Source organism: Acipenser ruthenus, chromosome 27 (genome assembly GCF_902713425.1).
Source record: "Acipenser ruthenus chromosome 27, fAciRut3.2 maternal haplotype, whole genome shotgun sequence".
In the NCBI taxonomy this organism is placed as follows: Eukaryota; Metazoa; Chordata; class Actinopteri; order Acipenseriformes; family Acipenseridae; genus Acipenser; species Acipenser ruthenus.
In genome coordinates, this window is record NC_081215.1 from 9,176,007 (window position 1) to 9,248,095 (window position 72,089).

Consider the following 72,089-nt stretch of genomic DNA (forward strand, 5'->3'; position numbering starts at 1 on the left):
TTTAAACTGCAACCATAGCAACACATTTAAATAACTGTAGCTAACTACATAATTCCCAAAATCTTATCATTGTGCATTTCCATTAGATATATAGGTCTCAAGTGTGCAGTTTTGAAAGAAACACACTACATAGCAATCATTTGATTTCTATTTAAAACAAACATCTGGTAGTACCCTTAATTCTTTGTTAGCTTGCCTTTACTTCCTTGGTCATTTTACCCTAGCAGTGTCTTCTGGGTCATGTTTCTGGCTGAAAGCATGTCAGTCAATAGGAGAAGCAGCTGATTGGTTATTGATAGGAAAGAAAGGGTGGGGACAGTTTCACCCTCCAGGTGAAATGACACTGGAAGTGCCAGATAGTGCATGGCTTGCAAACAAGATATTTCTTTAACCCAGATTTTTAACAATGAAACTATGTATTTGCTAAAACATGTGTTTCTTTCTTAGCTTCACATTGAGACCTATATAATGAATGGGTGTGCATGGCTACAAATGTATCATACACAAAACATGTTGGGTTTATAATAGCATTGATGAGCTTTGCAAGGGTCATGACCTGTGGAGTAGACTTCGACTCGGGACACCAAACCGTCTCCGCTGTCAGATATCTAGTAATGTGTAATTTATGGAGAGGGGAATTCATTATTGGTTGTCGTTGAAAGTAAAGTCTGAAACTAGTGGATGGATGAAAATGCGGGTGAGGTTTCAGTTCTCATAGATGCCTGCTCTCAGCTTAACCTATTAGAATAATTGTGCTTTTTGTAAGTAAAATAAACTAGATATGATTTAAAACCTGTGATTATGAAGGGAGTGTTCAGCTCCAGTTTCACCACTAGAGGCCACTGTTTCATAATACAGGACTGGTGGCAGCACAGTTGGAACCAGTATCTTCATGCAGCCAATCTTACTGTAACTAATGTGATGTGGGACCCTAGAGAGATGCTCCTGCAAGATGATAGGCTGTTAACACGTCTTCTGCCTCATAAATGTTTACTGCTCTAATGTTTCTGTTCCCATGCTTTTTCCATGGTTACACTGGGTGTTTACCACAGTTTAGCATGGTTCGCTTGCTTTTTAATATGCTTTACCACACTGAACTGTTTACCTATGCTTTACCATACTTTTACTATGCTTTATTATACATTGCTATGCTTTTACTATGGGAAACTTCTGTAAGGGGTTGTCCTGACAATTCCAGTAGACCCCACTGTCATAGATATAACATTGTGCATTCACCATAAAATGTGAATATCAAATACATTTTTTACTCTGCCATGAGAAAATGTCCTTTTGGTCAAAAACAGAACACAAGAGAATGTATTTCAGGTCTTGCATTTGAATAAGTGATTGTGGATCTCCCCACCTGCCAGATGACTCCCATATGAGACCTCCCCTTTTCTTAAAACCCATGGAAAATATTTCAGGAACTGAGTATTTATTCAGTGAGGTAAATGAGTGCTGGGAAGTGATTTGCCAATTTGCTGATGAGGAGAAAGACAGAAAAAAAATCAGGTGATAAAAACTGCACAGAAACTCCCTGAGAACTCATTCTTGAAAAGAGAATTCAGAGCAGACAGCCAGCCAGCAAGGAATGCACACCCTGTCTTCTGCTATTTACAAAACAAGGAGTGATTGCCAGTCCCATTCAAGTAGAGATTTAAAAGCAGCTCAGAGAAGTTTGCTAGCCCTTAATGGATTCAGCAGCCTCTTGATGTGTGTGTGAAACCTCTTAAGGATTATTCTTCACGGATCTGGCACTTTGTACTTATCGTGGGCTGATTTGGGTTTGTTTTCTCTCGTCCGTCTAGAAAAAACAGGGAGGCCAAAGGCTAAAAAACTTGTGCTGCTGCAGATGCTCTGGGCAATTCCTTCTCAGCCACGTGTGTGAGTGACAGAGAGGACTTTGAACAGCAAATCCCCCGATGCAGTCATCTTTGGGAAGGAGTGTTATGGATGTGACACATTGCGTCTGATCGCCTAACTGAAAGAGAGTATTTGGGGATTTTTACAAGACGTTAATGAAAGAAGGTGAATGACCCCCACTGAGTCCAAAGCGTGAAAAATCTCACTAATGGGTTTATTTGCTGTCAGATCAGTGCAGATCAGTTGCTGCCTGGGGCCATTTCACTTGGTATATTTCATAGTCGAGTAGGTTTGCACTCAAGATCTTTGGCACTTTGCTGGAAACTATTGACCTTTCATTGAGAAGCCCTTCCAGCAGCAGCAGCAGCAGCGCTACATGGACTGAGCATTTATACAAAGGCAAGGTGTCTGTTTAATCCTACGTTTGTACTTTTCTGTGTATTTGAAGTTGTGGCCATTTCAAGACTTGGAAAGATTTGTAAAGCTAGACTGGAGCACCTCTCTAAAGCATATTGAAGTGGTGATTTTCACAGGATTTCTACAGCATCACAGTTCAGGATGAGGTGCTGGGTGCTGGCTTTCCTGGCTACCACCCTATGGCTACAGCTTGCCCTATTTAGGGATGTGACTGCAAAGAAGGAAAGAAAAAGACAGAAAGAACCAAGCCAATATACTGAACCTTACAACGCTACACTTTCTAACAGCGAGGAGGTGAGTGGCAGTACCAAGGTATGTATAGGAACATTTCTTGTGATTTCTTATGCATGTTTTATGAAGCTGTCAGGCTCTTTAATATCAGTTCAGGGGGTCAACAATGACTTATATGGCTCTATCAGGACTTCACCAATAACCTGTCAGAATAAGCATTCAAACACACAATACAGCAAGTGTGTTTACTGTGGAGCTCAAATATAGTACTAGATATTGCATTGATTACAGTATACATTCTACAACGCTGTATAACATAATGTAAAACATAGACATACGCATTGTGGTGCTGATACGTCAGCATAGCAATACTATAGCAAGTCATTTACATGTAACCCTTCCAATCTTGTGCTTGATTTCCTGAGTGAAATGAGCAGGGTGGAAATCAGTTGTATGACTGTTCAATGTGAATGCGATTAACCGGAGTGTGATAAGAACAGGTGGTATTATCAGGAACTTGTCCCCATTGACTCCCAGGACAACGTGGTGATAATACGCCCAGGGTGCATTAACAGGAGTGGTGTTAAGCAGGTTTTACTGTACTTGTTTCTTTGCATTTTAGAAATGCAGATCAGTTGTAGGGCTAAACTGCTTGGCACCGAAAATATTGGAAAAGAAAGCAGGAGCCTGCTGCTTTCAAAGTACTGAAATATTGTGACAGAGCCAAGTATGGCTAAAGACACTGTTAATTAAGTTTTAGTAGCTGGTGCTGAATTTATAACAAGGCTAAGTTACCTTGGCAGGCGATCATGTGACTTGTTATCTTAAATTCAAGTCTCAAATGCAGCTACAGTATAATTAAGAGACAGACTCCTTGTGCTGTTTCCCTCTATGTCAACTACTACAGGCAGAGTAAGCACCCCATCAGCACAGCCCTTATACATTACCATGGTACTGAAACACCGTCTGCAATTGTCTTGAGTTTGTACTTCAATTGCCTCAATATTACTGTAATTGCAATGCCTTCACCCCTCATAGCTAAAACAGGTTTAATGTTTCATATGAATGTAAAGACTACCAGAAAGTGTACAGAAGTGCTCCAGAACCCCTGCTGTGTTTAAAGAAACACATTCATTCACCTTTGCTGTATCTCGGGTTATCCATATTGCAGCATTTGTTTTACACATATTCTTGAGAGTTTTGATAGTTTTTTGTTCACACATAGATAAGTTAATTAGGGAATTGGTTGTTTTCAACTGACTCGCGCTTCCTCCTGCAACAATACTGGTGCTCAGATTGAAATGACTGTTGAGAAATGTATTGCCATTGATTTAGGACCCATGAAGTGTGATTAAAAACTGTAAAAGAGTCGGCAATATGTTTAAAAGGACACCACTGTGATACGGACAGCACAGCCACAGCAAAGGCAATGTGATGCATTTCTTGTATACACTGCAGGGGGTTCTGTAACACATTCAAACAGATTTGATCAAAGAAAACTAGCCCAAAAGAAATCGAGTTCTTGTGCTACGGACACCCTGAAATGTATAGCCAAGTTATTTATCCCTGACTGCAATAGCTCACATGTTTACAATTATTCAGAGATGCATGTCCTGCTGCCTTAATAATTCTACTGGCACCACTGAAGGCTACATATTTAACATGGAACTGCTTCCATAAACAGAAGTATTTTCCAGTCATGTTTGATTTTACTTAGACTTCTTTCTTGAAATGAAGGCTTGAGGTTTTCTTTGGATCTGAAATCTGGTTTGCTGCTACTGGCGCTATTAGTGGAAGCAGTGAAATCTCTGACTCGCTTGACGTTTCAGTGGGGTTTTGTTTTGCAGTGTGAATTCTATAGATGGCAATGTCATGATGTCATGCAGTAAAAGTTTTTAAAGACCTGTGATTAGCAGCAGTTTCAGACTGTCACTCAGTAGTGTGAATAGTGGATCAGTCTATCCATCAGTCTGGACAATTCCATAGCAGTATACACTCAGGACTACCTATAACCACAAATGTAGGTCTTGTGCACGTTTGTCAGAGTATTAAAGCACATGTCTGAAGGGAAAGCGGGCTCCCTGCAGTGTCTCCTTGCACTTTCCTAGCTTTGCGCTGGTTAGCTGGGAATCACATTCAGGTTTACTGCACCTGAAGGCTGCTTGGGAAGCATTTAAATGCTAACAGAGGCTTTCAAATACAATTTCTTACCCCTTGTTAACATTGGCAGTATTATCACTCAACACCCTTTTCTTGTGTTGAAGATTTTGGTCATACTTTATTTTATAGAGCACTCATTGTTTATATTGTTTATTATCTGCACACCATACAGTAATGCATACTATTATGTGGAGAGCTGCTACTAAAAGTACACGGTGCTAACAAGTAATTCTAGTAAATCTTACCTAATATGCATAGTCTTCACTTCATAGGTCTCACGTTTCCTATATAAAAACCACACACATTACAGTATGATAAAGGTGAAATAGATGTTTTAATGGTAATTTATTTGGAGCTGTTGGAGAGGAATATATCGAACGCTCCTTGCAGATAGATCAATGCTACACTTTCGGTCTACTTTGTAAGGTCACAGGAAGGAACCGTGTTGACATTGAAAACTCGTAAGTCATAAGAAATGCAGTGATTGGTACTCAAATGAGAGTCATTGCTTCTAGCTTTGGGATTTTTAGTTGTTTTAAATACAATAAATGACAAAGATTTAGAACACAGTCCTGGAGGGCTATTCCACTCCAGGTTTAACAGGTAACATGAGATAATGAACTCCTTCAGGGTCTGGATGGAGGTTTACTTGGTTCAATTAAACCATTTAGACCAGGGTTGGAACAAAGACCAGGAGTGGATTTAGAATGTGTGGGATGTGTTCCTTCAGCAGGAAGGGCAGCACGGAAGAATGCAGCATCCTTTCCACAGTTTGCTATGAAAAGATCTACTAAAAATCAAATACACATTCCACATACATGTGCACAGTAATACATACACATGGATTAGACAAGATTGACTGGAATTCTTAACTCTGTGGAATCTAAAGCATTTACTTGAAACATACTGGAACTGATGGATTCCATTATGCCTCCCGTTATAAAAACGATCTCATTGTAATTTCCTTTTTTTACATTTCCTTACTATTTCATGGTGGTTGCTGTCATTCTGATCAGTTCTGGGTTCTCCTATATTGAGATATTATCAATGTTCTCTAAATCTACCCTTTGAGCTTGTGAAGAGACTCCTAAGTGCGGGAACTGCACAGCCTTCCTCATTTTACTCAAATCATGTGATCATGTAACCTTCCAACTCTCTGTGTACTGGCAGAGCTGAAGGGTTCTCTAGACTTTGCTAGACAAGCTCAAAGCCAAGTACAGGCAGATTTAGAGGAAAAGGATAACTCAATATTGAAGCTAAAGAGCCTAGATTCATTCAGAATGATTGCAGACACCTTTATATGTCTGAACATCAAATGAGCAGGCTTTGTAAGTAGAGTAGCGTGCCTGAAACTCTCAGTCTTCTACTATTTACAAAAGCAAAGATAAATGATCATTTCAGCCATTACACTTCATAGTTTATGGTTATAAAGTGTCAGTCACTATTGACCAGTGAAAGATTTACAAGGTATTGCAATCTAGACTAATTTCACACCTAGCTCCATGCGTAATGGCACAGGTTACCCCATTGGGGTCTACAGTATTGTCCTGTTCGGCTACAATGAAGCACCAGTGTCTTTACAGTCCTTTTACAGGCAAACTTGCATGCAGTCTTCCAGAAAGCTACAATGTAGTGCAATAACACTGTGCTTATCTGTATAATACACACACACTTTAAAGGAAGGTGATTGCTCAGATACGTCAGGATTAATATTACTATCATGGAGGCTGTGTGGTCCGGTGGTTAAAGAAAAGGGCTTGTAACCAGGCGGTCCCTGGTTCAAATCCCAGCTCCCTCGCTGACTCGCTGTGTGACCCTGAGCAAGTCACTTAACTTCTTTGTTCTCTGTCTTTCAGGTGAGACGTTGTTGTAAGTGACTCTGCAGCTGATGCATAGTTCACACACCCTAGTCTCTGTAAGTTGTCTTAGATAAAGGTGTCTGCTAAATAATAATATGGGATAGAAGTAGGTCATTTAAAGTCTAACAGAACCCCCTGCAGTATTCACCTTTGTTGTCCATTATGTAGCATTTTATTTCCAATAGATTTCATTTTTTATTCAAATATCATAGGTAGTAAATAAACTAGGGAATTACTTTTTCAACTCAAATAAGTTTGCGAAGACAAAGAGATTTCTTGTTCTAACCCTGGCAGTGTATCCAGTTCATGCTCCCTCCTGCAATAATGGTGGTGCTGTGTTTGGAATGAGTGGCATGTTGTTGGACCAGCATTGTTGCAGGAGGGAGCGTGATGGCAAATTAAATGTAATGTCAACAAATGTAAAGTGTTACAGCCGGTCACAAAATATGTACAAACAAAATGCTGAAACAAAATTCTCTCACCAAGAGAAAGACCTTGGCGTTGTAATAGACTAATCACTGTCAGGAACCACACAGTGCGGAGAAGCAATAAGAAAGGCAAACAAAGAGTACAAATCCAAGGAGGTTGTGATGAAGCTGCGACAGAGGGAAGGAGACACTTCTTCACATAGAGAGTGGTGAGAGGATGGAATGGGTCACCTAGGCATGCTGTGATGCTAAATCACTGGGATCCTTTAACACAAAGCTTTGAGATCAAGATGGCCCGACTGGCCACCTGCCATTCATAAATCTTATGTTCCTGTGCTCTCAAGTAATATAACTACACTGCATCAGGTTTGAGGTCACTGAAATACATTGGTTTGTGTTTTTCTATTTACTTAAGTGAATATTTTACAGGTGAATTGAGGACAGGTGGGTGGGTTGTGGAGTGTTCCTTAATCCACAATAGCCATTCTCAGTTCTCCAGTAGTACATGCATGTGTATTTACTAGAGTCAACAGCACAGCTCTACACAATCAATAGCTTTTAAGCGGACAGCCGATCAAGGGGTGAGAATTTCACCAGCTATGATCAAATAAACAATACGTGCACAACCGCATTGTAGAAACTTCACGACCCACTGATATAAGTACCCGTTGCTTATTGCATAATGTTGGCTAATGTCAAATAGGCACATTTCCAATGTATTTCTGTTCGGATTGATATCCTACAGTTCAGAGCAGATTTATGGAAAGCCTTTAAGCTAGCCTGAGTCGCATCATGTGCAAGTCATGTTATGATTTATTTGTCTCTTAGCCTGTTATGCACAATATGTAATAAGTGTTCATTTTCAACAATGCCCTGTTGGGAAAGGATCAGGAATTAGGAAAAGAGTCAGGCACTTAAAACAATGTGTTGTCTGCTGTAACATGATACCGTGTTCCCATTTTGTAAAGGTGTTTTACTTTGCATGCAATGTCCACTACTGTGCAGGAAACAAAGCTAGTACAGTAAAAGCTAATAAAGTGATTGTAGCTGACAACATATTTCCATAAATCTTACCCGTGTTGCACTTCCATTAGCTACATGGCTCTCAAATGTGCAGTTTTGAAAGAACATTTTCATTTTCAAACAGATATCTGTTACAACACTCAGTCTGTTACTGCATTGCCTCGTTGGCCATTTCACCCCAGCAGTGTCGTCTGGGTCAAAGCATGGTACTGACTGAAAGCATGTCAGTCAATATTATAAGGGGTATAGAAAAACTATTGTGATTCTATCACAGCATCACGCTTCATAGCAATTCTGAGGTACTGCCACAGCCACAATGTTGGAATGATATTGTGATTCTAAACAACTGAAGACACTTTTAATATCTGTTTGAAAATACATGTTTGCCATAACGGTGTAGCCAGTTCACGCTCCCGCCTGCAGCAATGCTGGTGCTGTGATTGAAATGAGTGCTGTATCGTGGGGACAGAAAACCAGCATTGTTGCAGGAGGAAGTGTGATCTGGATATTTCATATATGATCTGGACTTTTTTTTTTCTCCTTGAATGCTCCCGAGTAAATGCTGGTCTCAACTTTACAATGAGATACTTTTCTTTCCATGCTAACATGTACAAAAAACAAACACAAAAACCTGGTAATAATACTGCAGGAAACTGATTCAAAATAGATTTCCCCTCAGCCGTTTCAAAATGTTTTAGAACAGTAACATTTTACTGGGAGTTTTCACAAGAATCGTTTTCATCTTTGGAAAGAAACCCTGGCTAAATCTCTTCAGGATTAAGATCACTTGTCACGTGTCAACCAGCCAATCAAGATTGTCCTTTAAGGTGGGACTGCTTGGCTACAGAAGAAAGCTTCATGAAAAATGTGCCCAGGAGGTGGGAATGTTGCAGCGTGTGCTTGCAACACAGATGAATCTGTTCTGTAATGTAATACCTGCGGTAGGTAAAACTGAACTATACAAGCTTCACATTTTTGTGTTCTCTGGTAAATCCTTTAAGAAACGGCAACTGTTGATGCTGTTATTAAGCAACAATGAGTAAATCTTCCTGAAGTTTTTAGATTGCATTACAGGTATTTCTACATCTTGTGGCACCAAAATATATTCAGACAGTTTGTTTTTTATCTATACAGTAAAACCTTGCTATATATAGAGAGAAACCACCTCACAATTAAGCCACTTTTCTACAGTCTGAATTTGCTCCTGTTGACAATATAAGCCCTCCTCTATTCTGTATTAGGGCCACCATTTCCAGTCCCAAACGTATACTGTAAATATAACTCCTTTTTGCATTTGATTTAAATGATATATTAATATGTAACTATTATAAACTAAAACAGTAAATCAGAACAGTTTCAATAGAAGCTAGCATCTTAGTAAAATTCTTGGGCAAATGTTTTGACTGTATCTTCAGTGGTAAGGCCACCTTCCTTGTAAGGCCACATGGGGGTCCCTTCACTGGACTGAATAGAGAGATTTCACTGTAGCTTTTATAGTGTGTCGCGTAAAAGCCCTTTCAATTTGCTATTCTTTGAACCTTCCTGAGACTATGTGGTTGAACCCACCAAGAAAAACATGTTTTCAGTGAAGGTGTTTGCCGTGCTGGATATCGTCACGCTGAGTGCACTGTGACAAGCAATGATGTCCAGGGCCAAGGCCTGAATGCCATTAGAAAAAGGAACATTTTGACCTTAAAAAACAGTACCGTTGTTGTTTGTCACACTGGTAAGTTCATTATTGTAATAACCAATGATACTAGGAATTCATTTGATGCAGAATGATGGAGAAAAATGCAGATCGTTAGAGAATTTTTACATTGTGGGGGAAAAAACGGAAACAATACAATGATCTACATCAGTGAATTAGCTCTGCATTTACAGAAACATTCATGGGCAACTTTCCCTGGTGTATATCCATGACTACACACTACAGAACTGTCAGCAGCACAGATGATATCAAACTAGGGGGAGTAGTGGACTCAGGACACCTCACCCCAGTTAATTCAGAAGGATTTGAACCTTCTCTGTAACCTCTTTGGATTTGTACTCTACATTTTTGGCATTCTGTTAGCCTTCTTTATTACTTCCCTGCACTGTGTGGTTGCTTACTTAATCTATCACAACACAAGGTCTTTCTCTTGGTAAGCCTGTTCTAGTTCTATCCCACCCATTTGGTATTTGGGTCTTACATTTTTGTGACCATCGTGTAACATTTGTTGACACTGAATTTCATTTGCCAGGTTTTGCCAAGTTCTGTATGTGCTTTAATACCAGGGCTAGTGGACTGAGCTATGAAGATAGGCTGAAAGAACTGAATCTATTTAGCCTAGAACAAAGAAGAACTCTGATTGAAGTTTTTAGAGTTTGAGTGGAGTTAACATAGAAAACCTGAACCAATATTTTAAGCACAGTACAGAAACCAGCACCAGAGGACACAGTTGCAAATTAAGTGGAGATAGACTTAGGACAGAGGGGACTCTTCTTTACACAGAGTGGTGAGGGGATGGAATGGGTTACCTAGTCATGTTATTGAAGGAGACTCTTCTTCACACAGAGAGTGGTGAGGGGATGGAATGGGTTACCTAGTCATGTTATTGAAGGAGACTCTTCTTCACACAGAGAGTGGTGAGGGGATGGAACGGGCAACCTAGTCATGTTGTTGAGGCAGAATCACTTGGATCCTTTAAGATACAACTTGACAAAGGTTTGAGATCAATCAGCTACTTGGAACTGGACGAGATTAGATGGGCTGACTGGCCTCCTCTGTTTAGTAAATATTCTTATGTTCGCATGTTGTATTGTGTAAAAAAAATGTCCCCTCTATCAAAAACTCAGTTGAAATTTGGAGTTCTCGGAACCACCTTTCTCCTACTGTATCTCAAAGTCAGACATAAGGAGCTCTTATCAGGTACTGTGTGGCAGCGGCTTCCCCTGTATGCATGCAACTCTAACCATCAACCGTGCTAGCACTGCCTGTGTATTAACCATTCAACTTACAATGAAGGAATTAGCAACATAATTAAGAGATACATGCAAAAAGGGAAATGTTTAAAATGACACATCCGCCTGCAAGCACTCTAGTACAACTAATAGTCTGGTTAAGTTAGAGTGTGTTGAGTAATTAGAGAAATGTGCAGCACGATGGAAAATCTCCTGATTGCAGTTCCCTTTGTTGAATTTCCTCTGTTAAACATTCACCACTTGGGAACCTGCCTGCACAGCACCATTTGTTTTTGCTACATGGTGAAATCAAAACTTGGTGATCTAGAGAAATGGGTTGCAGGTTAAAAAATTATTTAAATTGCATCTGTATCAGAATATTTGGATAGAAATGTACGTGCAGTGCTATTAAAGTAATTGTATGTAACAAAATAGTTCTATAAAAAGGGGATGGAATAGGATACCTGGCTATGTTGTGGAGGCAGAATCAGAAGTTCTGAGATCAATCAGCTACTAATAACAGGACGAGCACTGATGGGCCGAATGACCTCCTCTCGTTTGTACATTTCCTTATGTTCTTGAAGGTTTCTTCTACTGGTGTGTATTTCTGAATAAGGAGTTGCATGCACTGCATTTGGCTTGATGGTTGCATTAATTGCCTGTTTGTATGTGGTTTGTGGTATTATTATGTTCTGATTGCTTTGTTGTATCTGAATTGTTTTTCAAATGCATTTACATTCTAACTGTATCTTAACCTATTACATGATAAATCTCATCAGGGATTGGTTGTAAAAATGGATGACTATAACTGGCATTACCAGCCTGGAATTGGAGAATCTGAATAAGACAGAACTCCAAACAGAATGCTTTAGATGTTAAATGTCAAGGCACTATAAGTGCACCCCAGTCATGACAACCAAGCAAACATTATAAAATTCACATGGCAATGGTTGTCTAATGTGGGTGTGATATGAGGATGACAATATATAACAAGGGAGTAATTCATGCTTTTTACCCTAACCCTAACCCTATACCCCAACACTGTATACTAGTGTCTCCGGCCCAATATCTCCAATGTCAGAGTTCCTAAGCTACCTATTATTATTATATAACGTTTGTTAAGTGTTCTTTTATAAGGGTTCTGAGGAGCACCAATACACCACCAATGTACCGTGTGTAAGATTTATTTTCACATTGTATGTAAAATAAACAGTGGGCAGAAACATTTTAAAACGTGATATCTGGTACTACTTTAGGTTATTCTCAGTGTCTTTTGGCTGAAAGCTTGTCAATAAGAGCAGCAGCTGATTTGTTATTGACAGAAAGATTGGTTATTGACAGAAAGAAGGCAGTGAAGGGGTTGGGACCATTTCCTTCACAAGTGCAGCAGTGTGGAGTAGTGGTTAGGGCTCTGGACTCTTGACCAGAGGGTGGGTTCAATCCCTGGTAGGGGACACTGCTGCTTTACCCTTGAGCAAGGTACTTTACCTAGATTGCTCCAGTAAAAACCCACCTGTATAAATGGGTAATTGTATGTAAAAATAACGTGTAAAAAATAATGTGATATCTTGTAACAATTGTAAGTTGCCCTTGATAAGGGCGTCTGCTAAGAAAATAATAATAATAATAATAATAAATAAAACATTGCAAAAATATATTGATACACCATTCTAGGGATTGACAGGGTGAGGCTGCACAAACTCAGTGCCTAGTGCCAGCCCAACATCTCCAGGCGCTTGGACATGAAGTATTGCACACTCTCTCTGCAGCTTTCTCTTCAGACCCCAAATTGTGCATGCTACTATATTTAGAAATATTAATAATGCAAAAGTAAAGCTGTTTTAACAGCTGAGATACGGTACACTTCATTTTGGATAGAAGTTCAAAAACAGTAAAAGGACTGTCGTTTGCCATGTTAGACTTGTACGTGTGAGCAAAGCTAAACATGTTGGAAAGGCAGTCTCAGACATAGATTGACTTTATTAAACAAATCTAAATCCTTAGGGCTTAGCACTAATTATTTAATTGCAATGGCATGCGCTAACAATACAGAAAATTACTGTACATTCCTGCTTCTTTGGCATGCAGTGTGTATAGTTATATTTGAACAAGCTCCTACTAGAGGGGTGGCTATGACTTATTGCTGAACATTCTGCAGAGCTGTTATGATTCCATGCTCATTAAAGAGGCAGGAACATGTGTATGTTTTACTCAAAGGTAGGACACGAAACACTGTTGCATATAAAAATACTCAGATTTTCCCAGTCAAATCAATCAAAGCAATCAAATTTACATTTAATATAGAGCCCCCTATACACGGGGAGCGTCTCGGGGCGCTTTACAATACTCAGCAAAGGAAAATGCAAAAAACAAACACTTTACAAAATCTGCAAAAAAATATAATAACAAAAACAATATACTACAATAAGAATTTTTACTAAAAACCTGATCAAACAAAAAAAAATTGTATGTGTTTGTCACACGGCTGGCTGAGTGGTGACGTCAGAACCAGAAGATAAATAACACACAGACAGATGAAATGAAATGATGAAGGCGTTTGCTTGCGCCGGTTTATTATTTACGGGAAAATAAAAGATTTTAACAAACACAAAACACGGCACTTTACGCCCAAATAAATAGACAAACAAAACGGACTAACACTTAACAAACGGTGCAAGGACAGACACACAAACAAACACGGCGAGTCTATATAAACAAACAAGTATCGTGCTGGTCCTACCAGCACACGATAGCAATTGTTATTTACTTCAGTTTTTACCTCCTCTCCAAATCCGTTCTCCACTCACGAACACACAACCCCGAGTGAGTAAAACATGCATCTATATATACTGTTGTGCTGGGATTCAATTACTAATTAATTATTCACTTGAATCCCAGCACATGAATTAATTATGTGAACCTTGTGCTCACATATTATATATTTTAAATGCACATGAAGTGATGTGCAATCCCGTGCCTAAATACAATTATACATTTTAAATACTCATGCTGCACACACCCATTTATATCCCGTGCAGCCATCTCTTACACCAACATTAACACACCACACGCAACATACAATATAGAAATGCACACATGGGTGGGGCACATTGCCACAGTGTTTTAAAAAGTGGAAGAGAGTGGATTCTTCTAATGTCCCTAGGCAATTCCATAGTGTGGGTGCTAGATGGCTAAAAGAACGCGATCCATACGTGGCAGTTTAAACAGACAATACACTAAGTAGGTCAGCCTCCGCAGCACCCGACTAGGAACATAACAGAGTATGAGATCAGAAAGATAGGAGGGTGCTAGGCCATGTAATGTTTTAAATGTAGATAATAACATTTTGTAATTTATTCTCTGAGTGACTGGTAACCAACAAAACTGGGGTTATGTGACCACAGGACTTTACACGAGTCAATACACTAGCTGCCGAATTTTGGACCAGGTGAAGCCTGGAAATAGCACCTTTTGGAAGTCCAGCCAGAAGGGCGTTGCAATAATCAAGCCTAGAGGTAATGAAGGCATGGAGCAAGGTCTCCTCTGCAGACGGTTCCAAATAAGAGCGGACATGTGCAATATTTCTAAGTTGGAAAAAGAAGATTTACAAATAAATTGGACATGTGCATCAAAGCGTAATTCAGAATCGAACAAAACTCCCAGATTTTTAATGACGGGGCTAACAGTAAAGCATCAGTTTCCCAAGGTCACATTTAATACAGAGAGAGAGAGAGCAAATTTGTATGAGATCCAACACACATAACCTCTGTTTTGTTAACATTTAGTTGTAAAAAATGTTGGCACATCCAGTTTTGAATCTGGGTAAGACACTCCGACAGCACTGAACCCGTCCCCGATAAATGGGGTTTTGTGGAAACATAAAGTTGGATATCATCCTTATACATATGGAAGCTAAGACCCCTATTTTGTAAGTCTTCCAAGAGGTAACATATAAATCAAAAACAATGGGATCCAGAATAGAACCTTGGGGTACTCCAGAAGTCAAACCAACAATTTGAGAGGAACAGCCCTCAGCTGAGACATATTGGCCAATTTAAGGCAGTATTGCATTGCAATCGTAACTGTAATTGTAACAAGATATGGTGATCTACAGTATCAAATGCTGCGGACAAGTCCAAAAGAAGCAATATAGAACACGCACCTGAGTCACAGTTTAACAAAAGATCATTGAAAACATAGACAAGAGCAGTCTCAGTGCTACGAGAAGATCTCAACCTGATTGAAACCTCTCATGAAGGGCATTTGTAGCCAAATGTGCCTGCAGCTGCAAAGCAACCACCCGCTCCAAGACCTTAGACAGAAACGGAAGATTTGATATTGGGCGGAAAATTGAAAAAATATTACTATCAAGATTAGGTTTTTTAAGTAATGGCGTAATAATAGCTAATTTAAAATGTTTCTGGAACTTTTCCAGAAGATAAGGATAAATTAAGAATATGCAATAAAATAAAGCAATTTTATCAAGTTGAATCTTCAAAAGAACAGAAGGAAAAGGGTCCAGAAGATATGTGGTAGCCTTCACAGACGCAAACACATTGGCAAGCATAACAGGTTAAAAAGTTTGAGAAATGTGATGTTATTGTTCTCAGAGAAGGTAACTGGGGGCAGAAACAGCAGCAGCATCACGGATAGTTAATATTTTTGACACAAAGAAATCCATAAGCTCCTGGCAACAGGCATTGGGAAAAGGAACATAAGTAGAATTTACAGGGGGTGACAACAATTTACTAATGGGGAAAAAAGGACTCTGGAGTTTTGATTTTCCTTGATGATATTGGGAAAATATCTAATTTTCTCAGCCCTCAAGGCCTTTCTGTATTCCTTTAGATGCTCGTGCCAGATCTGCTCATGGATCACTAAGTGGGATTTCTTCCAAGCTTTTTCCAATTTATGAGTTTGAGATTTCATAACCCTTAGCTCAACTGTGACACAAAGGGAATTGTTTAGTACTACAGAGCCAGGTCATCAATTATTTCAGAAAGAGAGTGATTATAAGCATTTATACACCAGTCTAGATCTGAACTAGCAGATAATTTCATGTTTTGAGACTGCATTACATTTTGAATCGCCTTCAAGAGCAGTGGGAGATAGGTCGGACGGCTGACTGAACAGTAGAAACTGAAATCTTAAAAAGTAACAAAAAATCATCAGAAAGACCCAAGTCAGAGACAGGAAAAACAGACTGCAGGCTGCGTTTATGTTTTACTATCTGTATATTAATGTAATCAGGGACAGAAAGCACATATCTAGTGCCATGATGGGTGCTATAGTTCCTGTTTAGCAAACCCAGTGCTTTACAAAGTTTAAAAACATTAGAGGGAATCTTCCGCGCAGCCCCGCTCCGTAGAGAAAGGAGACTGTAAATAAATAAAAAGAGTTTCAAGTCCATATCAAAAAAGCGTGGCAGAAGGGCAGTCAAGCAAATACAGCTCGGCACAGTTTTGTAAAAACAAGCACCAAAGCGCAGCAGTGCAAGCCCAGACAGGCAAGCGGGCAACCAAGCACAGCAGCCACCAGGCAGCAGAGCAGATGCAACAGGTAGGTAAGGCAAACAAACAGAGCACACAGGCAAGCAAGCCTGCGTGCAGCCAAGCACGCAGACGGAGAGCCAAGGAAAGTCTTAATCAGGCTGGACAACACGCAGTATACAGCAGCATACACCAGGCAAGCAGGCAACCAGGCAGGCCAGCCACCATCTTTGTAAATATAAGTTGTGTCTGTTTGTTTAAATTAACCTCCCCAACACTGTCCACTTATAAGGGAATGAATTGATAAAAGAGACTCAAATCGGCTATTTGTAAATTAAACAAATTGTTCTAAAGTTGTTGTAGCCCAAATAGTCCATAGTTTTTGACATTATTTTGAAACTATAAATGACAACCTTGTACAGGGAGCTGACTAATGCTGATGTAAGACCATAAACTTTGCCTACATCCAATTTGTATGGCTAAATATCCAAAGACTTCATCTAATACCCACCCTGCGTTAGGCCATTGTCTAAAGCGGCCAATTTCATTATTTTTATGGACTTTCAATACCATGCAGTCCAATGTCGGACAAATTATTTCCATTGTCAGCCTTTGGAATGATGCCAGCTCTGGGTGTAACATATAGACAGGTTGTTATCAGTAGTTATTCACATATAGTTAAAGTAAACTATATCTTGCATGCCAAATACATGCATTCCTTAATACACAGCTCACTTCAGATGAACTGCATTATTTAACCTTTTTATCTTAACCGCAGTCATTTGACATGTGGGAAGGGGTGGGGTAAGATTCAAATCATATTTGTGGTTATAAATGTTCATATCAGTGGAAAATAGTATAGCTTTGAGAAAATACTGAACATGTGGAGGGTGTGGAGTAGGAGATGGGTTATCAGTTCAGAAGTGATCCAAACTGGGTGAAATTAAACTGGTTTTGCTTCTTCAAGAACACAGGGCCTGATTTTACACTGTGACATTATGATAAAGTATTTATGTAAAGCGATTGTGGTAAACACAAGAATTCCATGCACTTTCCATGCCGTGCACATCTATTAACTATATAGGTCTGGAATGTGTTAATTGTGAAAAAATCTGTTTTAGCACATGTATTTTCATTTAGAAACGTGCTGTCTGGTACTGCAGGTTAAATAAATCTCTTTCACCTAGTGTACTACCAGATTCTTTTACCTAGTGTACCAGCTCTAGTGTACTACAAAATACAGGTGGTGGACAAACAAATGGAAACACCTGGGTAAATGAGGGACACCAAGTATATTGAAAGCAAGGGCTTGCACACAGGTGTGGCCCATGCGTTAATTAAGCAAATAACATCCCAGCATTCTTAGGGTCATGTATAAAAATGCTGGACATGGACAAAATGCATATAATTATGGCTAGCATGGTTGCAAGAGGAGACCTCAGTGACTTTGAAAGAGGGGTGATTGTTGGGGCGCATTTGGCAGGAGCTTCAGTGGCCAAGACAGCTCAACTTGCTGATGTTTCACAGACTCTCTGCGTAGAGCAGGGTCTGCATCTGGGTTGGGAATAGACTCTTTCTTATTTAAGTTGTGAAAGTGTTAAGAAGTTTTATTTGCTATTTGTAGCTAGGATCAGGGGCTCGTTTCTGTATACCAATACAATGTTGCATCATGCTATTACAATAGGCCGGGGCACTTTGCACGGTTTTTTGTCCAATTAGTCTGATCACCAGCTAAATATATGTATTTTGGGCTGAAAAATCGATTGGTGGCATTAGTTTTTCATTTAAACTAAATACCAATGACCTACCACCCCCTAAAGGTCCAAAAACATAAATCACGTCTATATTCGTATTCCAACATTGATAAATGCAGAATTAAATAATTATACCTGGAGTTATTAATGATGCTAAATCCATTGGTCACCTTAGATTTATGATCTGAGTGGATATACTGATCCTACTGCCCCCTAGAGGACAAAAACCCCTAAAATCCATACGTTTCTTGATCTAAATGTTGGAATGTAGAACAAAATGGAAGAAAAAATACACTAGTGTCATAAGATTTTCATCTTCTTCCATAAGCTTCAAGTTGATAATGTCACCATATGCAAACAAAGCATGTAAATGTTTTTGGCAAATTGGAATTGTTCTGGGAACGAGCTTAAGAAACTATAATAATTTTGCACGCCCAATTTTTCAGTTTTTTATTTGTTAAAAAAGTTTGAAATATCCAATAAATTTCGTTCCACTTCATGATTGTGTCCCACTTGTTGTTGATTCTTCACAAAAAATTACAGTTTCATATCTTTATGTTTGAAGCCTGAAATGTGGCAAAAGGTCGCAAAGTTCAAGGGGGGCGAATACTTTCGCAAGGCACTGTATATATATATATATATATATATATATATATATATATATATATATATATATGCAAAATTTAGTGTTTTTTGGTCTTTAGGGGGCGGTAGGACATTGGTATTGAGTCAAAATGAAAAACAGATGTCGCCAATCAATTTTTTTGTCTAAAAAACATATATCTAGCTGGTGATCAGTTTTATTCGTAGAGCCCCAGCCTAATTACAATGTCTGGAGCAGAATATGTGAGATATATACAATTATGCAATTACAGAAATTATGCAATTATGGTTGTTTCATGCATAATGACAAAGAGACCAACAAAGAGACTAAACACTACAATAATGAACCTCACAGATGATAACTCAATAGTGTATTTTGGATGAACCAACAGCTACATTAAGTTGATTGTCGCAAGGTTTTGTACCACAAGCCATGGAATGCCAGCAGAAATGGGAAAGGATACAAAACAAATAGTTTGTGGTAGGAGCCATGCTGAAAGGGGGGTTTACAGCAACTTCAGAGCTGTAGCTGTATTGGAAAGAACTGGCACACATCTCTCAAGAAAAACAAATGGAAGAATAGTTGTACCCTGAATAAACTGCATGTTATTAAGTCCTGAATAATGTATTCCAGATCATGTATTTTTTAAGAGAATATATTCTTCTTTTGTGGCATTTAAAATGTACTTAAATTCCGAGACACCACAGATAATGATTATGTGCATATTCAAATGTACGTCCAGTCATTATCAAGTATACATCTATATTTTTTAGAGCGTGTGCACATGCAGTGTTGGAAAATAGCATTGTGATAGGGGAGACCTGTGCTGGCTATGAGGCGCATACATGATCCTGCAGGGGAGAGGGCGGGAGCCCCGTGAGATCCGCCTGCCAATCATGGCAATGACACAGAGAGGCTGGGTGAGAGGGTGTCGCGTCTCTCTCTCTCTGAGTGGTTGGGAGGTGGATCTTGGGGGTTTGATCGACCAATAAAAATGACACTTTGCTTTTTCTTCGCTCTTGCCCTTCTAGGAGAAATTATTATTATTACTATTGTTGGGTTTTTACTGGAGCAATCGAGGTAAAGTACCTTGCTCAAGGTTACAGCAGCAGTGTCCTCCACCTGGGATTGAACCCACAACCCTCCGGTCAAGAGTCCAAAGCCCTAACCACTACTCCACACTGCTGCCCCCACTACTCCACACTGCTGCCCCACAATGACAGCAGGAGCTCTGTTTGCAAACCTGGATTAAAAACGAGAGAAAGCCTGGTTGAGGAAGGCAGCCGCTACAAAGAATTAGTGGTTTACCACGTACCCCTAGTGGGACGTTATTAGCTTAGCTGGGGAAGTCTGGGCCCCTTGAGTGATAGTGAGGGAATAGCAAAGCATAACTGAAGCCCGGGCCGCCCCGGATAGCGGAGGTTGCGGGACACTGCAAGTTTTGTTATTGTGTTTTATTTTCCTTCTTGCTTTTGCCTTTTGTTTTTGGAATATTATTTTCAGCACCTGTGAGTGCAACCCGGACTGTGTTCACCCCTACCATTGTTGGTATTCGGGCCAGGGCATAAGAGCGACTATCCTCAATCGAGTGGGGGCTACTCCAGAGGGCTTCTGGAGGAAATTTCAAGAGGAGGTCTTTCCCTAGACCATCGCTCATCACCTGAAGGATTACACCATGGGATGGCTGAACCCGGATGCGACCACCAAAGCCAGGCTGGTGGAGGTGATCATGGTTGAACAATTCCTGGAATGCTTGGCTCCGGGGGTGCGCCTGTGGCACTAGCCACATTGGATCAGGCAGTACAGCTGGTGGAATGGTACCAGGCTGCAGAACCAACGCCCGCTATGCCGCCTGGAAAAGCTGGTACTCCAGCATCACACACACGACTGGCCCAAAGGAGGGTGAAGGGACTGGAGGGGAGGGGTAGCCAGGTATTTGGATGGGGCATGATGGCGGGAGGTCCCGGCCAGAGAATCGGGGCAGAGTGGGGTCACCCACGGGCTGCTGCGGTGTTGGACCAGGGTCTTGCACGGCCACCGTACTGTCGAGCCCCTTTGATGGCTCCTGTTTTCCAACCTCCTGGTGAAGCTTCATGCCGAGAAACCAGTCCACTGAGGTGCTGGAAATGCCAGGAAGTGGGCCACATTGCTCGGGATTGCCCTACTATGGAATGTGAACTCACCTGTCCAGGTAAGAATGTTCAATTACCTCAGTCACTCCAGCAGACACGTTTTGTCATTCCTGTGACAGTGGTTGGTACACAAACCCGGGCTCTCTTGGATTCAGGGTGTGGTCAGTCCCTAATACAAGAAGGGTTAATCTCACCGGGGCATAAACAAATAACGGACAGACAGGTTTATATTAAATGCATTCACAGGGATATATGCACTTATCCAAAGATTGCTGTAAATTAAAAAAATTGGCCAGCAGGTGACGCAAGTACAAGTGGGTTTGTGTCCTCGCTTGCCAGTTCCTGTCATTCTGGGGTGGGACTGCAAGCAGTTCAAAGATTGGTTGGCTGCTGTGACGGCCCTGTCCTCCCTATTGGCTAAGAAAGAGGAAGTAATTGAAGAGATCTTCCCCTTTTGCGACCCTGTGTGGTTTTGCCATAGATTTAAACTCCGAAAAACGAAATGGGAATGCAGGGCCGCTAAGAATGAGAGTTGGCAATGGAGAGAGTCTGAGAAGTTTTAGGTGAGGGCGATTGGTGAAGGTTCTGGGGGGCAGGCCGAGGAGCCAGCACACTGACCTGATCCCGAGCAGGAAGCCATGGGAGCTGATTTTTTAGCTCACTCCCGTGACTTCCGACTCGAACAAGGGTGTGACGACATGCTGGGCAGGCTATTTGACGAAACCGCTGTGATCAATGGTCAGGTGGTTGAGCCCAGACACCCCGCCATGTACCTTCACTTTGAAATTAATCGAGACCTTCTGTACCGTGTTGAAAAATTACCCCAGACGGGGCACGTGTGTCACCAGTTGCACATTCCTCAGCCTTTCAAGGAGGATTTATTGCAGTTGGCTCGTGCTATTGCCCTGTCTAGTCATTTGGGAAGGGACAAAACCAAAGCGAGTTTCGTGACATGGTTCTATTGGCTGGGGCTGGATGGTGATGTGAGGCGTTTCTGTGAACGCTGCAGGGAGTGCCAGCTGGCCAGCCCTACAGCCGGTCCACGAGCCCCACTGGTGCCGTTGCCACTAGTGGAAGCTCTGTTTGAGTATATTGGGGTGGATATAGTCGGGCCGCTAGAGAGGAGTGCGGCGGGATACACGCATCTATTGGATTACGCTACGCATTATCCGGAGGCCATTCCCCTCCGCTCTGCATCTGCTAAATCTGTTGCTAACGAGTGATCCCCCAGGAAATGCTGACAGACCAAGGTACCAACTTTATGTCATGACTGGTCCGCGGAACATGTAAACTTTTGGGGATTAAGACCATCAGGACCTCAGTTTACAATCCCCAGACCAATGGGCTTGTGGACCGTTTTAATGAAACCCTGAACAACATATTGCAAGTGACGTGCGCTACTGGGACCAGCTGATTCCTCCCCTTCTCTTTGCTATCAGAGAGGGGCCCCAGGCTTCCACTGGGTTTTCTCCATTCGAGCTGCTGTATGGGCGGAGACCCCGGGGCATGCTCGATCTGGTCAGAGAGACGTGGGAGGAGCAGCAGGACAATTCGACCAATACAGTCCGGTATGTGTTGGACCTGCGCAAACGTCTTGTGACTGTGGAAAGTGACCGCATGACAATTTGCAGCAGGCTCAACACAGACAGACCCAATATAATAGGGGGGTCCGGTTGCACACGTTTAAGCGGGGGGGATAAAGTGCTTCTATTATCACCCAGCTCTGAGTCTAAACTTCTGGCGAAGTGGCAAGGACCTTTTGAGGTTACACGCCGGGTTGGGACGGTGGACTATGAGATCTGCCAGCCGGAGCGGCAGAGAGAAAAGCACATTTATCATGTGAACTTCTTGAAGCCCTGGTTGCAACAGGAGGCATTGTTAGTGGTGCAAGTCCATGACGTCACAGACCTGGGACCTGATCTTTCTGTTTTGACAAAAACTGGGTCGGTACAGATTGAGACAATCTGACACCAAAACAGAGATGTCAGGCTCGGGCTCTGGTGACGGAATTTCCTGATGTGTCTCTCCAGTCCCGGGACAGACCTGAGTAGCCCTACATCAAATTAAAGTTGAGCCGGGGGCGCAAGTTTGCCAGAGGCCATACCGTATATCTGAACGCAAATGGCAGGTAGTGAAAGTGAAAATTGACGAAATGCTCAGGCTGGGGGTAACAGAGGAGTCTCAAAGTGACTGGAATAGTCCAATTGTCTTTTGTGGACAAGCCAGATGGATCGACTCGGTTTTGCATTGACTTCAGCTGAGTCAATGAAAAATCAAAGTTTGATGCTTATCCCATGCCCTGGGTAGATGAGTTGCTGGAGCGTCTAGGCACAGTACACTTGATGACGACACTGGATTTAACAAAGGGGTACTGGAACCGCGGGTTATACCAATTTAATACCATGCCCTTTGGGTTGCATCATGGAGCGCCAGCCACTTGCCACTTTATATACATTAAACAAGCAAAACTGGACTTATACCAAAACTGTAAATATGACATTTAAAATACTCACAGTGGAAAATACAAAACAGTACTTGAAATGAAATGAAACACAATTACTTGCCCTAAGTAACAATGTTCTGCAACTAACAGACCACAAAAGTATTGTGTATGTACAAAGTGCAAACATATCCGAGCACCTAATGCTTTCTCCTAATACTACTACCTCAGGGACTGTCTCCAGGCTGCTGGCATCAGTGATCTCCAAACCTGGTACTGGAGCTGACAGAACTAAAGTAACATCAGCACTGGTTGCCAAGGTTACACTTCAACACTGTACTGGAGCTGACAGAACTAAAGTAACATCAGCACTAGTTGCCAAGGTTACACTTCAACACTGTACTGGAGCTGACAGAACTAAAGTAACATCAGCACCTCGTTGCCAAGGTTACACTTCAACACTGTACTGGAGCTGACAGAACTAAAGTAACATCAGCACCTCGTTGCCAAGGTTACACTTCAACACTGTACTGGAGCTGACAGAACTAAAGTAACATCAGCACCTCGTTGCCAAGGTTACACTTCAACACTGTACTGGAGCTGACTGAACTAAAGTAACATCAGCACCTCGTTGCCAAGGTTACACTTCAACACTGTACTGGCTAACGGCGTCAGCATATGTCATTTATTCCTTTCTTGTTCTTGGAGCACCCTGTGCAGACCCACAGTCTTTATCAAATTATTTATTTGCAGCAAAACCATTACAAATATACATATTTACACTAAGACATATGATTTTAGATGTATGTCTTCAGTTCACATGACATATTGCACAAGTGTGCTTCCAGTGTTGTTACAAATGATTGGTACATCTATAGTTTGTATAAAAAAGATTTCATCACTTACCTAAAACATTTGACAACTTCCTTCCAACAAAAGTCGAGAGATTGAAATTTGTATTCTATGTTGCTGGCAGTTTCCTCCAAAATCATTATCAAAATACAGTGATTAGTTTACACTAAATTAAAATAAACTTACTGCAGGCTATTGTCAGTTCACACTAAATGAAAATTAACTGACTGTATTGCATTTAGTGGAGCTATGAATAAGACGATAAGCATGTAATAGTGCAGCTTTTATTAGGCAGCAGTATTATACAATCAAAATATATATAAGTTCTATTTAAATAAAAATGATGCTCCATTGACAGTGGAGATAATAGCCTTAATACACATTCTGTTAACCCTGTGCTTCATTGCCTAACTTTTACTCTGCTCTTCGCACTGTTTGTTTCTATTTTTTTCTTGGTGTCTGGAGATTTGTAATTTATAAAGTACTTCAGATTTGTGCTTTCACTACAGAAGTGAAATGATTTGTGGCAAATGACAAGTGACCAGTCTATAAAACATGACAGAATTGACAGCATTTCATGATAATTAATAAATGAATAAAGACATAAGAAAATGTAGTTGGGGTTAGGGTTAGGGTTAGGGTTAGGGTTAGGGTTAGGGTTAACTCTGTCAGTAGGGGTTGATGAGATATTGGGTTGTAATTTTGGATCCTTTTGACATTTTTAAACATGTTTGGTGCTGTTTTACTTCTCGTATACAGTAAACCTGTATTTGGTGTAATGTTTTTGTAGAGCAGTAAAATCAGGACATTCTGAGCTACACAATTCAGAATACAGGTAGAACTGAGGGAGTCCTCAGCTCATGACATTCTGAACTACACAATTCAGAACACAGGTAGAACTGAGGGAGTCCTCGTCTCATGTGTGATCCACCGCTCTTCACAGATACTCCAATGCTACACTTCCAGTCATTTTTGAGATGTCGCATAAAGGAACGAAGTCGACACTGAAAACATGCCAGTCATAGGAAGAGCAGTGGTCTTTTTTGGGGGGAGAAATATATGTATATTTAAAAAAAAGCGCTTAGAAAGAGTCATTGTCTAAATAAATGAAATTCTGCATTTTCTTTCCTACAAGGATTTTTCAGAATCAACTCAGGTGTATCGGCTGTGTTTCTTCAACAGGAGGAGTAGCTTGGGAAAGAGTGCAAAAGACTTCGCCAGTTTCATTGTTCACAAATGCTATGAAAAAAAATGCCATTCAAAATGAAATACACTTTTAACATAATGTGTGCATCTTTCATATAGGAAACGTGAGATCTATAAAGCGATGGTGAGAGATATTACATTTCCTGGATTTATTTGATTAGTTCTGTGTACATTAAGTTTAAGAGTCCCCTTTCCTCAGAGTCACATGGGTGAATACCAAATAGGTTCCTGTTTAAAATGTGAATTGAAAGAGGTGTACACTGTTTTCTGTAATGGTTTTAAGGTAGAGGAATTTTAGAACTATGTGTGAATAATGTCCCTGTGTTTGACTGTTCTTGCAGTTTCTTTCTGTCAGGACAACATTTGAAATGAGATGCCAATCTCACATTTAAATTAATAGATATTTTTATCTGTGTAGCTTCCAGAACCCCGAGATCACCGCCCAGTGGACCCTCGTGGCTCCTGGTTTGATTTTGTAAAGAGACCCGAGGAAAAAAAAGAAAAAAAGAAATGCAACGGAAAGGGGAGGAAGCCATTAGTAAGTTAATTCTGTTTTTGTTTTGTTCCCTTGAAAACATGACTAGACAAGATCAGGACAGGGTTGAGGGGCTTGGTGGTGCCGGGGGAGGGGAGGGGGCACTTGATTAATGTCTTTAACATCTTAACAGGAGTTGCCATTATAGTTAACCTGAACCAATCCTTTAAGTGCAGTGCAGAAACCAGGACCAGAAGACACAGTTGGAAATGAAGTGGAGACACTTAGAAAGAAGGAGACTCTTCTTCACACAGTGTTGTGAGGGGGTGGAATGGGTTACCTAGTCATGTTATTGAAGGAGACTCTTCTTCACACAGAGAGTGGTGAGGGGATGGAATGGGTTACCTAGTCATGTTATTGAAGGAGACTCTTCATCACACAGAGTGGTGAGGGGATGGAATGGGTTACCTAGTCATGTTATTGAAGGAGACTCTTCATCACACAGAGTGGTGAGGGGATGGAATGGGTTACCTAGTCTTGTTGAGGCAGAATCACTTTAGGACCCAACAGGATCCTTTAGGACCCAACTTGACAAAGTGTCTTATGTTCTTATATGGAGACTGTCTGTCCTGTATGTCACACTTACATTTTTACATATACCTAGAAACGGCTCCTCCAATTCTAATGAAACACCTGAATCTCGAGGTCACCGTCCAATTGCACATGCTTTAGCAGAGTCTATTGTTAGTATAAGAATATGCAGGTAATACAAGCTGTTAGTCTGTATGTCACACTTACATTTTTACCTTATCTTGAGAACCGCTTTTTAAAGTACATATACAGTAGCTAACAAAACAATTTCAGTACATCTTATTAGATATGTATGGCATCACTTTGTGGATCTCACATTTTCCTAATGAAAGAGACACACATTCTGATAAATGTGTATTTGATTTGTAATTATATTTTTTCATAGTATTTATAAACAATAAAATGGATGCATGTATTTTGCTGTCTTTTTAATGCTGTACTTCTCGTTGAAAGAATGCATGCGACACATGTGAGGTGCTTCTAGGAGTTTGAGTCCTTGTAGGAAAAACAGTTATCAACATTTTGTTATTTCAGACAATGACTCTTCCTAAGCACATTTTTTAAAAATATATATATTTCTCAAAAAATAAAAAGGAAACATTAGAAATGTTTGACATTTATTGCTTTAAAAGAACTCAAGCTCCCCGAAGCCAGATGCATTGGCTCGTATTTGAGTACCAATCACTGCTTGTCCATTGACTGACGTGTTTCAATGTTAAATCCTTCATGTGACTTTAGGAAGTTCACCAGAAGTACAGCATTGAGGAATCTGCAAGGAGCCTTCAATAAATTTTATTTTTCAACAGCTTCAAATAAATGACCATTTAAAAAATCAAATCCACTGTACATCACACTAACATTTGTATCTATTTCTGGAGAATCGCTTATCCCATTGTCATGCTAAATGGTATTAACACTATTTAGCATACGTAACTGAGAGGATCAGATTCCAGGGATATATGGAGGTCTGTCTGTTCATCCCTCCGTAACACTGATTTTTTTGCATCTATCTGGGGAATCGCTTATTAAATTGCTCATTCTTTTTCTGTTCTGAACACTGTTGCTATATTTCATGGTCCTGATCCTTTTTATAGTAATGCCAGCTCTCCTGGTGGATTCCCAGCCGTGGCATGGGATGCATGTAAAGGACATGCCTGTTTGTATGTGTCTCTGCAAACCCACAGCTACACGCATGTTACTAAAGTTAACCTCAATTAGGCCAATATTAACAAATGGAATTTCTATCACTTTCTATCACTTTTTGCGCTGGTCACTCATTTCTATGCTTTATGGCAATGGCGTGTGCACAATGGCAACTCGAAACGTGTCATTGGATCAGTAGTCCCAAAATTAGCACTAAATACATAACAGGGATGCTGATCTGGATCCAAGCGAATACATTTCCCAATACCCTTTGCACTCAGCTGTTAGAACCAGGGCAGTTATTTTTATTTATTTTTGTTTTCCCTGGTGGGCTCCAAAAGGAACTTCATCAGTAATTTACAATAAGAGACTGCTAAATGTGGCCATGTAGAAAAATGTGTATTATCAGGAAATCTGAGTTTGTCTTAATGAGAATTGACTGTATCATGTTTCAAATAGAAAAACATGTTTACTATAGCATGTGTTACTTTCAAAAGTGAATATTTGATGCCTAATATAATGAATGAAGCGAACAACAGCTTATGGAATTATTTTACAATCACTTTAAGGTGTCTGTGTCTGCTGGTTTTCATTCCAACTGAGCTCTCAGTTACTTAACTAGACCCTTAATTGAACTCATAATTTGCTTAATTAGACCTTTTTACTTGTTTTCAGCTCTTGAACAGTTGCATATTTCAAGTTAGCTGTAACATTTGATAAGTAACTTGAACTGCAACTCTTTAAGAGCTGAAAACAAGTAAAAATGTCTAATTAAGCAAATTATTAGTTCAATTAAGGGTATAGTTAAGTAATTGAGAGCTCGGTTGGAATGAAAACCAGCAGACACAGGGGGTCCTCAGGACCGAGTTTGAGAAGCCCTGCTTTAAGGCTTTGGGTGTGAGGGGGTGGGTTACAGGCTGCTCCCAGACCTGTGGATACATTTACTGTTGCAATCGTACAAATAAGCTGCTGAAGCCCCGGATGTTTTCTCTTAGTTTACAAGTGCAGTAATTTAGTCCTCAATAGTCATTGAAAGACTGGCTGGATTTATAGATGATTTGCCTGCATACAGAGTATCAAGTATTCTTCTCCTCTGTGTTATTTCTCAAAGGTGGGAGACAGTGGCACTGGTTATGATGAGGCACAGGGCTGGCAGGGCTTCCTGTCTCAACTGTACCAGAACGCCCATCTCTGCTTTGGCAGCTTTAATCAAGACATGCCAGTGGTGCTGAATTGTATGGTGCTTGTGATGGCACTGTAGTCACCTGGGGGCTAGGTTGAAAGCTAGATTTGAATCATGATATCTGTCTCTATATTTTTATGGTTGTACTCTATTGAAAATTCTCAGTCACACACAACTTTATACACATTTTTTCTTGTTGCTTTCATAGCCTGGACCTGCTGGCCCCCCAGGTCCCCCAGGGCCACAGGGCCCACCCGGGCCCCCAGGAGCCGAGGTGACTCAGGAGGTCTTACTGAAGGAGTTCAGAGAGATGATAAGAGGTAGGTCACGCTCGACATCTTTGTCATTCTGCTGCTATGGGAATGAATGGTAAAACCTGAAGAAACTGCCATCCATCCATGTGCTTTCTCATTTAGCTTTTAGACTAAAACCTTCAATGCACTGGAAGTTCTTTAGTAGCTCCCACTGGGCCAGTACAGTCTCCAAGCTCATTAAGATGTTTTTATTGGAGGCAATGGAAGCACTTAACACAACCAAAAATGTATTTCTCCACAGGGGAATAACTAACCAGGGCAGCAGTGTGAAGTAGTGGTTAGGGCTCTGGACTCTTGACCGGAGGGTTGTGGGTTCAATCCCCAGTGGGGGACACTGCTGTTGTACCCTTGAGCAAGGTACTTTACCTAGATTGCTCCAGTAAAAACCCAACTGTTAAATGGGTAATTGTATGTAAAATAATGTGATATCTGTATAATGTGAAATAATGTGATATCTTGTAACAATTGTAAGTCGCCCTGAATAAGGGCGTCTGCTAAGAAATAAATAGTAATAATAACCAAGTTTTACTGGTAGATGTTGTCTGGCATGAAGTTGCTTGGGGTAAATCAACACATGCTGTGACTTAGTGCTGAACTGGCAGGCATAGAAAAATCACAGAATGAGGGTGCAATCAAACAAATGTCTAGAGGTGGCACTTTTGAAACCTCAAATGGTTTATTAACTGGTGAATAAATAAACTGAACCCTCAAACATGCTGCTTTCAAGTTGTATTGTGAATTGCTTCATCAGTACTTCCTATTTATCAGCGACTTTATTCAAGCCCTCATGTACCCTTATAAAAGTTAACCACAGTAAAAGCCAAGCAAAGTGTAATAAAGCACAGTCAACGCATGGTAAAGCATAGGCAAGCATTGTAAAGCCCAGAGAGATATGGTAAATATCTTTCTCACCCTAATGCTGATTGTTTCCTCTTCCCCTTCAGAGGCTACAGAGAGACGGGAGGCAGTGAACACCCAGACAAGCCCCAGCGCCGCACCCCCTCCTCCTGTCATTGCACTGGACAGCATTGCATCCTACAGGAGGCTGGAAGAGGCCTTCCACTGCAAACTGAAAGGACCGCTTATCGTAGACAAGAAGACCCTGGCGGAGCTTCAGATGTTTCAGACAGTAAGTGTTGTAGTGGATTCAGTTCAGTGGGGTGCTATTTGGGTAAGTGCTGTAATGGATACTGTTCAGTGGGGCGGGGGGGGGGGGAGGGGGTAGGAGGTGAGTGGTGTGGATAAGGCAGTGAATTTCCAAACAAGTGCATCAAGTATCAAGACGACTGTATTTATTTCTCAAAATCAAATAAGAAATCTGCCCCTTTACCAGCAATGGTGTTGGGGGGTATAGGGTGGGTTTTCAGTCCCAAACAGAAAATAAACAGTTAATGTTTCAATCCCCACAGTGCATGCGACTGTGCTCTCCAAACAGGAATGGTGGTACTGTGCTGTGCTGTGAGGGTAGTGCTCTGGGGTTTGTGCAGTGCTGTGCTGTGCTGTGCTGTGCAGTGAGGGTAGTGAGGGTAGTGCTCTAGGGTTTGTGCTGTGCTGTGCAGTGAGGGTAGTGCTCTAGGGTTTGTGCTGTGCTGTGCAGTGAGGGTAGTGCTCTAGGGTTTGTGCTGTGCTGTGCAGTGAGGGTAGTGCTCTAGGGTTTGTGCTGTGCTGTGCAGTGAGGGTAGTGCTCTAGGGTTTGTGCTGGCTCCGTGGCAGCAGCTTCCGTCTCCTATTCCTCTGCAACAAAACAAAAACAAAACATAGCGCTCCGGTGCGTTAGTAACTCCAGCGTAAGGGGCCGTACTCATGTAGCTGCGTCCTCTTTGTTCAGTGGGGAGGCTATTTGGGTGAGTGTTGTAATGGATTCAGATCAGTGGGTAGGCTATTTGGGTGAGTATTGTAATGGATTCAGTTCAGTGAGGAGGCTATTTGGGTGAGTGTTGTAATGGATTCAGTTCTGTGGGGAGGCTATTTGGATGAGTGTTGTAATGGATTCAGTTCAGTGGGGAGGCTATTTGGATGAGTGTTGTAATGGATTCAGTTCTGTGGGGAGGCTATTTGGATGAGTGTTGTAATAGATTCAGTTCAGTGGGGTGCTATTTGGGTGAGTGTTGTAATGGATTCATTTCAGTGGGGAGGCTATTTGGGTGAGTGTTGTAATAGATTCAGTTCAGCGGGATGCTATTTGTGGTGAGCTTTAAGTGGTTGTAATCTTACCTGTGCTGCACTTCCATTCACTATATGGGTGCTGTAGGTTTAGCAAATATGTATATTCAATATAGGAAAATTCTCTGTTTTCTAGGCTTGGCAGCCAGGAAGTGTGTTACACTTGTACATCATAGGTCATTTCACCTGTCTTTGGGGTCAAAGCATCTTGCTGGCTGTAAAGCATGTCAGTCAATAGGAGAAGCAGCTGTTGGTTAATGACAGGAAAGATTGAAGGGGTGGGGACAGTTTTAGAGTTCTGACTTATGAAAGTACCCAACCTGTTAAGAGTTCTGAAGTTATCTTGTTAGCTACAATTACTTTAATATATAATTGAATCAGTAGATTACTGTCAGAGAAGTGCTAGATAGTCTCAATTCATTTATTCATATTATGACTTGGAATAGCTCAAGCCATAAGACTCAATCTGATATTAAATTGTGTGCCTCTCCCTCAAGCACTCAGTCATGAAAGACATGTTCAATAGAAGTCAATGCTCTCTGGTTCCTAGCTGACAGCAATGCTAGGTTTGTGAATTAGCTTGCTGTGCCACCCTGCCCTTGTGACTGTTCATGGTACTGACGCCTTTTAAAGAACTCATATGCTACACAGAACTTTGTTTTCTTTTACTAAATTCTTTCTGCAATTCCAAAGGGTGATCCAGACGTCCTAATAGCTGTCATTATCTCTTTAACCAAGGCAGAAATGTATCAAAAGCTATCATTTAATTTGGTTGGAAATAGTAAGGGTAAAGATTGGGTTTGGAGTTTAAAAGAAACATTTTCCTGCTCAGTGTTCCAAGACACAGTATATGAACAACACACAAAAGCTACTGTGTATTTCACTTGGAAGTGTCATTTTGTGGCAGTCTATATATATACAGTGCCTTGCAAGTATTCAGACCCCTGACCAATTCTCTCATATTACTGAATTACAAATGGTACATTGAAATTTCGTTCTGTTTGATATTTTATTTTAAAACACTGAAACTCAAAATCAATTATTGTAAGGTGACATTGGTTTTATGTTGGGAAATATTTTTAAGAAAAATAAAAAACTGAAATATCTTGCTTGCATAAGTATTCAACCCCCACACATTAATATTTGGTAGATCCACCTTTCGCTGCAATAACAGCTTTAAGTCTTTTGGGGTAAGTATGTACCAGCTTTGCACACTGTGTAGGAGTGATTTTGGCCCATTCTTCTTGGCAGATTTGCTCCAGGTTGTTCAGGTTGGTTGGACGACGCTTGTGGACCGCAATTTTCAAATACTGCCACAGATTCTCAATGGGATTGAGATCAGGACTTTGACTGGGCCACTGTAGGACATTCACCTTTTTGTTCTTGAGCCACTCCAATGTTGCTTTGGCCTTGTGCTTGGGATCATTGTCCTGCTGAAAGGTGAATTTCCTCCCAAGCTTCAGTTTTTTAGTGGACTGAAGCAGGTTCTCTTGCAGTATTTCCCTGTATTTTGCTCCATCCATTCTTCCTTCAATTTTAACAAGATGCCCAGTCCCTGCTGATGAGAAGCATCCCCACAGCATGATGCTGCCACCACCATACTTCACTGTAGGGATGGTGTGTCTTGAGGCATGGGCAGTGTTAGGTTTGCGCCACACATAGCGCTTTGAGTTTTGGCCAAAAGGCTCTATCTTGGTCTCATCTGACCACAAAACCTTTTCCCACATCGCAGCTGGGTCACTCTCATGCTTTCTGGCAAACTCCAGACTTTCAGATGGTACTCCAGACTTTCAGATGGTACTTTTTGAGTAACGGCTTCTTTCTTGCCACCCTCCCATATAGGCCAGAGTTATGCAGAGCTCTTGAACTGGTTGACTGGTGCACCATTACTCCACTCCCAGCCACTGAACTCTGTAGCTACTTCAAAGTGATTGTTGGTCTCTCTGTGGCTTCTCTCACAAGTCTCCTTCTTGTTTGAGCGCTTAGTTTTGAGGGACGGCCTTTTCTTGGCAGTGCCTGGGTGGTGTGATGCAGCTTCCACTTCCTGATTATTGATCCAACTGTGCTCACTGGGATATACAAACACTTGGATATTATTTTGTACCCTTTCCCTAATCTATGCATTTGTATTACTTTATCTCTAACTTCTGTAGAATGCTCTTTGGTCTTCATTTTCCTTCAGATTCACAGCCTGACCAATGATCCTTCAACAGTGGGGTTTTTATCCAGAAAATGTGACAGCAACTTTAATGGTTCACAGGTGGAGGCCAATGGTAAGGTAATTGTGTCCTCGTTAGGGCAATTTCTTTCATCGGTGTAAACTGGGAGCTTCCACAGCACAGGGGCTGAATACTTATGCAAGCAAGATATTTCAGTTTTTTATTTTTCTTAAAAATATTTCCCAACATAAAACCAATGTCACCTTACAATAATTGATTTTGAGTTTCAGTGTTTTAAAATAAAATATCAAACAGAACAAAATTTCAATGTACCATTTGTAATTCATTAATATGAGAGAATTGGTCAGGGGTCTGAATACTTTTGCAAGGCATTTTATATAAAAGTCAACAACAACTGATTTACTGCAATTTTGGGGACCATTCTACTTGTGCAATGTCTTGCTCATTAAAATATCTAGAATATTTTTAAAGAGGAGGCAACTGTCTAAGCAGAGATACCAAGTTATTTAGTATAAATATACACCAGTGTTTTTAAACAGAACCGGTTCTGTGCTGAACAAAGATTGTGCAATAGTGGTACTGCATCAAATTGCAGTTCAGGGTCTTAACGCTCTTTATATAAGCAGGCATAGTGCATGTAAACTCACCCTCTCACCATAATTCTAGTGTCTGTGAAATTATCCTCTTGGTGGAAGGCATGTGCACCACAATTGGCTTAATTGCTGGTGGTTTTGTGGGGTGTTGTGCAGCTTCCTACCCACGACCCAAATCTACATCGTTCATTTCCTTTGAGAAATAAAGCCAAAGAGACAGGAATTATCAATCAGCAATAATGTACTGGTGCCAAAAGTTTTTCTTTAAATCTCCAGGGCTGGATTAAGCTGGGCAGGTATATTAGTTTAATTGCTGTAAACGACTGCGTTATTTCGAAGCTGTAACCAAACATTATCAAGCTGATGATATTCTCCAACTGTTTCTTTGTTTATGTAATGTTTTTGACTGGATAGAAGTATTTCATTGTCCTTTGGCTGTGATCGCATATAAAAATACACAGCCATTTGGTAGGGTACTTATCGGACACGGTAAACCATGTGCCCTTGTCAATAACGATGTTCATTGTTTTTGTGTTCACCAAGACACATGAAACTTGAGTTCTATGTCTACAGTTTAAGCCACCTCCTTAGACCCCCTTGCCCATGATGGATTCGCACAGGTTTTGTGCTCCCTCAATGTCCATTGGTTTAACCTCGATCATCGTTTTCAGCAGCTGCTGTAGCTTCTAACTATAGTAGTTTGTTTTTAATACATGTTGCATTTCAACACAGGCATTTTAAAGCTTGTTGTCCACTGTGACTTGCCTAGTCTCTACCTCTTTACTAGTTTCTCCCTGTGGTCCAGCAGTGTCTTGTCTGTTGTAACCTGCACCCTCGGCCCTCACTTCCATGTTAATGTGCTCACCTAGTGTGTTGGATCTCTTCTTGTTTAGATGTAGTTTCTCCCTATTTATTTCGCTGTCTGACTTGCACAAAAATATATATATATTGAAAACAGTGAATTATTGAAGACACATAGGACTTTTCCAATGTACTGTCAACATGGTCTAACAGTGAATGAGTGCGTTATTGAATGGTGAAGTGCAGAGGGAGCTCTGTACCCTTGCTGGCCTCAATGATTTCTCATACATTGGCAGCACTTTGTTTCTTTGACAGCACTTTGTTTCTTTGTAGCCCCCAGCGAAAGGTGCATTCCTTCGAGGGACCGGGATGAATCTATCGACAGGCCGCTTCACAGCACCAGTACCAGGGATCTATCAGTTCTCTGCCAATGTTCATATCGGCAAGTATCTCACTCCTTAAACTGAAACATTATGGGCTACATTTTCAAAGCTATTTACTCCAAATTGTCATTAGCACACTTGTTTTTACTGAAAGGAAAAAAAACACCAATTACAATTTCAAAATGAATCAGAAACACCTTCTGATTGCTTAACCCTTTATGCTAACATTGTGCGAATGAAGATTTGAAGTAAAAAGCTTAATTTCACTGTAGAATTGGGTACGTGGTCTTTTAGGGTGTTTTACTATAGTAAATTATGCAACAGCCAGACACTGCTCTCCCATTGTTTTCTATGGAGGCCAATCGTTCTGTTATTTCTCAGTAACTGAACAGATGACACTAATTAATGACACCTGTTCTAAAACCCCTGCTTACTGATGAAGCATTTCACAGGGACGCCCGAGTCCTGCTTTAAAGACTGATTATTTCAGACAAACAGAGGTACATAAATAATTGTAATAATGGCATGTTTCTTACTAATAATGAAACTTCTTCATTCAAATAATGACTTATTGACCTGGGGAGTTGCTTTATTACCTTGTAACATGCCACTATCCCTTAAATACAAATCACCTAAAGTAATGCAGTGCATAAACTGGGGTGTTAATGTTATGCTGTTGGGCTGATTTCAAAGCCTTTCTTTCCAAACAGCAAATTATCTTTTTTTTCCAGAGAAGAACAAAAAGTTACAAAACTAGACATGAAACACAGTAGAAATGTAACTTAAAACACTTTAAGTAAGTTAGGTTTTTTTTTTTTTTCACTTTGAAAAAAATTACTCTTTGGAGGGAAAGGCTTTGAGACCCATTGACTTGGGATGAAGTAATTATGGAATCAATATGGATTCTTGGTATATCAATATACTTTATATTACACCACAGACTACCCTAGGCTCTGGAGGTATGATATACATGTGATATACATGTGGCAACCTTGACTGGGTATGCTATAATGAGTAGGCTATGCTCTGGGTATGCTATAATGAGTAGGCTATGCTCTGGGTATGCTATAATGAGTAGGCTATGCTCTGGGTATACTATAATGAGTAGGCTATGCTCTGGGTATGCTATAATGAGTAGGCTAGTTTGGAGCTGAATCCTACTAAGTTAGTATTGGATTGGTCCCTTCAGTGGAAGAGCAATGTAAAGAGAGGCATTGCCAGCAGTGTTGCCCCCTGAGACCCTGCATGTGAAATTCTATTAAGCCTCTTCGCCGCCACTTGGCTATGGGAACAGACTTGTGTATTTATGAGGTATTTATGCCTAATATATCCCAAGTGCCTCAAACCATGTGAGAGCCAAACACGCTGAATCACTACTGGTCACATTCTGTGTGCTTCTACTAAACTAAACCTCCTTTAAAAGGGTTTTATTCTGGAGGCCTGTCTACAGGTTGGAATCTCAGGCTTCTAACTTCCGTTGTGTGTTTCTAAGTGTTCGGTGGCTCCCTCTAATCAAGCACAGTGTAGGCCTATTTCCTGCAAATGAAGCAGACCATGGAAATCCTTGGTAATGCCTTGTATAACCATGGGGAAACTGAAATCATTGGGTAATTAACCTACATTCTCCTGGACTGCAGTGCTTCTCTCCTTTCTTTAATACAAGTATATGATGGTAACCCATGTTCAGCCAAGCACTAACAAAAGTATAACTGTCATTTATTTATTAATGATTATCTTTTATTATGAAGCAGGTGACAGATGTGTCACTGAAAACAGATTCTATATATGTATTTTTATAAACGATATATTAATAAATGAGGGTGACTGTCACTTGTCCAGTCGACTAGTCGATTATTCGGTGCTACTCTTATAATATAAACATGAAAAAAACGGGAAACTGCAAATTTACCATACAAATGTACTGTGGTAAACTGTTAAGAGGTGCTTGCTGTTATACCTTGCTCCAAACGTCACTGTTGCTAAAGGGTGTAACTGGTATATATCTGTTGTTGTTTCCAATAGACCACAGTGAGTTAAAAAGCAAAGGCCAGCTGCGAGCGAGAGACAATGTGAGAGTGCTGATCTGCATTGAGTCCCTGTGCCACCGGTACACGTAAGTGCTGCTTTTCTAATAAAACTGTCCTGCTATTCCTATCAGTGGTCTATGTGATGGGTGTGTTAGTTGTTTTTCATTTCAAATGGCCTCCCTCATAACTATTGTATAATGGCAGTAAAGCACTGAAGGGTGTGTGTCGCTGGGGGTACTGTCTTGTCTTGGGCTGGATGAAGACACTCTGCTACTCCTCGTGTCTCACAACGATACGTGTTGTGATATTAATGCATCATTGCACCACTATTGTCTGCTGTTTCTAGACATGATGTCATCAGTAATCACAATTACCACAAAGGGACAAATAATAATGCGTGATTTCGAATCCCCGAGACTCTCCATTACAAGACAAACTTCATAAAGAACGTGCAAAGAGCATGATCAAAGCATCTTAGCTTTCAATCACCTGATCTTCAGAGTGTCACATGAGCCAGACGTGACTTCAAATGATGACTTAAACGGATGGGTGATTGCTGGTATAACAATCGGGCATTGTTGTGGTTTCATTGTTTTTTGGATGGCATAGTGGATGAACAAGTTGCTTACCCAAATGATTTGCAGAGTTGTCAGTTTTCAGGCTATAATTGGAATGTGGTAGTCTAGCCTTTCTGCCAAATCAGCACTTAACATTTTTTTTTTTTTACATTTGAAGAATTTAAAGATAAACATGGAAGTCAACTCAAGTAATCTTCTTGTATAGATCCACTTGTTATAATTTTCTGTTTGTCACATCCTGGTGTCTTTTTTTAAAAGTTCCCCTGTTGCCTCAAAGTAGTTCTTAGAATTCGGTCTAACCTATAAGTACCGCTGGCACACCAGAGTTTAACCATTAACATGTCCTGGTCCTAGTGTAGCTATATGTACTCTAAAGCTTAATAGTATCAAAACGTTCTCTTCATGCACCATAATTACAAGAAAAAAAGTATGAATGTGTCTTTTAGTCTAGGTTGACTAATATTTATTAGCTGTGAAGCGTGTTGTCTGTTTTACCTTGTATGGATCCATTTCCTGTGTAAAACACTAACCAGGTTTTTAAAAGGAAGTACCTTTAACCTTGAGATGTGTTCCTGTGACCGGTAATCTTGCACCTTCACCTCTGACCCATGGGTTGCCATATTGTTTAGTACCAGCAACATGCACGTAGACAAGCAAGTAGAGTTCTGAATATACTACAGCTAAATACATGTGGACGAGCAAGTGAGTTCTGAATACACTACAGCTAAATACATGTGGACGAGCAAGTAGAGTTCTGAATACACTACAGCTAAATACACGTGGACAAGCAAGTAGAGTTCTGAATACACTACAGCTAAATACACGTGGATGAGCAAGTAGAGTTCGGAATACACTACAGCTAAATACATGTGGACGAGCAAGTAGAGTTCTGAATACACTACAGCTAAATACATGTGGACAAGCAAGTAGAGTTCTGAATACACTACAGCTAAATACACGTGGACAAGCCAGTAGAGTTCTGAATACACTACAGTAAATACACGTGGATGAGCAAGTAGAGTTTTAAATACACTACAGCTAAATACATGTGGACGAGCAAGTAGAGTTCTGAATACACTACAGTAAATACACGTGGACAAGCCAGTAGAGTTCTGAATACACTACAGTAAATACACGTGGACAAGCCAGTAGAGTTCTGAATACACTACAGTAAATACACATGGACGAGGAAGTATAGAGTTCTAAATATAATCTTCTTATCCACTGAAGATCTCCAAGGAATGTTGGCTTTATGTATCTGAGTATTTAAGCTGGAGAGAGGTCTCTCTGTATTATTACAGGGTCATGGCAGGAGGTGTGATCTTGCAGACAGCTCCGATTTAGAAAAGGAAAAAATAGACAAAAGGAGACAGAAAAACAAGCCAATTATCCTTAAGTGCGTTAGAGCTTAGGTTGAAGGGCACACATTCCAGTTGGTAATTCCTTGATGTTTAAAAATGTAATGGAATTATTGAAACAGCGTGCAAATCATTTGATCAAATCATTTATCACACTGGCTCCAAATACATAGAGCAAAACATTAAAACATGTTATTTCAACATGTATGTTATTGGGTCTATGACACCAGTTCACATTCCATTGCAAATGAATAATTATTACACATGTAAAGTTTTTACAAAAGAAACTGTAAATATCGACTTTGAGAATCCAGCTGCTAATAAATTGAGACATTAAAACTTGTATTCTGTGTTGCTGACAATTTCCTTCCAAACCATTATCAAAACACAGTTATCACTTTAACTGAATTCAAATAAACCGATTATTAGTAGAGCTATGAATAGGATGATAAAACATTGTATTACTGCTGCTTTTATTAGGCAGCATTATAATACAATACTAATGCAATGATGCTAGTGCTCAGCCTGTGTGTTTAACTTTTCGGCTGCAGTGCCTAGTTGTGTTTTTACCGGTTATATGAAAGCCATGAGGAATAGTCTCCCGATGTAAAATGAGCGAGAGAGACTGGGCTGCAATGCAGTTTCTCATCTTTCACAGACCTTGTTTCATTGTATTCTTATAAGTAGGTCTATAAATCAGTCCTGGGGACAACTCCACCAGACATAATAGAAGGTTAAAGTGTGTCAGTGTTAAGATCTACCACTGTTTCCTACATCACTAAAGAGGTTGCAGCCAACAAAGTACATCAATCCTACCTACAAAACTACAAATTAATATTTCGCCAAAGGATATTACAAAACAAAACTATGTAGGTCTCAAATGTGCAGTTTCATTAATTTGCAAATATGTATTTTTTATTTTAAAACATGACCTTTGCATACTTTTGCCAACATTTGGAAACTGTTCAGCGGGACGCTTGTTTCGGGGGGGGGGGGGGGTGGGGGGGGGGGTGTCATACGCATCATACACATGGGAGGAGTCCCCCCCAACTCAACACGACACGACCATCATGACAGTAAAAATAGACATAATGAAGCGTTCTTACCTTTGTATAAGTTAGTGCTCAGCAGATGTATCAGCCAGCTGGTTGGTTATGAGCAGTAGGTCATGAAGGGGGAGGGCAGATTCACTCTGCAGGTGACAATGAAAGTGCATGACTATCAGAAAGCCTGCAAACAGATCATTATTTAACCTAGTGTAGTTCCAGATATCATGTTCTAAAATGTAAATACACAGAGGAGACCTGAATAGTAAATGGATGTGCATGGTGTGTAAATGTTATGGAATTATTTATCTAAGTTACAAATTACTTCAATATACCCAAACATATATTTATTAATGATCAGTTAATAATGAAGCATGTATTTATTATAATTTAGGTGTTCAACATTTTAATTCAGATAATGTTGTTTGGTCTATGATAACTCATTAAAAAATCCCCACTGAGCACACACCAGATGAATCATGTCATTACATTGTTTTTTGAAGGAGGTTTCTCTAAGCATCTTAGCACAAAGATTGTTGTAAAACCAAAATACCAATATGTGAAAAGCACAGAGACGGATATTCAAGACTCATAGAGCCAGGTTGTATTACAGTGAATTGAAATATGCTGGTAATTTAACATTTCAAAGCATGATTGATTGTTATTGCTCTGTGCCACACACAAAGCTCGGATGAGATTGCAATGTGACTCCTGCACCAATTAACACCCTTTCAGAGTACATTCCCACCTCAGCATGGTGTTCCAGATGCAAGCCTTTCCAGGGGACTGGGGTCTGTGCAATTGTCCTAGACGCCGGCAGACTGACGCCATTGAGATCATTAAAATAAGGCCCTCCCGATTCACACCAAGCACTCACTCGCACTGTTTTTCTGGTTTTTAAACCTTCAACCACATTTTAATGCTCTGGGCGAAAGCATTATTCAGATCCACTGTTGTCTAGATTAAACCTGTAGCTTTCAACACATTCCAAGGTATTTTAATGACATGGTGTGCTCAATTCCTACCAACTTGGAATTGTTTGCCAAGCAGAAGCCTTAGTTTACCTGGGAAGGAAATCTCAAATTATTAAAAGAAACTTTTAAAACAAAAATGATAACCCGCTGCTATAGTAAGGGTTTATTAATGCATGCATTTATTAAAAACACATTCTGAACTTGCAAGCTCCATCCTAGTTTGACCATGTCAAAAAGAAAACACAAGATCTTTTGCTGGTGAAAGCAATGTATTTCTTTAATTATACAGCATATCACTTAGTTATTACCCCCCACCTTTCGATGCGATCGTACTTACGTATATGTCACACATTATTGCAGAATCGCTTATCCAGTTGTCATGAAACTTGGTTCTAACATTATTTAGCATAAATTACTGAGATTATCGGATTCTGGAGATATAGGGTGCAGTCTGTCTTTATACCCGTCCACATATCTGGAGCATTTAGTGGTAATGCATTTTTGTGTTACCTGAGAATTTTACTACAATTGCATTTACTGCAATTTTATTTGTATTTATTTATATTTTTTTAATTTAATCTGGAACAAGATTATTGAGATAAATTCTCAGGAATGGCCTGGAAAGATTGCTAGAACAGGGCAGCTGATCATTCATAAATTTCAGGAGCACACAAGAAGGAATTTGTCTTTACACATGCCTCAGTTTCTGTCGGGCGCCTACGGACTTGCCTGTAAGCTGCCCAGAGCTGCGTTGTCCTCCGACGCTGCAGCTCTGAGGTGGCTGCATAGTGGGCCTGCAGTGTGTAAAGAAGCAAGCGGCTAACGGCACACGCTTCGGAGGACAGCGTGTGTCTGTCTTCGCCCCTCCCGAGTCAGCACAGGGGTGGTAGCGGTGAGCTTAAAAAAAATAATTGGACATTCCAAATTGGGAGAAAATACCAAAAAAAAAAATTGGTGACGATTAAATAAAAAAAAAGAGGTTTGTGAAATTGTGAGAAAATCCATCTTTAATATGCTTGATCTGACAGTAAAGCTGTGAGCTGACAGAGTCATTAGACAATGTCAGGTATATATGCTCTGGGTATTTACACATAGTCACGTCAAGGTGTTATTAAATATCCTTATGATGCAACACTAAAACAAAACATGAAAAAGTATTAACTTTCACCTCTCATCAAGAAAACCATTGTTTGAGCAGGCTGCTCTGAGCGCCTAAGGGTTATCATCACCCTTCAAACCGAATGCCTCCCTCAGTTTCAAAGAGTTCTTATTCCAGTCAGGCACTTTGTAGAACAGAGACAAGCTGCTGGTAGATACACTTTAACAAAGGGGGTTAGCAATATGCTTGGAAGACTTTTGTTCAGATAATAGTTTTTTTTTCTGGTGAAAGTGTTGTTTCATCAGCTTGATAAAAACACTTCACATAAAAATGACTTGTAGCCAATTTGGAGAGCTTGTTTTGTCTCTCGAGGGCTTATCCTAATAGTTTACATAGAAGACATGAGGCTGAGCTATGACCTAAGCCAACTTAATCAGAAATGCTTGGGTTTACCATCACGTTACAAAGATGAGATCATAGTCCTTTAGGTGTGATAAATGTTCCAATGCAGGGAGCAGTGAGGGTGAGTAGCTTGTGTAAGGCATTACATAGAATTTATAGAGCCTTCTGTTACTTTGATGTTCCTTTTAATAAGAATAGGTGTTCATGAGAACATCCACTGTGTGATTTGCTTCCCCACCTATGGATAGGGGTTATATATATATATATATATATATATATATATATATATATATATATATATATATATATATATATAATCCAGGTCTGGCAAAACGGAAAAAAGTACCCTTTCTTTTAATCGTTGTCTTTCAGGACTGGCTGAAACAAAAAAGAAATTGTCTCAACTGTGGAAAATGCATACCTGTGACAGGGTACTTGTGTCATGTGTGTGGGTAACCGCTGATATGCAAGACAGAGAGACATGGAGGTTGGAGTTGAAACGCTGCTCAGGCGCGCAGGATTTATTAACACACAAAAAACAGAAAGTAAACAAATGGGTCATGTGACCAGCGATGGTAACGCACAGAGGACACATACAGTAGACTGTACAAAAGGCAAAATGAAACACAGTATAAAAACTACAAATAAAAGGTGCCACACAGGGCAAGCGCTAGCCTTACTGAACAAGGCATCCCGCTCCTGGAACCATGCACAAGGAGAAGACTAACATTTCAAGATACATCAGTCTCCGAGCTGGAATAAACCGCTGTTTAAACTAAAACAAAACAATATAAACACTCCCCCCGACCTCGTCACTTGAAATAAAATATTTTTAGCGGTTTGTAAACACTACAGAAAACACAAAAAGACACTTCTATACATTATCCACCCCTCTCCGACACAGAACTTTAAAAAATATTGAAATCCGAGAATATATTTGCCGTTTGTTCTGCTCAGTGTCTTGTACTGAGAGGAAAAAAAACAGTGTTGTCTCAACTCCACCCCCTGGTGTATCTTTTCAATGGCAATGTACACAATATCAAAAATAAAGATTTTTACTTTTGCATGTTTCAATTAAATGAATTTACTCAGCTTAACTTAGTGTGTAGTTCAAAGTTATAAATGGAAATACTTTGGCGTAAGGATATTTAATAAAAAAACAAATCATCTTTTGCCGTAGACATGATTGTAAGCTTTTTTTTTCAAATCCAGTGTTTGACTTGGATTATAAATGCAATAAGGCCCTGTGAACAGGATGGCTGTAGGGGTGACGTCAGGCCAGAAAGAAACCCACACGCAGACAGGCAGTACTGTGGTTGAAACTGAGATACTGCAGCGCTCTGTATGTTTTAATGAAACAAATAAAAGGTTTAAACAGAAAACAGCACACGGCACTTGCGGCCAAAATAAATAGACAAACAAAACGAACATACACTAACAAACAGGGCACGAACACTAAACACAAAACAAGTACGGTGCTGGTGCTTCCAGCACCATTGGCAGTTATTTATTTTTACTATTATTATTGATTTTACCTCCTCTCTCTCTCCCGTTCTTTCGCTCTGAACACACAACCCCGGGTGAATGAAACATGCACCTATATATACAATTGTGCTGGGATTCAATTACCAGTTAATTATTCACTTGAATCCCAGCACGTGAACTAAATCTGTGCAACCCCGTGCTCACATATTATTAAATACTTTAAATGCACGTGAAGTGAAGTGCAATTCCCATGCCTAAATACAATTATACATTTTAAATAACTTGTCCTACACACACCCACTTACATCCCGTGCAGCAATTATCTTTCTTTCGAATGAAGGAAGTGTACATATTTATTAAAAAGACAATTTCAACTGCTATTTCAATCTAGTGGGTCACTTAGTGCAAGTAGTTATTCTCTAAGTTCTATGACTAGGGCACAGCCTCAATGCAATCTTGCAATGAAGCAAGGTCAACAACTCAGGTAAGACCACTATTAAATGTATTTATCTTAATGCTAGAAGTCTCAGAAACAAAATGTTAGAACTTGAAGCTACTGCACTAACAAGTAACTACGATGTGATAGGTGTTACAGAAACTTGGTTGTCTGAGAGTGATGGAGACGAATATAATATTAGTGGGTACACACTGTATAGGAAAGACAGGCAGGACAGAAGAGGCGGAGGGGTAGCGCTATACATAAGAAATAGTCTCCAAGCCCAGGTGTTAAATCAGGACAAAGAAAACAATGCAGAATCAATATGGGTCAGAATAATGGACACAAATTCAAAGGGCATAATAATAGGAGCATGCTATAGACCGCCAAATTCAGATGCTGAGCAAAATAATCTGTTGTACAATGACATTCGAAATGCGTGTAGAAAAGGAGAAGCCATACTAATGGGGGATTTCAACTTCCCCCGTATAAAATGGGAAAACCCGATGGGGGGCACGACGGACGAAATTGAAATGGTGGAAATGACAAATGACTGCTTCCTAACGCAATTTGTCAAGGCACCGACTAGAGGGGAGGCATGCCTTGATTTAGTCTTTTCAAATAATGAAGACAGAATAACTAAAACAGAGGTCAGAGAACCATTGGCAAACTCAGACCACAACATGGTCTCATTTGAAATATTTTTTAAATCCCCAAAAGTAATGACTAAAGCTAAGGTTTACAATTTTAGAAAAGCAAACTATGAAGGTATGAAACGGAGACTAACAGAAGTAGATTGGAGTAAAATAGAGAAAACATCCACAGAAAAAGGATGGCTGTTTTTTAAAAATGTAGTACTAGAGGCACAAAACAATTACATCCCAAAAGTAGACAAATCTAAATCTAAAACAAAATGGCCAAAATGGTTTAATAGATCAATTAAAAAAAAATATTCAGCGAAAAAAGGCACTTTACAGAGCATTTAAAAGGGACCAAAAACAAAGTACACAGAAAAAGTACTTGGAACTGCAAACACAAGTCAAAAAGGAAGTTAGAAAGGCCAAGAGAGAGATAGAAATCAATATTGCTAAGGGGGCTAAAACCAATTCCAAAATATTTTTCCAATATTATAACAGCAAGAGAACATTCAAAGAGGAGGTTGAATGTCTAAGAGACACAAATGGCAAAATCATAGATGAAGAAAAAAAAATAGCAAATATATTAAATGATTACTTTTCACAGGTTTTTACAAAGGAGGACACGGACAACATGCCCGACATGTCGACCTGTTCCTATCCAATTTTAAATAACTTTAGCATAACAGAGGCAGAAGTGTTAAAGGGACTAGGAGCTCTTAAAATAAACAAATCCCCTGGGCCAGATGAGATCCTCCCAATAGTACTCAAAGAAATGAAAGAAGTTATTTACAAACCGCTAACCAAGATCATGCAACAGTCTCTTGACACAGGGGTTGTACCGACAGACTGGAAAATAGCAAACGTAATACTGATTTAAAATCCTAAAAGGTATAGACAATGTCAACCCAGGGGACTTCTTTGACCTGAAAAAAGAAACAAGGACCAGGGGTCACAAATGGAGATTAGATAAAGGGGCATTCAGAACAGAAAATAGGAGGCACTTTTTTACACAGAGAATTGTGAGGGTCTGGAACCAACTCCCCAGTAATGTTGTTGAAGCTGACACCCTAGGATCCTTCAAGAAGCTGCTTGATGAGATTCTGGGATCAATAAGCTACTAACAACCAAACGAGCAAGATGGGCTGAATGGCCTCCTCTCGTTTGTAAACTTTCTTATGTTCTTATGTTCTTATGTCACAGAGCCGTTTTATATCTATCAATGAGGAACGTGAATGCTTTAGGATTTAAAATGGGGTGAGAAGGATCTGGCATTCCTGAAATGCTCCTCAATACATGTGAATAGGGAAAGCGATACTGTGGAAAACCTGAAATGTGGCACAGCTTCTGTGCCAATGAATAAACTGGAAAATGTGATTATGCCCATTGCATCTGTACTGATAACCTAATGGGGCGGTCTAATTTTTGTGTTCTTTTAATAGTTGGCTTGCTGAGCTTCCAAAGGAGAGCAGTGGCTTAGCTGGATACTATGCAGTGTAATTACTGCCCTCCCTGCCACCCTGGTGATATTGTGAGGAATTGACAGTGAAAGCCATGGTGTCTTGACCTCGGTTAAATCCCACTGCTTTCCTCAGGGTTAGCAAGTGATTAGTTTCCACTATTTACAGTAAAGAGAGCACAATGGAATCTTATTGTCAGAATGGCTATTTTGATTGGATCGCCAATAATACTTCCACCAATCAGAGGGTTGCATACCGTACTCCTAGCGATCCCGCCCTCTATCAGACTGGTATACAGAACAGATTAAAGAAGTGCTGGACAAGGGATAATGTGTCAGATATCAAAGTGGATATGAGAATGGCAGTAATGAATTTAATTTCCTTGAAAACATTAAAAGTAGACCGGATATTTCCATCAATGGATTTAAAAAATCTGGAATTGATGATGCAATCAGAAACCCAGAGGCAGTGTAAACTGCCTGCTACTGTAGTAGGACTGTTCTTTTTTATGTTAAGCATTTTTGTGTTTTGTTTTGTTTTGTTTTTTTACAAAGGTTTAATTAACAGCCAAAATTGTTTATGTCAGACTTGTTGATTGTTATTGTCGATACGTTGTAGATACAACTATTAATGCAGGCATCGTGCAGGTATCGCAAAGTCCAGAAACAAAACAAAACATTAAATCATTTTGCACCGTATAAAACTGAGCTGATTTTGCCAGTGCTTGTTAATCTATTAACCAGTTTGAAATTATTTTGAAGCAAATAAAATCATTTTCGTTTGGGCCTTACTTTTAAAGATTTCACACGTGGCAATACTGCCCTACAATTACTGCATGGTAGTACTGTGACTGTTCCACTGTGTTATGTTGTGAACCATAGCTTTAAAGCTGAGAGACAGCAAATGCTTATCATAAAAGTTTACTGGTTCTTAAAATTAAGGGCCATATAAGAACGATAAATACTGTAGCTGATTAGAAGGCCTTCTTTGTTGTTCTCCAAGTTGCTGCAGTTACATTGTAGATGCTATAACGAGTTACTGTAAATGAGATACTGTTTTAGCAGACATGTTTAATTAAGTAAAGATTTATTTAAATGTTTTTGGAATTAAAAAGTATAAATTCAAAACTGTGACTTTTTTTTGTGAACGTGCTGTAAAAAAAATCTCCACCAATCAAAGGGGAGCCCTGTGGCAGGCATGTGTATTCAGTAGTTGGTCATCTACAGCGAGTGTGATAAGCCTTCCTGGTCTGGTAAAAAAAAACAAAAACATATATATATATATATATATATATATATATATATATATATATATATATATATATATATATATATATATGTTTATATACAGTATATATATACAATATATATATACATATATATATATATATATATATATACAGACGTGCTCAAATTTGTTGGTACCCCTCCACAAAAAACGAAGAATGCACAATTTTCTCTGAAATAACTTGAAACTGACAAAAGTAATTGGCATCCACCATTGTTTATTCCATATTTAATAGAAATCAGACTTTGCTTTTGATTTTTTATTCAACATAATATTGTAAATAAGAAAACAAATGAAAATGGCATGGACAAAAATGATGGGACCGCTAACCTAATATTTTGTTGCACAACCTTTAGAGGCAATCACTGCAATCAAACGTTTTCTGTAGCTCTCAATGAGACTTCTGCACCTGTTAACAGGTAGTTTGGCCCACTCTTCCTGAGCAAACTGCTCCAGCTGTCTCAGGTTTGATGGGTGCCTTCTCCAGACTGCAAGTTTCAGCTCTTTCCATAGATGTTCGATAGGATTCAGATCAGGACTCATAGAAGGCCACTTCAGAATAGTCAAATGTTTTGTTCTTATCCATTCTTGGGTGCTTTTAGCTGTGTGTTTTGGGTCATTATCCTGTTGGAGGACCCATGACCTGCGACTGAGACAGAGCTTTCTGACACTGGGCAGTACGTTTTGCTCCAGAATGCCTTGATAGTCTTGAGATTTCATTGTGCCCTGCACAGATTCAAGGCACCCTGTGCCAGGTGCAGCAAAGCAGCCCCAAAACATAACCGAGCCTCCTCCATGTTTCACTGTAGGTATGGTGTTCTTTTCTTTGAAAGCTTCATTTTTTCGTCTGTGAACATAGAGCTGATGTGACTTGCCAAAAAGCTCCAGTTTTGACTCATCTGTCCAAAGGACATTCGCCCAGAAGGATTGTGGCTTGTCAATATGCATTTTAGCAAATTCCAGTCTGGCTTTTTTATGTTTTTCTTTCAAAAGTGGAGTCCTACTGGGTCTTCTTCCATGGAGCCCACTTTCGCTCAAAAAGCGACGGATGGTGCGATCAGACTCTGACGTACCTTCACCTTGGAGTTCAGCTTGTATCTCTTTGGCAGTTATCTTTGGTTCTTTTTCTACCATTCGCACTATCCTTCTGTTCACTCTGGTGTCGATTTTCCTCTTGCGGCCGCGCCCAGGGAGGTTGGCTACAGTTCCATGGACCTTAAACTTCTTAATAATATTTGCAACTGTTGTCACAGGAACATCAAGCTGCTTGGAGATGGTCTTGTAGCCTTTACCTTTACCATGCTTGTCTGTTATTTTCTTTCTGATCTCCTCAGACAACTCTCTCCTTTGCTTTCTCTGGTCCATGTTCAGTGTGGTGCACACAATGATACCAAACAGCACAGTGACTACTTTTCTCCATTTAAATAGGCTGAATGACTGATTACAAGATTGGAGACATGTGTGATACTAATTAAAGAAACTAATTCGTTTGAAATATCACTATAATCCAATTATTTATTATCTTTTCTTACCAACAAATGTGTCCAGGCCATTTTAGAACATCTTTGTAGAATAAGCAATAATTCATCTATTTTCACAGCTTCTTTGCTTTATTCTATGACATACCAAAGGCATGCAAGTATACATGATAAAATAGCTTTTAATTTCATCACTTTTCAGGAGGAATGAAGCATTATTTCAATGAGCTGTAAGGGTACCAACAAATTTGAGCATGTCTGTATATATATATATACATACATTGGTCCACATGTCAAGCTTCTGGACCACAGCATAATCCTAAGCAACGTTGGAAAACGACATACTTTCTGTAAACTATTAAGGACTGGTTTTAACAGTGGGACATGGATGCAAGAGTGATGATGTTTGTGGTAAGCACGAGAGATCACACAAACACTGAAAAGCCAGTGACACTCAGAAAACCAGCGCTTCAATAACATCTTTCACTGCCAAAGGAAGAACAGAGATCAAGAAAGATACAAATACATGTTGTGACTGGTTCAGCAAATCTGTTGTAGACATGTTCCCAGACCCACACATTGAAGTATTCTGCAGGAAAGTCTAAAATCCACACACATAGTGAAAGATAAGCGTTTCTATTACAATTTCAGCATCAACATTGCTTTAGAAATTCAGATTGATTAATAACATGTGTTTTTAAAGCGCAATAGTGTGTTAATTTAAAATAGAAGACAGATGACAATGAAATGTTACTGACAGTGGTATTACTGATCCACCACATGTGTAATGAATAATGTTGCAATACCACATTGTTATGCATTTTGGTTCTTTTTTAATATATATTTTTTATGATGGACTTATTGAATGTAATGTTTTTTCTTGTTATAAAGTAGGTGCTGTAGCTTGTCCTTTGATGATGAGGTCAATGTGCAGTACCAAACTCAGCCTTTAGGTGTGTTGTGTGATGAAAGTAACATCATCTACTGTGTGTGCTTTGCTGTCGTGCAGAATCAACTACAGTGGACATGTTTACAAAGCACTGGCTGCTGCCAAATGCGACGCCTACAACTACAGTGCAATAAGAACCACAGGGGCCAAGAGAGAATTGGATTGTGAAACATCTCATGGTTGTTTTTATGTTTGTATTTTTCCTTAATAAAGTGAAATAGTTGTATGGCTTTGTTTTGTGAAGGTATTCACTTCAATTCAGGCCACTAAGATTTCAGTTTACAAACGCTCCCTTATTTTGAAAACTCACTGTTGACAGGTATGGTAGTGTGAGTGACCGATTTCAGCTCCATGTTATCAGATGGCTTTTATTCAGCCAAGTTTAATATCTCACAAGACACAAGGAAATTCTCTCACCACTACTTCTGGAAATAATGTGTACAGTCTGTTCTGACATATTTAAAATGCTATAAATCCTATCGACTGTGCACCACCAATCCCATTTCATTTCCACATCACAGCCCACCAGAAGTGGTATGTAACATCCTGTACACTCTCCAAACATTAAATTGCTTCCCACACCTTGTCTTCTGGTGCGTTTTTTATCTGTAATTGAGCAAAGTTGGCGACTCAGTGAGTGCAATAAGGTGTGTTAGAAATTGATAGATTATTTTGCTACACAAGGTAACGGTTGCGGGGACCAGCACTGGTATTTCCATTTACTGGATACGAGGAAGACCCAAGCCCCAGTGCATTATTTGTCAGGAGGTTTTGTCAAACAAAACTCTTAGGAGTAGATGTACTAAAGTGTTGTGCCTGTCGCTATAGTCACAAACCAGTTGCAAACGAGTCGGAAATCTTGGGTGAAATGTACCAAACAAGCACAATGCTATTTGCAACTTTTTAGGGAATTCTTTGCGGCAGCAGTTTCTGTTTGCGGTTCAAGCGTAGATGAATATGTAATTATGGGCGTTCCTGCATAAATTCGCAAAAAGGGGGCAGAGATAGAGCAAATGAGGGTTCACAAATATTATAATGAGATGTACAAAAGCTGCAGGCAGTTGCGACACTTACAATTGTATCAATTTGTTAAGAACTTTTGAAAGCATGTTTTAAACAGTCACAGTTGTTGCTGGCATTTCACAGTCCACTTTTTCTCATGTGTTGCCAGTTGTGCTCGAGGCGAACAGCCAAATACCTATTTTTCCCTAAAAGGTTTTGGGAAGGTTTCCCAACATGTTGGGAGCAATAGACTGCACACATGTGCCGCTAACCCCTCCAGCTCATTCTGAACATCTGTATAGGAATAGGAAACACACCTATTCTATTAATGTGCAGGTGGTTTGTAATTGTGCACAATTTAGCACTACACCCCTGACTAAATTAAATAAAAACAGACAGTATACATTTAGCTTATAGGCTACTAATGATAATATGAATGGTATAATGCACAATTTGTTGCTGGTCCTTTGAAATTCGTATTAATGAGAATTGACTGTCCTCCTGTAAGTATCATAACTTGTCAATGCAGCACCATGATCTATTTTGTGTAAAGTGTCTAGGCTGCCAAGTTAATAATAACAGCAGCATGATTTATTTTGTGTTACCATACCGGTAGCCTACAGGCTAAAGTAAAAAGAAAGTGGGCTAGGTGTTCATTTGATTTTACTACTGTACTGTATACTGTGTAGGCCTACTGTACAGATTTATATTTTTGTTCATAATGTAATGTGTAGCCTACCCAAAACACATTAGTGTTATTTCTGCGCAATGATTTCTACATTTAAAATACATTGAGCACTATAAATATATGTGTGTGCGATTTTATTGTATTTTTTTAAACCCAACACCTCCTAACAAAAACAATGTTGTTTTGATTCTTGGACCCTTGCATGTATAGATCTTATCCTTCGGGCACCCTCTTCTGCAGCAAACCACAACTCAACTCACACTCTTTATTTGAATAATGCAGCACAACTCTCGCAATAGAGATCTCGATAAGAAGACGCAACAGATATTTAAATTAGTATACTGGGGCTCTTTCCATTAATGCAAATTGCGGTATGTTTTTAATCCTGCAAAAATGAGACGCTATTTATCTACAAAGCATTCAGAATGTGAAAATACTTTTTTAAACAAAAGAAACAGGAACTTTGCCATCAAAATTGAGCAATGAATGTACTACCACTTATATTAATGATACAACAGATTTCCTGTCTGAAAACCTTGCAAGTTTTATAAAAAAAATGACTGCTATGTGGACAATGAAGGATACAGCAAAGGTTACGTAATGTGTTCCTTGTAAACAATGCAGGGAGTTCTGTGACACTTTCAGGTGGAAGTTTTTGGTTTGGTTGTTTTTTTTCAAAATTAGAAGAGTGAATGAGATGTTTCCCTTGAGAGGAGCGCTGACCATCTTTCCTAATCCAGTTATCTACTGCACAGGAGACTTGTCAAGACTTGGCTTGTGACAGTGAACCATTGTTCAAATCAAAAGTCTACAGGTACTTTAATATAGATTGAAGCAAAGCGTTTTTAATCTATGTTGTGTTAAAACCACACCCAACGAGATATTTTTTCTGCCATTAGACATGTTTCCATATAACCATGACTACAGTGTGATAGCTTTCTGATTGAAGCTGTTGCGTCCATACTCACACGCGGTTATTTTAATGGCTCATGGTTAAAGCTGTCTTTTAAAAGTCCAGTGATTGAAATGTCTACAATTTGGTTCCAATCAAAAGGTCTATAAACTTGAAGTAGTTATAAAGCAGTGAGGGCTGGAGGGTTATAATTGTGAATGTTTCATTCTGCCTTTGCTGATTTACTGCCTAAGCTGGGAAAAGGGCAATTCCACCCTTGGTAATAGGAAACGTCTGCAAATGAGAGGCAATTATGGCTCAAGATTGTGTTGGGGATTTCTAAAGGCACTTAACAGACTATTGGCTTTCCTAGTCCCTTTAGGTAGGAAATATTTACCACTAATTTCAAGTACAGTGGTTCTACAAAGACACTAATTTCAGAACAAAATAATAGGACCAGATATCATGTTTTAAAATGAAAATACGTTTGCTTAAACAGGTTTCCTTTAAAACTGTGCATTGGAGACCTAAATGGATGTGTATGGAGCAGAACATTCATGGAACTATTTTGTTAGCTACACTTATGGACCAGGCACGTATACAGCAGACCCAATTGCAGTCAGATACTGGTGCACCACAATGTGGGGCACATAGGTTTGGTTTACATGCAAAACTAAAAATGAGTCTCATTTTTTGTCACATTATTTTGGTGGTACCTTTCGGGCAGTTTGAGTTTACATGCATGTAGTTTTCTTTCGCTCCTATCACAAATGAAGGAGCCTAGCAGAGTCTACCATGGCCACCGCAATCCCCAGATCTCAACCCATTCAGCCGTGTTTGAGCTGATCTACACATTTGTCACAATTGTGTGAATTATTTATGACTGCATGTATTAATATCCCTCCAGACACCTTCCAGGGCCTTGTGGAGTCTATGCCACATCGTTGTAAGGCTGTGATCAGGACAAATGGTGTCCCAACCCAATACTAATTACAGGTTCTTATGAAGTTGGTAGGCAGTGTATGTTACAACCTTAATTGTTTATCACATTTCCAAGATGTGATGGTTTCTTAAAACTGTTTTAAAATAAATGAATTAATAATACTGTTACTTTTTTTATTTTCCTTTCAGGTCGTTAGAAATAATAGTTGGACTGGAGAGCAACAGTAAAATTTTCACAGTACATGTGCATGGATTACTGGAATTGCAGGTAGGATGTTTCAGTGTATGTGCACGGATTACTGGAATTGCAGGTAGGATGTTTCAGGACACAAAAGGGTAGATGTACTAAAGTCTTGCATCTGTCACGATCGTTGCAAACCACATGCAAACCAGAAGGAAGTATAATGTGAAATGTACTAAACAAACACAACGCTGTCAGCATCATTTTAACAAATGCTTTGCAGCAACAGTTCTTATTTGCGCTTTAGCCTTAAATGAATATGTAATTCTGGGCTTTACTGCAAAAATTCGCAAAAACAGGGTGGAGATAGTGCAAATGAGGGATCAAAAATATTGTAATGAGTTGTACTAAAGCTGCGGGCAGTTGCGACACTTACAATTGCATCAATTTGTTAAGAACTTTTGAAAGCACGTTTTAAACAGTCGCAATTGTTGCTGGCATTTCCCAGTCCGCTTTTTCTCGTGTTGCCAGTTGTGCTCACTGTATTTGAGACGAACACCCAAATACCTAATCTTCACTGAAGTCAGGGTGTAATTACAAGCCTTGAAAACAAATTTCTATGACATTTCTGGTTTTCCCAGCGTGTTGGGCGCAATAGACTGCACACATGTGCCATCTGTATCGGACCATGATCTATTGTGTGTTAATTGTCTAGGCTACTAAGTAGAGCAAGTTAAAAATAATAATAATAATTCAAATAAAATAAAAAACCCTAAAATCATTTAGTTTTCAATTTAATGTAACACAATTTTTGGTTCCTGGGTAGTAAGTGTTATTTCCTAATTGCTTATGCCTCGAAAGTATAGAAAATGGCTATTATTCTCCACAAACTTTGCTTTTGTGACCAGGACAGTGATATTTTGAAATTTACCTATTTCCAATGAGAAAACGGGCAAATTTGTGTCTTTTTGTTCACATAAAGTCAGAAAAAAACAACATATGAATCCAAATTAACATGTATTTATACTAAAGTAATACAAAAATGACTACAAAAGATTTAGAAGTGAGTAGTTTTTCGAGATTTACGATTATACTGTAAATCACTTTCACGAATCAGCCCCCAAATGTAGTCTCCCATCATGTTCTCGTTATGCTGTCCTTGGTAGCGGCGTTCAAAGTCCAGTATATCCTGGTGGAAGCGCTCGCCTTGCTCCTCCGAGTACTCTCCCATGTTCTCCTTGAATTTATCAAGATGAGCATCAAGGATATGGACTTTGAGGGACATCCTACAGCCCATTGTGCCGTAGTTCTTCACCAGTCTCAAACAGCTCCACATAGTTTTCGGCCTTGTGATTGCCCAGGAAGCCCCGAACCACTGCGACAAAGCTGTTCCAAGCCGCTTTCTCCTTACTAGTGAGCTTCTTGGGGAATTCATTGCACTCCAGGATCTTCTTTATCTGTGGTCCGACGAAGACACCGGCTTTGACCTTTGCCTCAGACAGCTTAGGGAAGAAGTCTTGAAGGTACTTGAAGGCTGCCGACTCCTTATCTAGAGCTCTGACAAATTGTTTCATAAGGCCCAATTTGATGTGCAGTGGTGGCATCAGCACCTTCCGGGGGTCCACCAGTGGCTCCCACTTGACGTTGTTCCTCCCCACAGAGAACTCGGTCCGCTGTGGCCAGTCCCGCCTGTGGTTGTGCGCCTTGGTGTCCCTGCTGTTCCAAAGGCAAAGATAGCAGGGAAACTTGGTAAAACCACCTTGGAGACCCATCAGGAATGCCACCATTTTGAAGTCTCCTATGACCTTGATGCCATCTCAGAAAAATGCAGATATGTATCCACTTAGGCAGCTGGAACTAAACTGAACTGGTGGGCTTAAGGCCCCTGTATTTATACTACTATTTATATTACTCATTACTGAATCTATCTGGAATGTTCTGGAAAATAGGTAAATTTCAAAATATCACTGTCCTGGTCACAAAAGCAAAGTTTGTGGGGAATAATAGCCATTTTCTATACTTTTGAGGCATAAGCAATTAGGAAATAACACTTACTACCCAGGAACCAAAAAAAAAAAAAAAATTGTTACACGGTGTAATCTTTTATTCACATTGTACTCCAATGTGTATAATGCAGCAGCATGATTTTGTTTGTGTTACCAGTAGGCTAAAGTACAAAAAAAGTGTGCTAGGTGTTCATTTGATTTTACTACTGTACTTTATACTGTATAGGCCTACTGTACAGATTTATATTTTTACATAATGTAATGTGTAGCCTACCCAAAACACATTAGTGTTTTCAGTGCAATGATTTATATTTAAAATACAGAGAACTGTAAATGTATGTGTGTGATTTTATTGTATTGTTTTTAAACCCGACAGCTCCTTATGTCGGACAAACATGTCCGGTTTAGCGAGGGGCTACTGTATGATTATGAAAAGCTTTTTGGGGGTGAAGGTTGGGGCCCCAGTTTAGAATCTGATCGGATTAAACTATTTTTTTACATATATAACAGTATATTAACAGTAGTAAAATGATGAATACATTGTACAGATGACATTTACATTTAACAAAAACAATGTTATTTTGATTCTTGCACCCTTGCATGTATAGACGTTATCCTTCAGGCACTCTCTGCTGCAGCAAACCACAACTCAACTCCTGCTATTTTATTTGAAAAAATATCCCAAAACTCTCGCTAGAGATCTAGCTAAGATGACGCAAATAATATTTAAATTTGTATATTGCGTCTCTCTTCATTAACATATTTTTTCTTAGTACATACGACAAAATGAGCACTTTGCGAATTGTTGTAATGAAAATGCAAATTGCGGTATGTTTGCACTGCGACTGGCCCTCAGTACATCTACCCCAAAATGTTTACCAGAAAATATGGGTTCTTTTGTACATTTATAATAATGTCTTTACTTGGCATCAACGTTACACTTTGATATGATATATAAGTAGTCTAAAAATAGTCATTAGTTAAGGTACAATAAAATAACAAACGAATTGTGTTGTGCCAAATTTAAATATGCAAACAAATATGTCTATTCAGAGGAAAACATTATGATATTCCTTTGTATGGCATAATTTATAAATCAGTTTGACAAAAAGATACTGTGCAAAGAAAACTAATGCAGGCTGTCTGATCTCACCACCCAACAGCAAAATCTGTAGGGTAAAAACAATCAATCAAACAATAATCAATAGGAACATGTGACATGCCATAGGTTTTTGGTTTATTTATTTGTTTAATGACTTTCTAAAATGGCAAGAATAGAGAGAGCAATCTCTTTGGCCAACAAGTGTTCCATCCTGTGCAGATAGGTCACCATACTAGCACGGCTTGGAACTTACAGAATCACGCTGCCTGATTGGCTGGACATCCCCTTCACTTTGAGAGGGGTGGGGAAGGGTGGGATGTGGCATTTTCTAAGGGTAATAACACACTGCATGGTCTAGAGTCCTCAGGCCCAGGCTAGTTAATGGCATGTGGCCTTGCCTTGTGCCAAACAGCATCCCTTGCTTTCATATTCACAGTGCATGTTAATTTTCTATCTGACTGTTGCAGTTACTAACGGGTACATCTTTTCCTGTTCTCCAGGCTGGACAATACACTTCTATATTTGTGGATAACGGAGCAGGCGCACCCATCACAATACAAAGTGGGTCTGACTTCATGGGCATGCTCCTTGGTGTATAGCCATTTCTGTGTACATAAGTGGACTTCATATTTAACAATGCATCTAATGGGATATACAGTTTGCACCTGGAATATGAAGCCAGCAAACCGCCTGACGAAGACGTATTGGATGAATCACAAGAATTCCTTTTGGGCTTCCTTTCACAGATTGCTGCTTTTGAGTTTTCACCGTTTTTGTAACAGCTAAAGAAAGACTGTATCTTATTTAAATACCTTTTTTAGCCTCGTAAGAATCATATATATATATATATAAATGTTAAAGTGTTGTATAGTTTTTCCCCTGTGTTTTGTGAAACCATGTATATTGTATGTTTCAGTGTCTGCATTGGTTTTACATGTATTATACTGGATTGTAATTCAAGTTGGATTATGATCAATGTTGAGGGGCTTGACTGTGTCCCTTGGTAAACACCTTAAGGAGTTTGAAGCTAATCCCAATAGGAGGCTGTGTGGTCCAGTGGTTAAAGAAAAGGGCTTGTAACCAGAAGGTCCCCGGTTCAAATCCCACCTCAGCCACTGACTCATTGTGTGGCACTGAGCAAGTCACTTAACCTCCTTGTGGTCCGTCTTTTGGGTGAGACGTAGTTGTAAGTGACAATGCAGCTGATGCATAGTTCACACACCCTAGTCTCTGTAAGTCGCCTTGGATAAAGGCGTCTGCTAAATAAACAAATAATAATAATCCAGTTATATAAAGATACCTTTCCAACAATGTATCATAACAATAAAGATGTATCTAGCAATGACGGTGTCCTTTGAAGCTCTTCTGCACATTAGGTCTGAAATGTTTTCTTTTGTAAACAATAACCTGGTTGAAGTATTAAAAGGTTTTTCATTCTATGTACGTGCATCTTTTACAAGACAGAAACTGTATATTGACCACGTATACTGACCAACAAAAGTAAGGCACAAGGTAGGAAAAAGCTTGCCTATGATTTTTTATTCCTAGATTACACTTAGGTCAAAGGCAAATGGAATGCTTTGGTATATAGCTATAAAAAGAGTACAAATCCAAGGTGGTTGTGGTGATGTTGTACAATGCACTAGCGAGATCACACTGAGAGTACTGTGTCCTACTCTGGTCAGTACAAAACGGACTTGACGCCCTGGAGAGAGTCCAGCAAAGAGCAACCAGACTAATACCAGGAAAGAGCTACAAAGAAATGCTATGAGTCTATTTAGCCTGGAACAAAGAAGAATCAGGGGGGACATGTAAGCCTTTAAAATCTTAAAATGAGTTGACAAAGTTAAGACCAGAAGACACAGCTGGAAATTAAGTGGAAATAGGGGGAAAGAAATACTTCCTCACACAGAGAATAGTGAGGGTATGGAATGAGTTACCTAGTCATGTTGTTGATGCAGAATCACTTTGATCCTTTAAGACCCAGCTTGACAAAGTGTTGAAAACTTCATATTATTAAAGTGATGGAGATTCTCTAACCTGTAACTTAAGATGCCTGCCCTTTTGGTTTGCTGCCTATTAGGAATATTTGCTCTTTGGAATATTGGCTCTCCTCAGTTATTATCGGGGTCATTGACCTGTGGTCGTGTTACTTCAGTCTCTGGGGTATGGAGATCTCGCTGTGCTGCGGATGGAAATGAATAAGTCTGATTTCCAGTCAGCCCCAATAGTAGATGGAAATGTGATATTTGTTGTTGGCAAACTCCTGCCTGAGTGTCATCACATGACCTGATGTTCAGGTAAGGAGCTGCTATAACTGACGCTATCATCACATGACCTGATGTTCAGGTAAGGAGCTGCTATAACTGATGCTATCATCACATGACCTGATGTTCAGGTAAGGAGCTGTTATAACTGATGCTATCATCTCATGACCTGATGTTCAGGTAAGGAGCTGCTATAACTCTGACGCTATCATCACATGACCTGATGTTTGGGTAAGGAGCTGCTATAACTGATGCTATCATCTCGTGACCTGAAGAACAGGTAAGCTAGTTATTTATATTTTTATTGGTAAATATTAGTTAGTGTAACTGTCTGTCAGCAACAAAATGCTAGTTTTTTTTTTTGTTATACTCTGCTAATATTACTTCAAGCCAAGTAGCTGAATATGCTTTAAAAAAAGTTTTATTGTCATTCTTTCTAAGAGGCTGACTTGGAAAGTCATTCGGGATAGGAGGAAGTCACTTTCTACATTGGATTTGAAAGGTAATTTGGGAGTGCAAATAACATTACATACTGTTCTTTTGTAGAAACACTGCTAACCAGTATCAACCTTAATAAAAGCTCCCCAAAGTAAAAGCATAGCAAAGTGTAATAAGGTATAGTGAAAGCATGGTTAAGCATTGTAAAGCCCAGAGAGGTATTGCAAAGCATATTAAAACACATGGAAAATGCAGAATATTTTTTTTTTTAACAGGCCATCATGCTTGGACAGAGATCAGCAGTTACACAAAGCTGATTATAATTCCAAAACAGTACTGAACGTTGTTTCAGATGAATCAGGAGCACAGGAGAACACATCTCTATATTTATAACTTATAAAGACATAATACTTGCTCATCAACCCCCTAACATGACGTGTGGTACGTGAAATAGGGTGATAATACGCATTAAGGCACATGTTTGGCCAGTGTGGTACATTATATAGACCTATACAAGGAGCTAAATCAGTACATTTTTAGCTCAGAAAATGTAACTATTTTCCTGAAAAACTATCAAATCAGTATGTCCAATTCTGAATTTTCAAACACAGAGTTGCAAGTAGAACACCCTTGTAAGCATGTTTCTACATTATTCATGCTGTAAATCTGTCAAAATACTGAAATTACTCTGGCAATCAGAAACAGTAATTGTGACAAGTTGGCTCTTGCAAATTATATATATATTAGGTGCTGTTTGAAACTCAATATTGTAAGTGTCTGTTCCTATCTAGAGGTTGTGTAAGAGTGAAAAGCAAAGAACATGTATCTCCTTACCCAGTTGATGCAAGGAAATCAAAAAGCAGTTGTATATGTTTTGTAGCAGCTTGTGACAAATTTGTCACTTAAGGATGCTTTAGACCAAGCTGACACAGGTTTAATACATTATGGTGCTTTTGAAGCAGCGTTCATGAGGAGAGAGACCCAGCTCTATGGTACTGGCTAGTCTAGTTCATGAGACAGACCCAGCTCTATGGTACTGGCTAGTCTAGTTCAGGAGGAGAGACAGACCCAGCTCTATGGTACTGGTTAGTCTCGTTCATGAGGAGAGACAGACCCAGCTCTATGGTACTGGCTAGTCTAGTTCATGAGGAGAGATAGACCCAGCTCTATGGTACTGGTTAGTCTAGTTCAGGAGGAGAGACAGACCCAGCTCTATGGTACTGGTTAGTCTCGTTCATGAGGAGAGACAGACCCAGCTCTATGGTACTGGCTAGTCTAGTTCATGAGGAGAGACAGACCCAGCTCTATGGTACTGGTTAGTCTAGTTCAGGAGGAGAGACAGACCCAGCTATATGGTACTGGTTAGTCTAGTTCATGAGGAGAGACAGACCCAGCTCTATGGTACTGGTTAGTCTAGTTCAGGAGGAGAGACAGACCCAGCTCTATGGTACTGGTTAGTCTAGTTCAGGAGGAGAGACAGACCCAGCTCTGTGGTACTGGCTAGTCTAGTTCAGGAGGAGAGACAGACCCAGCTCTATGGTACTGGCTAGTCTAGTTCATGAGGAGAGACAGACCCAGCTCTATGGTACTGGTTAGTCTAGTTCAGGAGGGAGAGACAGACCCAGCTCTATGGTACTGGCTAGTCTAGTTCAGGAGGAGAGACAGACCCAGCTCTATGGTACTGGCTAGTCTAGTTCAGGAGGAGAGACAGACCCAGCTCTATGGTACTGGCTAGTCTAGTTCAGGAGGAGAGACAGACCCAGCTCTATGGTACTGGCTAGTCTAGTTCAGGAGGAGAGACAGACCCAGCTCTATGGTACTGGCTAGTCTAGTTCAGGAGGAGAGACAGACCCAGCTCTATGGTACTGGTTAGTCTAGTTCAGGAGGAGAGACAGACCCAGCTCTATGGTACTGGCTAGTCTAGTTCAGGAGGAGAGACAGACCCAGCTCTATGGTACTGGCTAGTCTAGTTCAGGAGGAGAGACAGACCCAGCTCTATGGTACTGGCTAGTCTAGTTCATGAGGAGAGACAGACCCAGCTCTATGGTACTGGCTAGTCTAGTTCATGAGGAGAGACAGACCCAGCTCTATGTCACATCCCTCAGGGTATACATTCTGAATATTCTAGTCAGCCAACAGTTTCTTTTATAATTATAATTTGAGTGCAGGTTTGTCTATTAAAGTTTCAGAATTTAAGTTAGGTCCTAAAATGTACCGTTAGTCCTAAGGTTTCTTAGCTTTAAAAAAAAAAAAAAAAAAGAAAATAGTAATTAAAAATATCTAGTGGCCTACATGTGTTAATGGTGATCTTGCTGTTTGTTCAATAACTTGTTTACAGTGTATTCATAACGTTTATTCAAAACCTCCTGGCTTTGTTAGAGAAGAGAGCACTGTGCCTGTGTTGTTATTATGACATGCTGAAATAGAGTTGCTGAAAGTAATCAGTCTGCATCCAGCTGTTTGATTTCTATAATTTGTCATTAAAAGGTTTGGGGTATGAATGCATAGAGCATGAACAATCTTGTCAGTTATATTCATTCCCCACCACGGCTGTAAATTCAACATTAGAGCCATCAGTAACATGAGAAAAGGTTGCCTTAATGACCTGTATCCAACATGTAAGCTTGATGGCTAACGAGTCTCTGAAATGTACGCTACTCCTGATAGGTTATCAGTAATGAAAGGCAACAATATGATTAGCAGACCTGTGTATTGTAATTCCTAAAGTACTCACTCACCCATAAGATCATCTGAAAAGTTAGGTGCCCAACAATGTCCACATTAGCCATCTTTATTGTGAAAAAGAACACTTGCAATAATGGGTACTGTATAGGGGTAGAACGCTACTAAGCTGAGGTCAAAAATAGGTCAATAGGTCGACCAGTCACCACTTACATAAATCATGTAGTTCATGTCTGGTGCTCTATTTGTGAAAGTTCCGTTTCGTAACAGTTATTGCACTATATTTTAAAACTGCTTGGAATGTTTGAACTACGTATTATTGTTCTAAAATGTCATTTTTCTGTATGTCCTTTATTCCTGGTCTCTATGCATATGATACTGACTACGGTTAACTTTGATGAATCCTCACCAGTGCATAATCAAACCCTGGACTGCATCATCTTCTGGTCCTGTTTCAACACTGCTATCCTGCTGTTCCTTGAATAGTGCTGTATTGTTTGGCTTCAGAAGTTTGGAACAGAGGATACTATCTGTCCCCAAATGTACAATGGTGTTTGGTACCAGGTCAAATGTTATTCTCAAACTAGAAAGGCTTACCAAGAGAAAGACCTTGGAGAAGTAATAGAAATAGCCCATCTGAGTACCTGATTCCAAGTGATCCAGCCTCAACAACATGACAAGGTAACCCATGCCATCCCATCACCACTCTGTGTGAAGAAGTGTCTCCTTCCCTCTCCTCTTAATTTCCACCTGTGACCTGTGGTCCTGGTTTCAGTACCAAGGTTAAAGTATTTCTTAGGGTTAACAATGTCAACTCCTTCTAAGATTTTAAAGACTTCAATCATGCTTGGTTATATAGTCAAAATTGTAGAGTAGAAATCACAGGTTATGGTGTGGTTGTAAAACACACTGGTGAGACTGCAGAATGATAAACACTAATCATGATAAATCTTCACACACAAATGAGATTTGTGTCACTAATATTTGTGCAATGATCTGTTTCATCAGCAATGTCAATGGAGGTCCTGGGTATTTCCTGGGGATTATTGACTGGCTGGGAGAATTAGTTGCTATTACCCTTAGATGGCTATTATTTCCCGTGTGCAGTAACCAGTGGGCTTGTGGTAGTTTACAGCCGTGTGTAAGGCCTTTGCGCTTTGCTAGCTCAGCCTCAGCACTCTCTCTGCAGTGCGTGGAAGGAGGCCTCTATTTCCAGTGGGCCTCATTATTGTAACACAGGATTCATCTCAGAGTTCAGAGGGCTTTTTGAACAGACGGAGAAATACAATAAAACATTTGTATTGCTATTATTTGCATTTTATGTACATACTATTTGAACTCTTGCACAAGGCGAGTGATTCAAAAGTAACTTTTACTGTCATGCACATCCCACGTTTTATCATTTTTCTCTCAGAAATGCACAAAATGACTTTTTCATGAATCAGAATGTAGATGCCAGAGCTTTCATTCAGTTATTTTTAGCGCTGGGAGTAACATGGAATTTTCATGTTCACATATTGATTTTGGTTCTCTCTTATTACATTCTCTCTTATTGGTTCTCTCTTATTACATTCCACAACAGCAAACAACATAAAGCAAACATCATTGATGCCTACACATAACATTTCCCTTGGAAGTTGGGCCAGTGTTGGAAAGCTTAAGGCATTTTGGAGTGTTGTACCTGCATCTGTATCACGGAGAGAAGCAGACCCCGATTCGAGGGTGCAGGGTATCCCCATGTCCAGCATCTGCATCACAGAGAGAAGCAGACGCCGATTCGGGGGGTGTAGGGTATCCCCATGTCCTGCATTTGTACCACAGAGAGAAGCAGACCCTGATTTGAGGGGTGCAGGGTATCCCCATGTCCTGCATCTGTATCACAGAGAGAAGCAGACCCCAATTCGAGGGTGCAGGGTATCCCCATGTCCTGCATCTGTATCACAGAGAGAAGCAGACCCCGATTCGGGGGTGCAGGATATCCCCATGTCCTGCATCTGTATCACAGAGAAAAGCAGACCCCAATTCGAGGGTGCAGGGTATCCCTATGTCCTGCATCTGTATCACAGAGAGAAGCAGACCCCGATTCGGGGGTGCAGGGTATCCCCATGTCCTGCATCTGTATCACAGAGAGACGCAGACCCCAGTTTGGGGGGTGGGTGATCGAGGTATTCCTCTTCCTCCAGAACATTTTGAACAATGATTAATCTGATCTAAATCATTAAAATTTAATTTAGAATCAATAAAAGAAAAAGAAAATAACAACATTGGTTAATTTTAAAATGATATAAATTGCAACTTAAATTAAGAACCCATCAATGAATGCAATATGTTGATAATGACAAACTTTTTTTTTCATCACCTAAACAGTGATCTCACATATCAGTTTGATTTTGCAGGTTGTACAATGACTGTCACGGGTCTGCAGTTTGTCAATTTGTGGGTCTCTTGGGTGGTCTGTTTTACCTTCTTTTGATTGGGTAGCTGCCGGCCCACCGAGAGGGCAGGGAGGACGGGGAAATTTCCCCGGGGCCCAACGCCTCGAAGGAGGCCCAACGCCCTGAAGGGGGGCCCTGATGAAGGGGGGAACTTTTTTTATTATTTTTTATTTAATATATGTAAAATATTTTAAAACATCTAGCCCTGCACAAGATCCTTTGCGTTCCCACCACCACATTAAAAAGAAAAACTCCCGTACTGCACACCAAGCCGATGTGCTTCTGTTGTGTAATGATTGTGTATCCAGGCGCTGTCAAACACTTCTTTTCACACAATGATTTGAACTTTCACATTTCATATTTTACTACACCAAAAAGCTGAAAAAAAGGCATAGCAATTTTATGTATTTTTTTAAAGACTTTAAAAAACTTTAAAAGAACCCTAAAGTTGCACAATATATACCACAGTATGAATTATTCTTTTATTAAGATCTATAATTTGCTCAAAACAACGTGGTGCAGCAGTTTGTTATAAAAATGGTATCGTGTAAAATAAATAAAGTACTTTCTTCAGCTGGTGGTAAACACAATTAGAGAATGATCGGTTATATTGCTTAAAATACAAATATATTTACCAATGGAAGCTATTCGTTAAGAGCAGAGATGAGTGGTTTATTTTTGGCACAGGATAAATAAAATAGTGTATAGCAATACCATTAAAATGTAGTTTCTGCTAAAAACCTATGTTATTTGATGTTAAGTAAGCTTCCAATTAATGACTATTACACGTGGAGTTTGTACAAAAAATATATTTATTCACTTACATTAAAAAAGGTTTGAATACTGTAAATAACTTAAACATAACTACTTTGAGAAAGAGTAAACTATCCTGCTGCAGATTTTAATTGAGATATTGAAACTTTTACGCGCTGTTGACAGTTTCCTTCAAACCCATTATCAAAATACTGTATCGGTTGAAATGATCTTCCTCAGACACTGCTAAGATTGCAAGTATCATTGCTTGGTTTAGAAGCTTGGTTTAGACTACAGTATACTACAAAGTCGGATTAATGTAGTACCATGGGGGTGGCGGCAGCGGGACATACCAATCCTTCCCCGGGGGCCCATGACGGCTCTCGGCGGCCCTGGGTAGATGTGGTTAACCATACAGCTTCTGAGGTAACCCTGGAAAAGACTGATGTGTTCTATAACAAAGCAAGAATCCCTCACTCCCACAGGCTTACCCATTACTGTAAGCCAAATTAAACTGACAGTATCATTTTACAGTCCTGTGTCATAAATGTCATGTCAACGTGTCTTCACAATACTTCAAAAGTATTACCTGTACCATCAAGCTGTGCCCTGAGAAGTGTTGAACAGAGAATATTATCAGTACCCAAATGTAGAATTAAGTTTAGTCCAAGTTAATTTGCTTACAGCTATGGCCAAACGTTTTGCATCACCCTTTAGAATTAACTAATGTTGCTTCATAAAGTAATCTGAAATCTTCTGAATAATGGTACGTTAACATATTGAATTACATACCGCTTTGTAGTTTTACATATACTTAGAGAAAAACTGACCAAAATTGAAAAATGTGACATTTTGAAATTTAACATGAAATATTGCACTACTTTTATGGCTTCCAGTAGACTTTTGTGATATCATTTTGTAGTTTCTTTGATTACATGACGTTAAATATAAGATCTAATTTAATAAATTCTAGACGCAAAAGTTTTGGCCACAGCTGTATTGCACCTCAAATACAGTAAAAGCCACGGAACGCAAAGCAGTGCATAGTACGTGGCACGCAAAGCTATCATGCTTTATTAAGAACAGTGGAAAAAGGGACATGGTAATTATGCTAGGTTGTTATGCTGTAGTAGGTTATTTGTAGTCACTGTCAAGCGACATTCAGCACTAAGTAACCTTACAAGAAAGACTACTCTAGGAGAACTAATACAATAGTTCCAGTGTCATATACAGAAAAATAAATACAAATATTAGTAAATTGGAAAGACAGTTGTTAGTTTAATTTTCCTCTGTTAGACATAAGTAGATGTTCTAGATTCAACACATATACTGTATCAGACCTATTCCATTCATTCAGTGTGGGTTCCTATGAGCCTTTTCCAGTAACAATAAGACAATTCAGCACCAAAGAAGCGTGTAAGGAAACAAAAGATCAGAAGCCCTGGATTTGTTTGTAGCTGAAATATAATCAATTTTATAAAATGTCACAGGCAAAGTAAGCGCTCTGGTTGGTTGTTCGTGATCACATGTGCAGGAATTTTTGCACTACTGCATGGGTCAGAAGAACTTTTTTTTGCCTCCTCTCTTTTTTAAAACTTAAATCAACTGCATAAGATCAAAGTGTGTTTGGGTCAACAACTTTTAAAAGTTCATTTTGCATACTTATACATTATTTCAACACTCAAAAAATAAACAGAATAGTATACATTTAAAATGTTAATCAATTTCCTTGTATGATATATATTTTTTTTTAATCTCATAATCTCGATCTGGTTGGCTACAACGAGAAGGCCTTTGAGCATTCCTGTCATTAGTACCGAATGCTGCCGATCAGTAGTATCTAAAACCAGGGTAGAGCGCGGTTGTGTTGAACCTTAACAACAAAGAGATCAAGTATGAAAAAACTGAATTAAAAACAATAGGTTCTGTACAGTGAACAGTTTTGTTTGTGTTGACTATGAGTGACACCCAGTAAGCAAGCAGGCCTGCCGGCCCCTCTGAGTTCAGCTGATGTTCTGAGCCTGATGCCTCTTTCCCACTGTACAACCGAGCCACGCCAGGGACGTAGGGAGCCCTCACAGTGCGGTTACGAGGAGCCTGGGTTGTTTTTCCACTGCAGAGCCGAGCCGTGCTACTGACGTCACACGCAACGAAAGACAGTTGTTATTAATTAATTCAGTTTGCCAAAAGATGCGCAAACAAATGGTGTTCAAAAATGAATAGACCAACGGTACAGCTGTATCTTGTATCGCTATATTTTGTAAATATATTTAGGAATGTCTTTATAATCCACAAATGTTACTGATTATATCGCCTTACTAAAGTTCATTTAGTTCTGTTGAAGGGGAAAAGAAGAAGGTTTTAAAAATATGATTTGCCAGAGATATCCCGTTTAAGGATAGTTGTTGTTTTTGTTTGGGTGCTTAATAAAAGAAACCGCGCGAACGCAACGAGAGCCGTAGTTGTATGTACGGTACAGCTGTACAGTATTTTGGAAAATAAGTTTAGAATTGTTTTATTCTAATTGTTTTATTTTCACTTTTTTTTTCTTTATATTAATACCAAGGGAAACTCTCTCATGACACTCGCTGCCCGCCATGTTAGTTGTTTTTCTTTCTGGAGTGTCTAATGCAATGTAATGATGAAAATCCTTAACCCCGCCCCTGGCTCGGCTCGGCTCGCAGCCGGATTCAGATGTCTTGTGGAGCTCGAGTTTCATGGTTTGGTTCTCGCTCAGCTCGACAAATAGCTGGTGGAGAACCACCTGTACCTGTACCGTACCGAGCCCTCATGGGTGCCAGTGGAGAAGGGGTATGAGAGTGTGGAGCACTGGTGGTGAGAGGAAACGAAGGCTTGGCTCTTAAAATGTAAAGCTGCAGAGCGTCATTATTGTAGGGAGACTGTGATTTCAAACATCACATTTACATTCCAATGTGTATAAAATATGTAGGTGAGCAGTTTTAATCTTACATTCTTGGAGTTTTATAACAGAAAAGCAATGCATTCACGCTACAGTAAAAAAAAAAAAAATTGCATATCTACAAAAATAAATGAACAATGAATTCAGCAGTAATAAGTTCTTCCAGACAATTTCTAGTCTCTACAGCCAAAGTATCGGGGCTATTTAGCAGTGGAGGAAGGGTGCATTCAATAAAAAAATATATTAAGGTTTAAAAATCTAATTGTTTTTTTTTTATATATAAAATTAACATAAAGTAATTTTATAAACGCAGTAAAACAATCCCAGGTGTGTGGTAAATTTCTGCACATCCTGGGTGGTTGAAGACGCCTGGCTTAGCCTTGTGTTCACAGGGCACCCAGGGAGTCGGATCATTTTATAACTACTGCACATCCTGTCGTGTGTTATTGCTTACATAAATCACATATCAGAAATCAACCAATCACAGAGAAGTATTTGCCAAAATTCCAGTACATCTTATCCTGTGTACAGAGGTCATCTTCCTGAACACCAAACCCTAATTCTAATGTTCAAAAATCAAAACAAAACAACATATCTAAAATGGATAATCCTATAAACTTCACTCTTTCTTTACATTTTGATGAACTTGACACTAGTTTCTCCATGAAAATATTAACAAAATGATTACTTAGAAATACATATTTATTTGGCTTTTGTTTTTAATAAATGGTCTCACCATGACACAGCACTGTGTGCTGTAGTGTTTTGAAAATATAGTAACTGAAGTTGCATATTAAACAGATGTTTTTGCCAATAGGTTAGCACTTTGGAGACTGCAATGTGCTTTAGGGACAGCATAGAGAAGTGTCTCGAAATGGACTGGCTGTTAGTGAAATCTATCGCACTTTTTCAAATTAATGACTGTTGTAAACTAGTTGATAAGAATCTTAAGCAAACTCAGCCAGAGCTAAGTATTCGATTTCTATTTAGTCTGTTACAGTTTTCTTTGTGCTTTGATATCAAAACCCTGAAGGAGCCCCCTCTGATAAGAAAGGTACATGCTTGACTCATTTAATAGGATAATGTATTAGGGTTTGCTAAATGTTTTTAGGAGGGTTAGTGTTGACTGAGTTTGGACTAACCAGGCGTCACCCTTCAGCCGGGGTGAATATTTCTACTGGATTTAAGCAGGCAGGTTAGTTTTTAAGCCTCATTCCAATGTCACCCTTTAGAAATGATTTAGAATTTCCACTCCAGACTGACTCCATTGGTATTTATGAAGGATTAGTGGCTAATTGCCTTTCTTCACTTTTTATTATTAGGGAGTATGTAAACTCCATTGAACAGCAAGCTGTGAATCTTCAATAAATGACTAGCTGTCCAATAAAGCTTTATTTTTTTAATAGAGAAGAAATATAAATCATTCCTCTAAAGAAACAAAGGTACATTCAGAGCCCTGGCTTTGTATTTGTACTGTGAACCAAACACAGGAAATATTTTACCAAGTGGTTAGCCTGAAGAACAATATACCTTTTATAATCATAATTTATGATTATTGGATTGAGATTGCACATTTTCATCACCACTTCAGTAACATATGTCTTGCTGGTATTCACAACAGAAACAGTGCCAGGCTTCTAACTGGCAGTTTCAGTATGCCTGGCATCACCCTTGAGTAGTGCAGTGCTGGTGTCCCATAGCATAGGTAGTGCACTTCTACCTCTATGATCTTGAGTGCAGTGCTGGTGTTCCCTAGTATAGGTAGTGCCCTTCTACCTCTATGATCTTGAGTGCAGTGCTGGTGTTCCCTAGTATAGGTAGTGCCCTTCTACCTCTATGATCTTGAGTGCAGTGCTGGTGTTCCCTAGTATAGGTAGTGCTCTTCTACCTCTATGATCTTGAGTGCAGTGCTGGTGTTCCCTAGTATAGGTAGTGCACTTCTACCTCTATGATCTTGAAGTGTAGTGCTGGTGTTCCCTAGTATAGGTAGTGCCCTTCTACCTCTATGACCTGATCGGCTCCAGAGCACAATGACAGTGGGATTTTATTTAGGCTGTTTCAGCCCAAGTGAAATGAATCTGTATCCCAAAGCAACCACCATTGTAATTGGCACCCAGCTAAGCAATCTCACTTACAGGGGGTTGAAATGCAACGAAAACACGGTTTGAGCTGGGGGTGTCCTGTCATGGAGCTCGAGAATGGGTTTATATATTGTCAGCACACACCGAACTTCACATTGTCAGCTTACTAATGATTACCTACAGTAAAACAATGTGTACTGTGGGGCAGTGAGGGCTAATAAGTATGTCAGTCTGAGGCTGACAAGATCTATGTTCCCCTGTTAAGGTGAAAAACTTGTAGTTCATGATAGGCGTCATGGCCGAAGTAGCTGGGGAAACTACATTTCCCAGAAGCCTTTAGGGCTGATGGTATTCAGCCAGAAAAGGGAAACACCTGGCTAATTGGGTAGATAGGGTGTTGATTGTCTGAGTGTTTGCAATTATCTGTGCTATATAAACTGTCCTTTTGTTCTTAGTGTAAGAAGGAGGTGGCAGGAGGGTTGAATGTGGAGAACGTAAGTGCAGAGTGATTAAAATAATTGATAAACTAGATTTAAGACAGGGAAACAGCTTAGCTGTCCTGTGTGAGTTAGGGACTTCAATATAGTGAAGTTAGTATCTTCAAGTGAAGATTGGCTTTTGGTTTGTTCTGTTTGTAAAAGGGTTTATAGTATTTTGGTTCAAATATTTACTTTGTTCCTGTGTTTTGTTTTATTTGGTGAGAATAAAAGTGCGCCAAGGCGCTGAACAATAACTCTGTCTGTGGGTGTTTGCTGTTCCTGCCGCGAGTCAGTCTTGACTGCCCGCCACGCTACCACAGTACATATATATTACACAAATCAGAACATTTTAAATGTGAAATAGTTTCAGAATAACTATGAATATAGAACAAATGATAAATTGTGTCAAGAGGATATTGTGATGCTGTTAAAGGGTTACTTTACCCTCCTTACCTGATTGAAGTACATGGTGCTAACAACATCATTCCAGTACATATTACCTGATATGCATTACCAGCAATTCTCACAGATCTCACAGTAAAGTGGAATTAGCTGCTAGTGAAGAAAATGTATAAACTGCTCCGCGCAGACACTTCAGTGCAGATTCCAACTTCGAGATGTCGCTTGATGGAACTCAGTCAACACTGACTTTCAATAAAAAAGAAGAATTCAAAATCAAATACACGTTTAACATCATGATCATGAGTGCATCTTTCATGCATCAAAATGCGAGATCTTCAAAGTGATGGGATTATACATGAGATCAGGAGTCTCCAGCCTTGG

At 39.7% G+C, this 72,089-nt stretch overlaps 1 protein-coding gene across 4 annotated transcripts; it reads left to right on the plus strand.

Annotated features, from left to right (window-relative positions):
- The first annotated feature begins 1,425 nt into the window (after positions 1-1,425).
- LOC117963781 (adipolin-like) lies at positions 1,426-58,690 on the plus strand. Of its 4 annotated transcripts, none has more exons than XM_034904940.2 (8): positions 1,427-2,574; positions 25,817-25,936; positions 28,999-29,110; positions 30,049-30,233; positions 35,175-35,283; positions 37,247-37,337; positions 54,152-54,230; positions 57,752-58,690. In XM_034904940.2, the coding sequence occupies exons 1-8, from the start codon at positions 2,422-2,424 to the stop codon at positions 57,848-57,850; spliced, it is 948 nt and encodes a 315-aa protein (XP_034760831.1). In that variant the 5' UTR covers positions 1,427-2,421; the 3' UTR covers positions 57,851-58,690. The 4 variants fall into 4 exon arrangements, with proteins under 4 accessions (XP_058858389.1, XP_034760831.1, XP_034760832.1 ...); XM_034904939.2 differs by having other exon boundaries at positions 1,429-2,592; XM_059002406.1 differs by lacking the exon at positions 25,817-25,936 and having other exon boundaries at positions 1,426-2,574.
- Positions 58,691-72,089: the final 13,399 nt, after the last annotated feature.

Bases quoted from the DNA above. Each gene is read 5' to 3' on its own strand.
- LOC117963781 (XM_034904939.2), top strand. From the start codon at position 2,422: ATGAGGTGCTGGGTGCTGGCTTTCCTGGCTACCACCCTATGGCTACAG. The intron at 2,593-25,816 runs GTATGTATAGGA...TTATCTGTGTAG, and splicing joins AGGTGAGTGGCAGTACCAAG to CTTCCAGAACCCCGAGATCA. The intron at 35,284-37,246 runs GCAAGTATCTCA...TGTTTCCAATAG, and splicing joins CTCTGCCAATGTTCATATCG to ACCACAGTGAGTTAAAAAGC.